Source organism: Poromitra crassiceps (assembly GCF_964638095.1).
Source record: "Poromitra crassiceps genome assembly, chromosome: 1".
NCBI lineage: Eukaryota > Metazoa > Chordata > Actinopteri > Beryciformes > Melamphaidae > Poromitra > Poromitra crassiceps.
The window spans coordinates 241,881-313,969 of record NC_139623.1 but is presented as its reverse complement, the minus strand read 5'-3'; the positions used below and the strand labels follow the sequence as shown (position 1 = coordinate 313,969).

The window sequence follows — 72,089 nt, the reverse complement described above, 5'->3', positions numbered from 1 at the left end:
TTGATGAATTATACAACAGGTAGTTCCGGCCGAGCAATTTGATTGGACAAGAGGGATCCTACCAGTGCCGATATTTCACGATAACGCACTGGCGCTTCACTCAAACAAAACAAACACCAGCCACGTTACATTGAACGTCATTCACAAAGCGTAACACTACTAACACAGTTACCGACAGCGCAAAGATGGATTTATTTCCTAACATAACTAACTAACATGCCATCACCAGACTCTTATTTCACTGGCTGTACAATAAATGGAAACTTGCAAATCAATGTGTATGATAAAAAGTAGGCAGCCTGCAGTTAATTAGGCTAGATTTTTGGCAACTGGTAGGGGAAAGCTGAGGGGACTATTTTTGTTGGCGGAGGAATAAATAGAGAAATCATATATTTTCTCAGCTTTTTGTCATTTTTTTAATCAGCTTTGTTTAATAGAACTGTTGTATAAAAGCAATATCACACTCGAGGTCGTGCTGTTGTTGTCTAATATCGTCACTGCTGTGATTATCTTCGGCGCTTGGCCTGCGGCCTCGTGCCTACGACCAAATCACAGCAGTGCCGATATTAGCCAACAACAGCACTCCCTCTCGTGTGATATTGCTTAATTGTCTATCACCGATATATTTGCAATTTATTTATCGCCCAGCCCTGATCTACAGTATCACTCTCCACGTAGGCTACAAGCAGAAATACTGAGGATTTTAAGATTGCTTCGAGTTTATGTTAAGTGATAATGATTAATTCCAAAGTGTAAGCATGACTGGAAACACATTTGCATATTAGAGGACTTACAAGACTTGTATGTGAACGTTTGAATTATTGGCCCGTAATTTTGAAAAATTTCCTTGAAAAGTGCTTGAAATCTTTCATTCCAAAAGAGTGGCAACCCTGAACTACCGTAAATTTCGGACTATAAGCCGCGGCTTTTTCCCCGTTTTTTGGCCCTGCGGCTTATATAATGGTGCGGCTTATCTATGGATTTTTTCAAAAAAAAAAAAAAAAAAAAAAAAATCTCTCTTTTTTAGCACTCTTTCTAACTATAAATCCACTTCTGTTTTAATTTCCTCTCTTGCCCTCTTTTCACCACACCGCGGACACTGTGTCCACTGTAAAAAAAAACACAGGTGGTGTTGTGTTGTTTTGTTGAAATGTTAATAAATGGGAGCTTCCTCAAACAGCCATCTCTTTCCCGACAATCCCCTCTGTGCATGAACCCTTACATATGGTAATTAAACATTAAAACACAATAAAAAAAAAAAAAAACATTAAAACACCTGCGGCTTATAGTCCGGTGCGGCTTATATGTAACAAACAGGCAATTTTGCTGCTGCGGCTTATACTCCGGTGCGGCTTATAGTGCGGAAATTACGGTAGTTGTGTTTTTGCACAAGAGTGCACACATCAGCATACGAGATGGAACCAGTGTGGTGAGCGCGAGAATGATGTTGCACTTTTTCCTGATGGCCTATTATATCCTATATCAACGCTGACTTACTGAATAATTGTACTTGCTTATCGATAGATTTTCTGTTGTTGTTGTAGATCACTCTGACCACAACATGGAAGGAGGTGAAGAAGATCATTAAGGAGGACCCTCGCTGCATCAAGTTCTCCTCCAGTGACAGAGTAAGGCTTTGTAAGGTCCCATCTTGTGTCAAACAGAATTCCCTTGCTTCTTTGATGATAAAGGACGTGCTGCTATATAAACATCATGGAATTCTCAAAGCACATGGTCCCCAGATAAATCCACAGCAGGTTTGTCAGGAAAAAAATACCTCCGAATGAGCCATTTTGACTTAAACCTTGTTGTCTGTAGCATAACTGTTGTCTGTAGCATAACAGTTGTCTGTAGCATAACTGTTGTCTGTAGCATAACTGTTGTCTGTAGCATAACGGTTGTCTGTAGCATAACGGTTGTCTGTAGCATAACTGTTGTCTGTAGCATAACTGTTGTCTGTAGCATAACTGTTGTCTGTAGCATAACGGTTGTCTGTAGCATAACGGTTGTCTGTAGCATAACTGTTGTCTGTAGCATAACGGTTGTCTGTAGCATAACGGTTGTCTGTAGCATAACGGTTGTCTGTAGCATAACTGTTGTCTGTAGCATAACTGTTGTCTGTAGCATAACGGTTGTCTGTAGCATAACGGTTGTCTGTAGCATAACTGTTGTCTGTAGCATAACTGTTGTCTGTAGCATAACTGTTGTCTGTAGCATAACGGTTGTCTGTAGCATAACTGTTGTCTGTAGCATAACTGTTGTCTGTAGCATAACTGTTGTCTGTAGCATAACTGTTGTCTGTAGCATAACGGTTGTCTGTAGCATAACTGTTGTCTGTAGCATAACTGTTGTCTGTAGCATAACGGTTGTCTGTAGCATAACGGTTGTCTGTAGCATAACGGTTGTCTGTAGCATAACTGTTGTCTGTAGCATAACTGTTGTCTGTAGCATAACTGTTGTCTGTAGCATAACGGTTGTCTGTAGCATAACTGTTGTCTGTAGCATAACTGTTGTCTGTAGCATAACGGTTGTCTGTAGCATAACTGTTGTCTGTAGCATAACTGTTGTCTGTAGCATAACTGTTGTCTGTAGCATAACGGTTGTCAGCATAACGGTTGTCTGTAGCATAACTGTTGTCTGTAGCATAACTGTTGTCTGTAGCATAACGGTTGTCTGTAGCATAACGGTTGTCTGTAGCATAACGGTTGTCTGTAGCATAACTGTTGTCTGTAGCATAACGGTTGTCTGTAGCATAACTGTTGTCTGTAGCATAACTGTTGTCTGTAGCATAACGGTTGTCTGTAGCATAACTGTTGTCTGTAGCATAACTGTTGTCTGTAGCATAACGGTTGTCTGTAGCATAACGGTTGTCTGTAGCATAACTGTTGTCTGTAGCATAACTGTTGTCTGTAGCATAACGGTTGTCAGCATAACGGTTGTCTGTAGCATAACTGTTGTCTGTAGCATAACTGTTGTCTGTAGCATAACTGTTGTCTGTAGCATAACGGTTGTCTGTAGCATAACGGTTGTCTGTAGCATAACGGTTGTCTGTAGCATAACTGTTGTCTGTAGCATAACTGTTGTCTGTAGCATAACTGTTGTCTGTAGCATAACGGTTGTCTGTAGCATAACTGTTGTCTGTAGCATAACTGTTGTCTGTAGCATAACGGTTGTCTGTAGCATAACTGTTGTCTGTAGCATAACTGTTGTCTGTAGCATAACTGTTGTCTGTAGCATAACGGTTGTCTGTAGCATAACGGTTGTCTGTAGCATAACGGTTGTCTGTAGCATAACTGTTGTCTGTAGCATAACTGTTGTCTGTAGCATAACTGTTGTCTGTAGCATAACTGTTGTCTGTAGCATAACGGTTGTCTGTAGCATAACTGTTGTCTGTAGCATAACTGTTGTCTGTAGCATAACGGTTGTCTGTAGCATAACTGTTGTCTGTAGCATAACTGTTGTCTGTAGCATAACTGTTGTCTGTAGCATAACGGTTGTCAGCATAACGGTTGTCTGTAGCATAACTGTTGTCTGTAGCATAACTGTTGTCTGTAGCATAACTGTTGTCTGTAGCATAACGGTTGTCTGTAGCATAACGGTTGTCTGTAGCATAACTGTTGTCTGTAGCATAACTGTTGTCTGTAGCATAACTGTTGTCTGTAGCATAACGGTTGTCTGTAGCATAACTGTTGTCTGTAGCATAACTGTTGTCTGTAGCATAACGGTTGTCTGTAGCATAACTGTTGTCTGTAGCATAACTGTTGTCTGTAGCATAACTGTTGTCTGTAGCATAACGGTTGTCTGTAGCATAACGGTTGTCTGTAGCATAACGGTTGTCTGTAGCATAACTGTTGTCTGTAGCATAACTGTTGTCTGTAGCATAACTGTTGTCTGTAGCATAACGGTTGTCTGTAGCATAACTGTTGTCTGTAGCATAACGGTTGTCTGTAGCATAACTGTTGTCTGTAGCATAACTGTTGTCTGTAGCATAACTGTTGTCTGTAGCATAACTGTGTAGATTGGAAAAATGTCCAGAAAACAATGGACAGCAGCAAAATGGATCGTAACAGATCATATAATCAGAGGTCTCGCCCCCTCAAAACAGCACATAGTTAATGAGGGGAGAGACAGAGCTGACGATAGAGAAGTACCACAGAGGCTGGATTTGAGGGGGGGGGGGCAACAGACTTCATAACATTGTTTTAAAACGGCTAAACAATAGCATCAAATGGGACACTTGTGGTGTTTTGTGACAGCTTCATGCATTACATTTTATTTCATTACTGTCTTACACTTTATTGGACTTTTGATGACTGATGTGTTTTTCTTTGTAGAAGAGGCAGCGGGAGTTTGAAGACTACATCAAAGACAAGTACATCACAGCCAAAGCTGACTTCAGAACTCTGCTCAAGGAGACAAAGTTCATCACGTACAGGTCTGTGCACAACTACACACTGGATATGTTCAATGAAGGCAGGTGTCACTAAGAATACACAACTACACACTGGATATGTTCAATGAAGGCAGGTGTCACTAAGAATACCGCAGCTCAAATTAAGGGGCACAAATGTGTTGTGCGCGCATGCCCGAAAAAATCCTCTGTGGCGGGTTTAATTGGTTATTGGAATTCATAGTCTGTTTGCATTCACATTTGAATGTTTCTTTCCAAGAACCATTGAAAAAAAAGCCAAACATCTTTCAATTAATTACCTTTTTCTTGTGCTGATCCGATACATCACACACAGCCTACACTTATACTTGTGTTATACTATACATTATACAAGGACTAACACAAGTTGAATGGAATAACAATTGCCACAATCTGTGGCTGTACCCTATCTAGCCACCACCCAGGTATGCCTGCCCCTGTTGTTGCCACATGACGCACATGGTCTTGGGCCGGATTTGCCCTTGTGTTTCACACATGCTCAGGTGCCTAATGGCTATTAGAGTTAACATTATGTAGCCAAGCTGTATGTAATGGCTCTGGCTCACTGTATATAGGCCTAAAAGTCCCTCTTTTTATGTTACCAGTAATCTGTGCACATGGTTTACTAATCCATGGGCACGGTTTAGGAGTAAATTGTAATAAAACCGTGCCCACTGAGCTACCATATTGTTTTTGTACCAGGCGACCCCTGGGGTGTTCCACAGCTCTCCTTTATAGATTAATAATGCTGCTGTTTGTTGAATATTCACTCATTCAGCACAGAAATGTGTCAATTTTTTGTTGTTGTTCTTGTCAATGGACTAGTTTTATAGAGAAATAGTGAAATAACTGTTGCGATGGTGTGGGGTGCAGTTTCTACACAAAGGAGCAGCGGCTCTACTCCAAGTCCCTCACGGGTGACTGACTCATTATATACAGTTCTACAAATGCAAAAGGAGAACATTTCAAAACAAATATTACATTTCCATAACATAAATGTCTAAATATACTGGATACAAGACTAAAGACTGGAAAAGACTAAAGACACACCTTTTCAGGCTCCATCTGGGCCCTTCTTGAACTAACTTCTTTCTCTCTTAAAAAAAACTACTAACCTAAACTAAACTTGTACCACTGTTCCTTCAGAAGTTGTAGTTGTCATAGACTGTGTTGCATAGTTGATTGCTCTATTGCTGACAAAAATGTGATATTGTAAGTCGCTTTGGATAAAAGCGTCTGCCAAATGACGTAATGTAATGTAATACAATGTTATCTGCCTTAGTTGCTGTCCATTTTCTATAAATCTTGCTAAGACAAAGATCGCATCAAAGAGCCAACTCAACATGGCCATCAGACAACCAAAACCAATCAGGATTCTTATCTTCTCATCAAAGACAACTTTGAATTGAAGCAAGCAGCACAAACATTGTAGGTGGCACAGGAAGTGATGGTGATATAACTGGGACATTATGACACTGCGCTCAGATGTTTTAACAAACCTTGACAAGGGAAAATAATTCAAGGGAATTTGCTGCAAATTGGAGTCAAACAGTAGAAAATTGTGTCTAAGGAAGTCAAATGAACAAAAAAGTGAAATGTCGCTTTCAATTTAGGTGCACGTTTTTCTCCAGAAAATCACCCCCAATACCGATAGTCCCTACGGAGGACACTGTCCATAATATTAACATCTTGGGCCCAAGGCCCATATAAATTAGAAGGATAAGACAACACTCAGGTTAGGGATGGGCATCGAATTTCGAATCTTCGAATAATCGTTGTTATTATCAAGGTCCACTTTTATTATTGAAAGTCGAAATTAATTGTGAGTGAAATGTTGCATTGTCCAGTATAATGTCTAGTAATGTTGCATCATTCAAAGTATAGTCGAATCGCTTGGTTTGAGCAAGTAAAACAATTTTTATAAGCATTTTAAGCAAGGTTTATGGAAAAATGAATGGCGGATGAAATCCCATGATTCCCATGATAACCCTAACCCTAACCCTAGAAGTGAATGGCAGGGCAGGGCAAGTCCCACTAACCATCATATCTGTGTCGTTTCACCTTGGATTGAGAAATGCTTCCACCAGATGAAAGAAAACACATTGATGTTTTTTTATGTAAATCTGCACGTTTGTTTTCCTTATACTTGGTCTCCAAACAGATCATGGCTGTCCAGCAGCTTAGCTCAACTCAAGCCCATTTGGTCTCAAATAGAGCTAGATTAGCTAAACTACATCATGATACATGACCGAACGGTGGAAGCATTTTTCAATCAATGGTGAAACGACACAGATATGATGGTTTATAGTGGGACTTACCCTGCCCACCCCATTCACTTCAATACAACTGGCCCCAAAGTCTGGCCCCAATGCAAAATTCTAACGCTGTGACATTAGTGATGTTTCAAGCCCCCCCACACATGATCCGTGGTAACACAGCTCTGTGCGGTTGTTTTCCTATGGGGAGAGCGCTGCCTCCCAACTATGTGGCAGTGCTACCCTTGGTGTCGCGCACTGCTCGAATTTGCCACCGTGCGCTGCACTCAAAGTTCAAATTGTTTCAACTTTGACCTACTTAGTGCTGACCTTTCTCTTCTCTACCTCGGGGTGAGAGAAGAGAAGATTGCTTATCATGTGGAGGCAGCTTTATCCTTCTCTTCTAAAGGTCCTTGCTTGTGCCTCCCCCTCCGCCAGGTCCAGGAAGCTGATCCAGGAGTCGGAGCAGCATCTGAAGGATGTGGAGAAGGTCCTTCAGAACGACAAGCGCTACCTGGTGCTGGAGTGTGTCCCCGAGGAGCGCCGCAAGCTCATAATGTTCTACATCGAAGACCTGGACCGCCGTGGACCCCCCCCTCCCCCCACCGCCTCCGAGCCTACCCGCCGCTCCACCAAGTGACCAATCACATCGCCTCTTCCCTGCCCCCCTTTGGCCAGAGCATGACCCCCCTAAACCCCCTTACCTACCCCCTCCCTCAAGGCCCAAGGCTGGCCTTCCAGAGAGCAGTGTTATCATGGGGGGTAATGTTGCTTAGAGATGTACGATAGAGAGAAAGTACCAGAGAGAGTACTGTTGCGGTCGCCTCAGCCCTGCAGCCAAGGCAGCAGCAGGGAACAGAGGTTACCCCATCTCCAGGTGACCCTTGACCCCTCACCTCTGACTGACCACATTGGAGGGAGGGGCTTAGTGATAAGGCTGCTGTGCCAGCAGCCACTAGAGGGCCAAAGTCAGGCCCTCTTCTGGGGTAGGCATATGAATCAAGGGATTTTCTGCCATTCATTTTTCCAGACATTTTGTAAAATGCTTATGAAAAATAGTTTACTTATCTATATATATATATATATATATATATATATATATACACACACACACACACACAGTATACTGTGTGTGTGCGTATGTGTGTGTATATATATATATATCAGTATATACTGCATATATATATAATCAGTGTGTGTGTGTATATATATATATATATATATCTGTTTGACTGAGTAAAACTATTTTCGTAAGCATTTTATGAAATGTCTGGAAAAATGAATGGCGGAAAATCCCTTGGTTCATATGCCAAACCCAGAAGAGGGTGTTACTTTTTCACTCTGAGGTGTAAGATAGCTGATGTAAATGAAGTGCTGAATGTCTGTGTGAGAATGGGAATGTGTGTGTGAGGCGTCTTTAAGCCTTACTGCTCCACTGTGCCAGTCCTAGTTTGAGCGGCTATGTGTGTCTGTGTGAATGTGTGTCTGTTCAGTGGTTTACTCCCGTGTCACAGGCAGCAGTTTCTCTGTTCAATTAAATAAAGGCAACTTCCACTGTTTTTTTTTCAATTTCTCGTCTTGTGGATTTGTTTGGGTGCTACTGTCATCACATCTTTAAACTACTGTGTGAAGGTTACTGGAGGAAGCTCTCTTCCACCGGGTAAATTAAAAGAGTCAAGTCCGTCACATCCAGAAGATAACCCCAACCCCAGAGATGGGTGCTTGGACTGGAGTCACACGTAAGTCGCACACACAGTGACTTGAGACTCGACTCGGACTCGAGATTTGGGACTTGTGAACAATCTTTATTTGTTTTTATTTTTTGGGTGCATTAACATTAAAGAAATGTCAAATAATGCTGATATTGTATGCTAATAAAGGAGTGAGGATAATACAGTACATGCTTTTAATTCCGTAGTTTTAGCTATGCAGTGTTCTAAGCAGACCGGATAGAACGCTCATCCAAGAGACTTGAGACTTGACTTGTACTTGTGAGTGAAGACTTGAGACTTGACTAGGACTTGTGAGTGAAGACTTGAGACTTGACTAGGACTTGCCCCTCAAAGACTTATGGATTGGAGAGGGCCGACCCATTGTTTTTTGGCGTTGGCACAGTCAAGTAGTGTAGTACCTTATTAGTCATACTTTTATTGAATCTCCTGCATGTTTGTGGTGGCGGTAATGACAGCGATATTAAGGGACATATTTATTTTTATTAAAAAAAGTCACAAATTGTACTTAAGTTAAATATTTGAGAGGAAATCATTGATTCAGGGGGGGTCACTGGAGGGATTTGGGGCGCTCTGAATTAAAAAGCTGTGACCCTTCACTGACCAAAATATATTGTAAGTGATTTAGTGGGGCGACAGCTAACCTATCGTTCATTTTGTGATAAAAGCACCAGATTTTGCAGATATGTCCATAGATATATTCTGAACAAAATGGATATTGGCGCATCGCGCGTGGCGGCTGGTGGCCGTGGCAGACATTTTTCAAAATGGCCACCATTTGTCTACATTTCCTATCCCATTGGACCCACATGCAATACCAGACATAATATAGATCCTAGTAAGCCTGAGAACCAAATAAAAAGTCATTCAAAATTATATATATATATTATATAAATTCAATAGAAGTGCAATGTAGTCCAGGCCTGATTTTAGCCTGCTGCATTAGGGTGGGCTGGTAGGGGGCACCTTTGGCAGTAGGTTGCCAGAGGTTGTGGGTTCGGGGATGGGGATTAAGTTGCATTACAGTATATTCTAATGAGTTAAGTGTAATGGGTACACCAAATTGTTCCAGTAGGAGTCAGCCACCTACTTGTGACAGGTTGACAGATATGGGAAGATGTCATTATAATGTGTATGTTTACTATGGGGGACCAACAACTTATTTTATTTACCTTATTGCACTGACAGATACTTTTATAATTTTACTAGTTTCAAATATTTGGGTTTTCAGGATGATATAACTTTATTTATTTGGTAAAAGTGGAACTGTATTCCTTCTGGTTTTCTTCATTGTTCATGATTTTGTGGAAAGCATTCACTAAAGAGTCTATAGTGAATGCTGCTATTAACTTGTGTTTACTTTAGCTACTAAACCAACATCAGGACATCCAAGCAAGTTCTGACAGAGAGCAATGCCATTGAACCCATTGGACAAACACATTTGCATATTTCTCCCAGCATGCTTTGTTCCTTCCAAACTTTTGACAAGAAAGTAATCACATTAAATAAGTGGTGGGTGGAAATAATCATTAGCCTATTCTTAGTTAAACATGCAGTTTTGGAACATTCAATAAAGACAAATTAAAAAAGAGACTATTATGACTCGACACCCTAAGTGAGGCACACATGTTATGAGAGTGGTATATATAGGCCTACCTATCACATCAATATCCGTTTCAGTGTAGAATGGTTAGTTCCTTGCTCTGCTTTCCCCTAAGAGCGCAACGGACAAACAACCATGTCCAACCCTGTATCACCCCGTATCGTGCTGTCAATCTGTTTTCCAAGTACGGTGCGTCGAAGGTGCGTCGAAGGGACAAAATAGCGGCATGCGATTAACGCGTTTCCACGTGTGAACGCTGACAGCCCTTATATGTGCCCTTATATATAGCCCATATATATATGTAAGGGATAATGGGTAGTGAGCCGGTGATTACTGGCGAAATAATGACCGACAGGTGATATTGAGCCTGACGCGCAGCGGAGGGCTTAATCATTCACCTGAAGGTCATTATTTCCAGTAATCACCGGCTCACTATACATTATCCCGCTTAGAACACGGCCTACAACTAAATCATTCAATAATCTGACAAAAATAATTATTCAAATAGATTTTTTAATAGCGTTTTCAACGACAAAGCGGTTTCATTCATCATTGGCACACAAGACACCACAGCTGCAACTGGTTGGCCTAATTAGTAGTGTCTGCAGACAAAATGCTCTTATCAACTGATTAATCCAGGTGTGGCAGAGCAGCAGTCGGTTGTCGAGAAATAATGACCGGTGAATCTTGTTGATTGACCAATCAGAATCGAGTATTCAAGAGAGCCGTGTTCTAAATATATATATATAAGGGCATATATATATATATATATATATTTATAAAACGGCTCTCTCAAATCAAGCAATCTGATTGGTTCACAGCCATTGTATACATCCAATAACCCACTCCAATAACCCATGGCCATGGGTTATTGGTTGCCATGGCAACTCTCTTACTAAAAGCCTTTGGTTACCTCAAAAAAAACAAATGGCGGAGACAGCTGTCAGATCCTTGTGAATCGATCTTCGCTTATAACTTTACTAATACTTCGCAGAAAATTATGTTTTGTACAAGAATAAATGCGGGCTAATGTCTTCTTTGCAAAAAAAAGGCTGTTAACCCCGCATTTAACCACGCATTTAACCCCGTAACGTTAGTTGGTGTCGGGCTTTGCAGAAAGCACTCAGCTTCTCAGCAAGCACTGAGAATGCAGCGCTGCGCTCGAGCTGCCTGTCGGCTTTCCAGAAAGCTCTCAGCTTCTCAGCAAGCGCCAGGATTGGCCAATGTCAACTTCAGTCTCCAGAACGATCCAATCAAATCACCCGCACGTTCTTGCGGTCCCGCCTTACAGTAGTGTTTCAACTGACTCTATCAGAATACCATGCCAGTCGGACTTATAGTATTATTATTATTATATTATTATACTTGGAAACCGTTTTATAAAAGCAATATAGCACTCGAGCTGCGTGGTGTTGTGGAATATATCCCGCTGATAAGCTGTTATCCCACGAGGCCGCAGGCGGGATATATTCGGCACAACACACTTGCTCTCATGCTATATTGCTTAAATATATACTATATATATATATATATATATCTTATCTTATATATATAATACGAGGGATCAGCCGAGCAGCATTTTGGTAAACAAACCACTTCACTGGGTGGCAACGGCAATGGAACCCTATGGAGCCCAAGTGGCGCGAGGCTTGTGTCTGACTCTAGCCTGGCAAATTCTGTTTACATTTTAAAAACTGCGACAGTTCACACAACTTTAACATGACATGCATATTATATACATCAAACTCTTGAACTAATTCTGCTCTCACTCAGAATGTCAAAGTATAAGCGATGTGATGTATAGTTTTTGAGATATTAACGTTTCTTTGGCACAACTCATACTATTAACTGCCGCGGGGTTCCGCATTTCTGGGTGGCAAGTGACGTCATGCTGATTCGTCCTATACACACACACACACACTATGCTGCCACTTTCGACACAGGGGTGTACAGTGTGTGTCCAACATTTGCCTGAAAATGTCACTCCGGGTGACCTTTGGGTGGGTTTGAGGGGCCACCATGCACTCTAATGAACAGCATTTATCAATTTAGATGCTGAGAAGAATGTTCTCAATGTTATTATTATTATTATCTTTGCCAGGAGATAGTGTTTTTGTCTGTGTCTGTCTGTCTGTGTGTGCGTGTGTTCTGTGTGTTCTGTGTGTTCTCTGTCTGTGTTCCTCCTCTCCTCTAGCTTGGTCTCGACTTCAAACTTTGGGAGTGTGCTAATATAAAGAGTAGTGACGGAGTGCAGTGACCTGTTTTTGTGCAATTCGGCATAGCGCCACCTACTGGCAATTTATATTTTTTATCTCAACAACTTATCTGAGTGTGTAAAGGAGTATGTGACGGAGTGCAGTGACCTGTTTTCGTGCATAGCGCCACCTACTGGAAATTTCGTTTTTCATTTTTAGCTCAACAACTTATCTCAACAACCATTTGTCCCATCGACTTCAAATTTGGGGAGTGCGCTGATGGGAACTCCACACAGTGCAGTGCCCAATTTTGTGCAATTCGGCACAGCGCCACCTACTGGCAACACAAAAAGTGATTTGTTCCTCCTCTCCTCTAGCTTGGCCTTCGCGTATCTCGAGAACCGTTGGTCGGATCGACTTCAAACTTTGGGAGTGTGCTAAGGAGTAGTGACGGAGTGCAGTGACCTGTTTTTGTGCAATTCGGCATAGCGCCACCTACTGGCAATTTATTTTTTTATCTCAACAACTTATCTCAATATCTCGAGAACCGTTGGTCGGATCAACTTCACACTTTGGGAGTGTGCAAAGGAGTACGTGACGGAGTGCAGTGACCTGTTTTTGTGCAATTCTGAATAGCGCCACCTACTGGAAATTTCGTTTTTTTTGCTCAACAACTTATCTCAACTTCAAATTTGGGGAGTGCGCTGATGGGAAATCCACACAGTGCAGTGCCCAATTTTGTGCAATTCTGCACAGCGCCACCTACTGGCAACACAAAAAGTGGTTTATCTTGAGAACCGCTTCTCCGATCAACTTCAAACTCGGGGAATGCGCTTAGGGGGAACCAACGGAGTGCAAGGAGCTGAATTCCAGGCAATTCCGCATAGCGCCACCTACTGGCAATTTCTTTTTTTGATTTCAACAACTGATCTCAACAACCCTTCGTCCCATCGACTTCAAATTTGAGGAGTGTGCTGATGGGAACTCCACACAGTGCAGAGCCCAATTCCGTGCAATTCCGCACAGCACCACCTACTGGCAACACAAAAAGTGGTTTATCTTGAGAACCGTTTGTCCCATCAACTTCAAACTCTGGGAGTGCACTTAAGGGCACGCACCAGAGTGCAGGGAGCTGAATTCCATGCAATTTGGCATAGCGCCACCTACTGGCAACACAAAAAGTGGTTTATGTTGACAACCGTTCATCCGATTGACTTCAAACTTGAGGAGTGTGCTGCTGGGGACTCGACGTAGTGCAGTCCTGAATTTCGTGCAGTTTGACAGCGCCACCTACTGTCAACACAAAAAGCAGTTTATCTTGAGAAACATTCGTCCGATTGACTTCAAACTTGGGGAGTGCGCTGCTCGGACCCAGATGCGCCCTTCTACGCGTAACCTCATCCCCTAATAAAAAAAACTAAACCACAATTATTCTAACACAAACTTGACAAAACCACAAATACATGCGTTACAACACATACAATAAACCCATCATAACAAATACATCACCAAAACACTCAAATAAAAGCAGACAATAACAATATATGATTTACAATATCATCTCAGTATGACAACACTCACTACCACATAATTGCATTCAGATGATGTCTCCTCACACACATGGTCTATGGATCAGCTTGGGGGGAAATGCGGTCCTGGCGGAGATCTGCACTCCTGAATCCGAATCAGCATGACCAGGGGCGGAGCGACCCTATCAGCCCAGAGGGGGCGAAGCTCTTAGGGGGGCCCCATCAAAAAAAAAAAAAAAAAATTTTTTTTTTTTTTTTTTTTTTTTGAAGGCCAGGCCAGGCCGCAGGGCCGGTTCCAGAACAAGATGACAGCATGACATCACTTGCCACCCAGAAATGCGGAACCCCGCGGCAGTTAATAATATGAGTTGTGCCAAACAAACGTTAATATCTCAAAAAACTATACATCACATCGCTTATATTTTGACATTCTGAGTGAGAGCACTCAGAGCAGAAGTAGCTCAAGAGATCCCTCGTATGCAGAAACATAATTTGTATTGTATAGCTTCGTTTAAATGCTTAATTTATAGTTTTAATGTGCAAATTAATTAATGGCTTCTATGTGCTCTAGTCTTGTACAGAAAGGTTATTTTACTTTGAAAAACGGCCAACGGAAATGCTTATTGTTGCTCGTAATATTGTTGCTGGCGGAACACAGAGGTGCTGTAGACAGCAGCACCCCGGCTCGGTTGCATCTGCATCATCATCGCCTTCACCAAAAGCGTGTGCGTGTTGTTTTTGCATAATATAACGTGTCCGCACTCATCTAAAGTAGTCAGGAAGAGCATCGTCCGACAGGTGAACCTCGTCGTGTTCTTGCAACAGGCAGGGCTCGCCTGTCTGTCTTCTCCCTAGCCCCAGTGACGACACAGTCTTCTCCGGGCTCCTGCTATGTCCGGCTCCGTGTTCCCGCTGCTCCCCGTCCTGCTGGCAGTCTGGCCGGGTCCAGGACCAGCTCTGTCCGCTCAACTGGACGGAGCTCCTCCGTCTAAAATAGGTGAGTGAAGCTCCGTGTGAGGACACAACCAGCGGGCGGCTTAGCTTTGCTAACGTTAGCCGGTGCTGCAGTGTGCTCCACTCACAGGGAGGATGGAGTGGCTGTGGCAATAGCTAGCTAACGTTACCTGGAAGATTTGATATGGCGTCCGAATATACTTTCCAGAAATTCGACAGTTATCTGCAACACTTGTTTTTAACGTGACTCCCATTTTTCACGAGGTGAAATAAACGATCTGGTAACACTTCATAATAATGTTCAGTCGTAAGTCATTTATAAGCCTTTAGTTAATGATGAACTAACCATTTACAAAACATGAATATACATTTGTAGATGATTAATACATGTTATGTTAACATATACAAATGTGTTTAAGTAATCTCTAAACTTGTGTTCCTCACCTGTTTTAAATGATGTGTAAATAATTTACAATTCATTTACAAGGCTTTCTGCATCCCCTAATCTAAAGTGTAAACCATTCATGACACATACATCTGTTACATACAAGGGGGTAGCTCTGTTTGTCAAAATTGAAGCCAATGTAGAAGTGTGATCTTTGCCTGCAGGGGGCGACCCATTCATTTGTGGACTTCTGTTTTGAAGCCTCAAGTATGGCCTCAGTAAACACTTTCCTAATGTGTTTATGGTCTCAATCGTTAGTTGTACAACCAGCGGTGCCTCAGGAGGTCCCTGAAGATCATCAAAGACACAAACCACCCCCACAACAGTCTGTTCTCCCTGCTACCCTCAGGGAGGAGATACAGGGTCCCAAGAGCACGCACAAATCGCTTGAGGGACAGTTTCTTCTCACAGGCCACAAGACTCCTTAACATATACAAATAGTGTAGTAGCTGTACTGTACCGCACTGTAGATGCTACCATTATGTATGACTAATGTTCAATAGTATGTTTAAGTAGGTATACGCTATTTGCACCTAACAGAATGTTATTATGTTTAATTATGTTTAAAGTATGTTCATGCCATTTGCACTATGGGCAGTGAATACGCCACTGTCTGTGGCGTGTCTTACTGCTCTATTGCTTGTTGCCTCTTGTTTTTTATTTATATATCTTTTATTTTTTGCACTATGTTGTAACGGAGCCTCGACAGAACATGATGTTGTGTTTGTGACTTGGATTGGTTTGATTCATCAAACCTTTCAAAATCCTTACTACTGTAGTGTCCAGTAATGGTGACATCAGGCGAAAAGCTGAAATGTTAATTTTTCTGGCAAATCTAGTTACATTTCAGACTTGTCCTGTCTTTTCTGAGGTGAATGCAATTGAACTAGTATTTGTCCAAAATGTGCTATACGTGTTATACTTGAATACCATGTCTCTGCCGCCTTATTTGTGTGTACAACCACCCGGTTCAAAAATAGCTTCTTTCCAAGAGCAGTCAGAACACTCAACTCCCCCTGCTAACCACCCCGTACACCCCCCCCCACCCCAATCCGGACCTCTCTTGCTTGTATGTTTTTCTGTGCGAGTTGTAATGTCTTATAGTGTTTAGGGATGGGGCCGATCCGATCCAATATCGGTATTGGGTGCCGGTATTGGCACTAATTCTCGAATCGGATCAGAATCGGGGGAAGAATTTTTTTTGCAATTCCAGCGCGGGCCCCACGCTGGCCGTAATTTGCCCATGTATAATATTATCCTTCTTTGCCTTGTATATTTTCTTAATTTTGTCTGCTTTTTGCAAGGTATATTTAAAAAAAAGTCTTTAATTGGCCAAATCTTTGCCTATAGGCTACTGTATATTCAAGAAAAATATTAGTATCGGCATAATATCGGTATCGGCAGATTAGGGCTGGGCGATTAATCAAATTTTAATCATGATTACGATTTGGGCTGTCCACGATTATGAAAACAAGATAATCGACATCAAACGATTTTGCGGCTCTTGTCTCTCTCGTTCTGTCTTGTGTTATAAATCAAGCGCACCCCTTCCTTTGCTCGGCCCCTCCCCCAAAGCCCAAAGCACACCAGCTTGAGTTGTGAAATGACTGTCGTGTGAAGAGCCACGGCACGTTTCTCCTCCCCGCTTATTTCCGTGGTAGCACAAGAATAAATGACAGAAGTCACAGAAAGAGAGCCGCTGGTCGAGAAGAGAGGTGAAACAACGTATGTGGGGTAGAAACACTATGGTTTCGCCGAGTTTAAAGGTCCTTACACTGCGCATATCTTGCACTGTTTGTTCCAAGTCTGTGGCTGTGACAGGTGGGTCAAAACTCGCATTGCAATTCCATGCTGTATATTCGCATCGCTCTTGATGTGTAACTGATGTGTAACTTACACATCAAGAGCGATGCAAATATACAGCACGGAATTGCGATGCGAGTTTTGACCCAACCTGTCAAGATATGCACGGTCGTGGCTGCACCCCGCAACACGACCTCTCCCTCTTTCGTTTAATCACTTGAAATCCACTCACAAAGTGGTCTATGACAAAGAAATAACGCTAAACGAACAAAAAGACAAAGCCCCATCTAGTTACTCCTGCCACCGCAAAGTGTCATCGATTCAGGACACTCTTTACAATGCAAACGCATATTCAACAGCTAACGAGCTCACAGATAAACATTAACAATAGCCTATTATGAACCTAAACGTAAGTCGCTTTGGATAAAACCATCTGCCAAATGAGTAATTTAATGTAATGTAAACGAACGTTACTCAATAGCATTCTCATTTGGTTAGATTTGAGGTTTAAGGACTACTAGTTCATGTTTACCAACATATTGAATGTAGATTAATATTTGCAGTTGGCTGTGGCAGTTCACTGCAACATAGTAGGCCTACATATTAGGGATGGGCATCGAATTTCGAATTTTCGAATAATCGTTGTTATTATCAAGGTCGACTTTTATTATTGAAAGTCGAAATTCGTTTATTGGGGGGGGGGGGGGGGGGGGAAAAAAAAAAATTGTGAGTGAAATGTTGCATTGTCTCCCCTGATTCTAAGTATAGTCGAATCGCTTGGTTTGAGCAAGTAAAACAATTTTTATAAGCAACCTCTCCCTCTTCATGGGATTTCATCCGCCATTCATTTTTCCATAAACCTTGCTTAAAATGCTTATAAAAATTGTTTTACTTGCTCAAACCAAGCGATTCGACTATACTTAGAATCAGGGGAGACAATGCAACATTTAACTCACAATTTTTTTTTTTTTTTTTTTTTTTTTTTTCTCAATAAACTAATTTCGGCTTTCAATAATAAAAGTCGACCTTGATAATAACAACGATTTTTCGAAAATTCGAAATTCGATGCCCATCCCTAATATGTAGGCCAAGACAAGTTGGAAATATATTGACAGATTTGCACTTCCCGGATCAATAGCGCATAAGCGAGGTGTTTGTAATGCACAAACGACGCCTCTTTCCCATCTTAGTAAGGTAGACAAGGAGCTACAACTTCATTTTCACCTAAACGTCCTATGTGCTAAAGGGACCATCTACAAAGTGAAACACTGACTACTGCACAAATATTCCTTAACTTCACTGTCGTACAGTGTAGCTTCACTAAAATCACATCACACATCAATGGCCTCCTGCTGCTTATACTACAGCACTAACTTTGGAAAAATATTATTTTGCATAATTTCGGTGAATTGTTATTGGGAAAATGAATCAATAACTTAATTCTCATACAATCTAGTGTCACCAAAATCACAGCACACATCAATGGCCTCCTGCTGGTTATACTACAACACTATATTTGGAAAGCTATGATTTGGCATTAGATTTATTTTTGGCTGATCCGAAATATAACCCCCCCACACAAACACACACACACACACACATACACATACACACACACTGTATTATAGTTGAATATTGGGGGGATGTGTCCTTTATCTCACCCAGTTAGATCTTTGCTTTCGTAATGACACTATCCAAGAAATACCACAAATTGAATGGAATAACAATTGCCATGATTTGGCATCACTCCGTCCGTGCCGGTACCCATCTAGCCACGTCATAGGTAAGCCTGCCCCCGTGGTTGCTACACGACGCATGTGGTCCTGGGCCAAATTTGCCCTTGTTTGGCTTGTGACCCCACTCACAAAAATCCCGGGACCCCCAGATATTCGCTATTTCGGAAAATGTTGGTACATGATCAATGATGTCACATGTAATAGTAATAGTATGCTGACTTTTCCTCAGAATTCTGACTTTAATCGGAGACTCTAATCTTAAAACTCTGACTTTAGTCTCAGAAGTGTTCTGACTTTTTTCTCAGAAAGATTCCCCGGAATTCTGACTTTATTCCCAGAATCCTGACTGGAACTGAGAACACAAGGTTGGGAACCACTGCACTAACTAATCTGAGGTTCTTCCTGTCTCTCTGGTCAGCGGTGGTGGGGGCGGGGATAGGCGGAACAGCCACGGCTCACTTCCTGCGGCAGCACTTCGGCCCCGAGGTCCAAGTGGACGTGTTTGAGAAAGGCGAGGTGGGAGGTCGCCTTGCCACAGTCACCGTCAACCGCCATGACTACGAGTCCGGAGGCTCTATCATCCACTCCCTCAACCTCCACATGCAGGACTTTGTCAAACAGCTAGGTGGGTTTACACACACACACACACACACACACACACACACACACACACACACACACACGGGGTGTAACAATATGTTCTTACAAAACGCCAACGGTGACCAGAGCTCGTCATTATGATTATTAATTTGCATCTAATCTTGGCTTAGCCAGCAAAGCTAGCTCCTACCGTCAGGGGTGGGACAAAAGATTGATATATCTTTCGTAGGGGTGTCGCGCGCTCGATGCCTAGGCTCGGCCGCTGTGCGGTCTTGCCCGTAGCTTGGCCTCGCCTGCCCTATTGGCGCGCGGGTGTGTGTGTGTTGCTCACTAAATGTTAGTGCATCAGTGATGTCACAATGTCTCCTTGTGTGTGTGTGTTGCTCACTAAATGTTATTGCATCAATGATGTCACAACAATGCGTCCGTGTGTGTGTGTGTGTGTGTGAACCATGATATCACTGATGACATCATCTCTCTGTGTGTGTGTGTGTGTGTGTGTGTGTGTGTGTGTGTGTGTGTGTGTGTGTGTGTGTGTGTGTGTGTGTGCGCGCGCGCGTGCGTGCGTGCGTGCGTGCGTGTGCCAAAAACTTAAAACACCTTTTCAGGCTCCACCTGGCCCCTTCTTGAACTAATAACATCTGTCTCTCAAAAAAAATAAACTTTACCACTATTCCTTCAGAAGTTGTAGCTGTCATAGACTGTGCTCCATAGTTGATTGCTCTATTGCTGACAAAAATGTGTTATTGTAAGTCGCTTTGGACAAAAGCGTCTGCCAAATTACGTAATGTAATGTAATGTAATGTAATATGCCCCCCTATGACATCACTGATCAGTCTTGTCACAATGCCTCCGTGTGTGTGTGTGTGTGTGTGTGTGTGTGTGTTTTGACATCATCACTGATGACATCACATCATTAGCTAATTAGCCTAATTAGAAAATCTGGCTTCACAGGCGCGAATCGAACCCAGGACCTTCTTGCTGTGAGGCGACAGCGCTACCACTGCGCCACCGTGCCCCTTTTGACATATCGCTAAGCCCCACCCCCCGTGCTCACTAAGCCCCACCCCCCGTGCTCACTCGGACAAACACAGGGCACGCTGACTAGAACAAATGGCAGCCGTCACTGTCAAAGTTATATCCCAAGAGGCTCTAAACAACTTTTTGAGGCCTGATATCGTCTAGAAGCCATCAGAAAGTACTTCACTATGCCATGGAGGGCATTTAAAGCTATCGATAAAAGGAAATGCGATAAGTGCATGGAAACGGATTTAGCGAATCTTTAACCCAAACTCCATTCAAAAACATGCAGTTTTAACGGAGGAAGACAGCGGGATAACCAGTGGGGATAACAGCCGACTCACATCCAGAATAGACTTTTTATTCACTTAGAGTAACCTCTCCGTGGATTATATACAGTATATGCCGAATTGAAGAGTGGCGCCTGGTAATCTACTTCATATCAAGAAACCTTTAATTAATAGTGTAGATGTTTTTCATAGCGAGACAACGGCACGCACGCGTGGGGTGTTAGGGTCCTTGCACATAGAGTCCGTTTTTTCGTCCGAAATTGACGCACGAAAAAAATAAAAATACGACCTCATTTGTGTCAATCATCATTGACACACCGAGTCCGACAATTACATCCGTCATTTAAGTTTTCGGACGAGGTTCGATTTTCTGCGTTTTTCCGCATCCATGAAATCGTTTTGACAGGTGTTTGACCACCCAGAGCTGCCGTAGTGTTGCTATTCACAATGAAAAATGGCGTCTGAGAAGTTAATTCAGTTCGTCTCCCAGCACAAAGCATTTTATGGCAAAGCAGGAATACAGAGATTCGGAATTAAAAGACAGAATGTGCCGGGTGATTGCAGACCAGCTTGGAATGCGGGACGCGGTGTGTGTGTGTGTGTGTGTGTGTGTGTGTGTGTGTGTGTGTGTATGGGGAAGAGGGGGGGGGGGAGAGACAGAGAGCCACACAGACACACTGCCAGTTGTGGATCAATAGGATCGCGGTAGTTTTCTTTTCGTTGCGAATCTTCGCAACGAATATTGGATAATTAACGCATCGGACTCAGTGGGCAAGGTATCTGTGCGTGACGTTTTTTTCCCGGATGACGGATTAAAAAAACGGAGCGAACAATTCGGACTCTGTGTGCAAGGACCTAGTGTAGCAGCAGATCAGCAGACGCATAGCCTGCAGCAGACAGCTTTTCCCATCATGTTTTCCTCCTGGATGTTTTCTCTTTAGCCTATCTCACATTTATTTGGGGAACAAGTTCAAGTTCAAGTTTATTAATATCCCAAAGGGCAGATTGAGTTGCAGCAGATAGGCATACAGATAAACACACAGACAAGAACAACACAAGTGACATGTTAACATGTTACATGCATGTAGTTAAGAATAAATAAAAGGCTAAGTAAAACGTCAAGAACCTTGTTTGTGACACACAGTGACCGATAAGTGTGCAAGGTAGCATTAAAGTGCACAGCGATCAGTAAAGTGCAGACACGCAGCGACCGGTAAAGTGAGGTAGCAAAATAAAGTGCACAAACGACCAGTAAAGTGCACAAAGTAATGGAAAGATAAATCAATAATAAAAAACAATAAAAGCAATAAAGCAATAGAAACCATCAAATCACTAGAAACAATAAAACAATACAAACAGCGGCGGAGGCTGATAATAAAACAATAAAATCATAATAAAACAATAAAACAATCATTACCTTCCCTCAGCAGCGTTCAATGCTCGAATAGAGACAGGGACAAAAGAGAACTTGTGCCTATTTTTTGTGGCCCGTGGGGCACACAGTCGACGACCAGAAGGAAGGAGCCTGTACTCCGAGCTTAGAGGGTGGGCTGCGTCTGAGCGGATGGACAAAGCCTTCTTAACACGTTGAGTGCCATAGCCGAGATATCTCGTCTTACATAATCCAACGGTTAAGTGCCATAGACGAGCTATCTCGTCTTACATAAACATTTTTTTTTTTGACGGTGGGACATCAATCAACCCCTTTTACGTCTTCTATATCACTATCGGAGGAAGAGAATGTGTATAATCTATTTTACCGACCACTAAGTGGCGACAGTTCTCTCCAGACAGAGACAGAGAGAAAGCCACAGCCACGGGACCCGTGGACCAAAAGCAGCCGCCTCCCGCGGAAATGGCTTGGCGATTTTACAGTCAGAAACGAACGAGCCTCATTCTCATACTGTAGGCGGGGACGCTTTGCGCTGCTGCGGTGGGGGGTTCCAGAAATGGACTGGGTGAGCAGCATAAAGCCTAGAGTCGCACGGGGCTTCATCGGGGCTATCAAACCCAAGAGACAGTGAGACCTATCCACACTCGCTGCCAGGGAGAGAGGCTGCTCTAACTCGCTGCTCAAACTCCCAGCAGCAGAGCACTCCGCAGCACAGACGGAGGGAGGAGTTTGGAGACACACACACACTCTCTCTCTCTCTCTCTCTCTCTCTCTCTCTCTCTCTCTCTCTCTCTCTCTCTCTCTCTCTCTCTCTCTCTCTCTCTCTCTCTCGAGAGAGAGAGAGAGAGAGAGAGAGAGAGAGAGAGAGAGAGAGAGAGAGAGAGAGAGAGAGAGAGAGAGAGAGAGAGAGAGAGGAGAGAGAGAGAGAGAGAGAGAGAGAGCGCACAGAGTGGGAGACAAGGGCACCCATAATCACAGGCACGTGAGGTGGTTCTAAAAATCCATTTATCTCCAAACTCTCTGAAAATCTCTGAAACCATGCTGTACTCAACGGCTAATATCTACATAACTACTAACTCTGCAAACTAACTCTTTTAGACAGAGAAAGCACACATTCTATTAGTTATTTTTAGATGATTGGTGTTCACGAATTCTTAACAGAAAATAATCCTCGGCTCTTGTAAAATGAGCCAGAATCCTCAAAAAAAAACCTGGCACAACTTACCTACAGGATTGAAAAAATGGCTGGCACTCAATGTGTTAAGTACTTGTCTGTTAAAGACATGGTCGAGGCTGTCCAGATGGATGCCGGCTACCTTAGAAGCCACCGTCACAATTTTTCTGAGGGAATTCTTATCCTTGATACACAGGTTACCATACCAACAGGCAATGGAGAAGGAAATGACTGACTCGATGTAGGCACTATAAAACAGTTTCATCAGAGTCTTATCGATTTGGAACTTTGCAAGTTTCCTCAGGCAGTGTAGACGTTGCTGACCTTTTTTACACAACATGTCAGAGTTAAGGTCGAATTTCAGCTTGTCGTCAATTATCGTGCCGAGATATTTATAACTGGTGACAAGATCCACATTCTGACCATTAAAAACACTGTTCTGAGGTGTAGGAGGGGAACGTCTATAATCAATGCAGATTTATTTTGTTTTCGAGACATTGATCTGCAAGAAGGCATCATTACACCAGGGGGTGGAATGGGAACGGGAACGGGATTAATTCCCTCGTTTTAGGGTTTGACTGGTGTCTGGCAATGTTTTAATCACGTCAATCAATGCGCCTCCTCTTCAACCAACTCCATTACGTGCATAACGTAATGGTTGGAAACTCGCATAATTCAGCATTTTCTTTTGCCGACTTTCTGAATACCATGATGATTTCATGATACCTTTGGATCATGGAAGGCAAATGAGGGAGAAGACTCATCTCGCTGTCACCACGATTGCAAATGTAACGTCCAAAACAGCAGCATTGTGGATGTGAGTGGATCTACATTTATTATTATCCATTGCCTGGCCTCCCAGGATACCTTGTAATGTTGCATTTACCCCCATGCACATCGTTTGACCATTTTTTTCTACTTATAACTGTATGAAACACCATAAAACCAGAGGAGAATCCCGATTTCTTCTGCGTCTCTATGCTTCTCTATGGAGCTCTAGGCTCAGGTTGTCCTGAGTGTATTGTGGAGCTGCACGCGCTGTGATTTGCTCGTCTCCGTTCGGGGCGGGACTTAGTGATAGGTCAATTGCCAGACTAGTCACAGCAAGTTGCAGTCAGTGTGTTAAAGAGACATTATGCAGTATGCAGTGTTGTATGTACATTGTTTCAGCGCAATTCTGTGAATAAATACAATGTAATTCCTGCTTTTTGCCTTTTTAGCTGTATTTTTTCCTCTTCAGTTGTTCAGTCAAACAAGGAATTTGACTTAGTTCGCAGTGATAAATGTATCGACTGATTGTAATTCGCTTTTGGATGGTAAATGCAGGCCATTTACGATTTAGTAGCCTACAATTATTATTCAATTTAACAATAGCTATTTTTTGCCATATTGCGAAGAATTGTATTGTGCAATTTTTTTTATTCTTTGCTAGCTCTCACTGGCTACATAAAATCAGGTGCTGGGCTTGATTTGACACATGGGCGCTAGTGTATTGATGTATTGCAAGAGAATCACAATTAGGGCTGTCAACCTTACTCTATAATCAAATTCGATTTTCATTGGCTTTATTATTTTAATATTCGATTTTTAATTAATTTTTAATAAAAAATAAATACAAATGTAACTGATAAAAAAGTCCCCCTTCCAGTCCGGGTGAAATGTTATGTCTCTCCTAAACATAGTTGAATCGCTTGGTTTGACCAAGTAAAACTATTCTTATAAGAATTTTACTAAATGTAGATGGAAAAATGAATGGCCGAACCCTTGTACCCCACTGGTCCATCTGATGGATATTTCTTACATTCGCGTGGCTGCCGTTTGGACATTTTTGGCGAAACTGGCAAACAGGTCCGTAGCCAGGGTTTGAGAAATACCGAGGTCATTTTAGTGCGGTGTGGGGGGTCCAGGGGAGGCTATGCCCCCCCGGTTAGACAATTTTGTCCATTTTAAAGTAAAATGCTTCAATCTGGTGCACTTTGAGAGCAAAATTAAGAGGCTAGATCTATAAAGAACTACATACATCATGTTAGATTAATATCCTCTTTACTGTGCTGTTGCTTTAAAATGATACAAAAAATAAATGTCTCCCCATATAATACAATTTATATTCTGCATACAGGTCACATGGCAGAATACTGCTGAATTAAATACAATGGCCCATCTACACAAACATCACTTACACTAGTTACTTACCCATTCACTTCAATAGAACTGTCCCCAAAGTCTAGCCCCAATCTAGCCCCAATGCAAAATTTGAACGTTGTGGTGAGTTATGTCTCTTCCTTCTATAGCACACAGAGAGGAAGCAAATTGTTGCATTTCTGATCAACTGTCATATATCATGTTATTTATGAGGGCTTTAAAACATCAATGACAGATGAATAGATCTGGGGGCCGGGGCTATTTTTCTAATATATATATATATATATATATATATATATATATATATATATATATATATATATATATATATGTGTGTGTAATGTCCTCAATGGTAGCTACGGGCCTGCTGGCAAATGAGACCTCAGCGAGGGGATTGGATATTTCCTTATATGCCTGCGCAACGCTCAGGATCGGAGTGGGCTGTACTTGTATTGTGCAAATTGTATTAATTACATAAAATCTGGTGCCGGGCTTGATTTGACACATGGGCGCTAGTGTATTGATGTATTGCAAGAGAATCACGATTAGGGCTGTCAATCTTACTCTATAATCAAATTCGATTTTCATTCGCTTTATTATTTTAATATTCGATTTTTAATAAAATTGTAATTAATAAAAAATAAACTGATAAAAAAAAAGTCCCCCCCAGTCCGGGTGAAATGTTATGTCTCTCCTGATTCTAAACACATTTGAATCGCTTGGTTTGACCAAGTAAAACTATTTTTATAAGAATTCTACTAAATGTAGATGGAAAAATGAATGGCCGATGAAATCCCTTGGTTTGTATGCTGAATGCAGAAGAGGGCGTGACTTTGGTGCTGCTATGCGATATGATGATGCAGGCTATTAAAAAGAACGGGACATAATGTTTGTAATTAAATCCCTACACACGGAACTTTTAAACTAGTTATGAAATACTGGCAAATGAGACCTCAGCGACGGGATTGGATATTTCCTTATATGCCTGCGTTAACGCTCAGGATCACACTCGGGTTCGGAGTGGGCTGTACGTGCAGCGGAGGAGCGCGGCCGGGCAGTGAAGCCGTTTCCACGGCCAGTCCCTAGGAAACCGCGCCTGCCTGCAGCCTAGTCCGGTCGGTCTTTTTGCGCTCTCAAACAATTGAAAATGACCGTATTGTTGGCTGATCAAGGAGATCGAGGGCAGCAAGAAAAGACTGCAGAAAGTAGGAGAGTTTGGGAAGGTATGCTCCACACTGACAACGCTGAGGAAGGTCTTTGACTGAAACGTTCGTTGCTGCTGCCCAGGTGTATGAGGTAAATAAATCAACAAAAAAGACATTTGGAGTGCTGGCTTTTTCTCTTTTTCATATCTCGTGCTTGCCCTGCACCCAGTGAGTTTTTAAATATTTTCGAGTGTGCTTGCAACCTGACTTTCCACACAGAGTCTCACATAGTCAGACCCACTCGAGACAGACATGCTACAGTCCTTGTTAGGGAATGGAATTTTAACCACTCCTCATCCGCTAAATGTATATATAACAGCTAATATAAACCAAATGAATTGAAACCAGGAGTCCAGGAAGATGTCTTAATGAAAGTATATTTATTACCATAACATTCTCTGTCAATATGTATTGTCAGAGGACTGAATCTCAATGTACCATCTGATCAATGTACAGAGTCAAAATATTCAGTGCCGATGTCACAATTTGACATATGCTTTAAGGAAGGCAGAGAGAGGAGGGGGGGGTTAAATGTGTGTGCGCTGCTCCAGGCTGACCTGACTTGGAGCCTACAGGGCTCCTGTCTGTATCAGCAAGTGTTCCTGTCTCATGGCCATTGTCATGCTGAGCCCTCTGAAGGCCAGAGCAAAGGGGAGAAATCTCCTGCTTGACGCCTACATTCCACTAGGTCCGTGTTCGGTCCGTCTGCGCTGCAGTACGGCTTCAGAGCTGATACGTTTCCACTCTAATCATTGTGTCAACTCCCACCTACTCCGCTGCGTTGCGTGTCTACTCCGTCCCAGCTCCGACGATCCGGAGCTCTCCGAAAAAGATACGCAAGGCTTCTATTTTTCACGGATGTTGGAGCAGAGCTGCAGCAAGTTGGGCGGAGCCAGGCATGAAATCAAGAGGGCAGAGGTGTTTACAGCATTCAATATCAAGCCAGAGGACAAACATGTATGAGGAAAAGTTCATCATTGAAGTGGAAAACCACAAAATAATTTATGACACGACACATCCTTTTTACAAGGACAACACCAAGCAAGTCCACCCCTCCTCTGCTTCTCCAGTTGGGAACAATGATCTTCTGCCCACATACAAATTGTCTCGCGCGATTTTACCATGAGAACCTGTCGGTCTCGTCACTCTAGCTGTCTGGCGGAGCAGAGCCGTGACGTGCTCTGCACGCAGCCGGTTAGTGTTGCCGCAGCACAGAGCACGGAGCAAAACCGGAGCTCAGCCGCAACGCAACGCAATGCAACCAGTGCAATCCCGGCGTGATAAGCTAGTTATGTGTCTCTGCATAGTGCAAATATGCATTTGTGAGATGTCTTATGACTAATAACTCATAGCATTAATTATGTGTATGCAATTATAGCTTATAGCTTATTGATTAGGAAATGGCATGGAACTTATATTTTTCTCCAACAGTCCTCCACTAAATATCTCTGCCTCAGACCCCCTTCTCACCAAACGCGATAGCCCTGTCAAGCCCTGCCCCGCTGCTGCAGTTGGCTGCCTTGCTGTATTTCCGTCTTCAATTGGTCTATTTCGGTTTTGGCCCCTCCTCTCGTCTTAGCGCTTGCGATGTCCTGACGCCAGGTATCCCAGCATGCTTTGCAAGCTGGTGAGCGACAGACGGCAGCGAGGGAAGGAGGGGCCATTGTGAAATCAACCAATTGAAGACGGAAATACAGCAAGGCAGCCAACCACGCTGTAGCAGCGGGGCAGAGCTTACTGGGCGAGTTCATGCGAGTTTATCGCGAGCGGTGTGTAGGGGCCGTCAGCCGAGAACTCCCGAGTTGAGACGAACGCGTACGACGTGTGAAGGGGAGAGGGGAGAGAAGCATTGTTAATGCGCTGCAGATCCAGACTCAGAAAATGTTAATAATTCATCACGTGATAAAATAATTTGTTTTCACATGCTGGTCGGCCAAGGCGAGAGCGAGACAGACGAGATTCGCCGTAAAAAAAATAAAAATAAAATAAAATATATATATATATATTTATGCAAATCGAATAATATTCGAATACCAAAATGTGTTTCAACAGCCCTAATCACGATCAATATATCAATATTTAGACCCCCCCCCCACACCCCTACTGAGAGACTACTACTGTACAAATTGCTGTTGACTGTGTGTATCCATGGCTGAGGCTTTGTGAGAGATGCAAATGAATGCAAAACATGCTGAATATAGGGGTGGGTGATATGGTAAAAAATATATCAATAGATTTGTTTTTCAGGCAGGATCCCGATCCACGATCTTATCGTGATTATTTTTCATGTTGGTGAAATACTATTTTGCAAGTTACTGAACAGTACAACTAGGGCTGAGCGATATGGACCAAAATATTTTTAGGCTGAATGTCCATACATATCTTGTATTGCAATACAATAGTAAGCTAAATGTTTAGTTATAAGACAAAGCCACATTATGTGAGATGTCACAAGCACTTTTTCTTAAAACAAGACTGATCAAAATAAAATACAAGGATAAGGTTTCCTTCACTGACTATTGGCTTTCACAAAATATATATATATATTTTCAAGATTCAAGATTCAAGATTTTTATTGTCACTCCATGGTACAAGTATCACGTGTGAAATTCTTGTGCTGTGGACTCCGTTTACAACATAGTGCAAATATAGCAAGGCATATGAGTGCAAAAACAATAAGCAATAAGGCAATAAGCAATACGCAATATGCAACAATAAGCAATAAGGCAGTATAGTGATAAGACAAGTCCGAGACATTGGCATATTCACTGCACATACTGTAGGTGCACATGTCATGTGCATACATTAGACGTGCTTAGACATTTTAAATTCCACGTATTTGACATACAGGTGCAAATAGCATGTACCTTATTAGACATACAGTTAAACATACATTTTTAAATATAATCCGTAATTAAATGTGGATATAATGACTAAGTGGGTAAAGGAAGGCAAATAATAGAACAGCTAGAACCGTCTGGTGATGATTTCAGAAAATGACATTTTACTGCAATACAGCCTTTAAAACCAGGGAAAGACTAGCCTGGTAAACCAGCCCGTCACGTGAACTCACATTTCATTTGGTTCTGCGTGACGGTCTGGCCCCAACTCTTCACCCAGTCCTTAGCAGGGGCGGGAGCATGGGCGGTCGTAGTTCTCTATCGTTATCGGGGTTTACCCTCCAATACAGAGATATGAATATATCTTGTATGGGAAGCTGATTACAAATGGAATCAGGTGACGTGAATAATTACTTTAAGACAATCCACCTGTGGACGTGGTTACACCCAAGCCTATAAAGCCCCTGTTAACCACGCCTACTTCGACTTTTTCGATTTCACTGGAGCAGCGTGACGTGTGGTCGCTCTGTCTGAGACAATCAAAAATCTTATCTATTATATTCTGACTCTCTCGTAAACAGCCTTGCCTCTTACCTTCGGTGGTGGGAGAGAGGACGATTGCCTCTCGTGGCGGCTGTTGTCGGGGTGAGCACAAACTTCTCAGCGCTGACATATTGTCTCCAGGTTTCTGGAGGCTTCCATGTCTTGGGGCGCTAGGTGACGGTCTTGTTTCTCGGCTCCGTAACTGGACAGTGAGAGCAGGTCCGCGAGGGTGTTGTCCGTCTCCTATATAACGCTAAACACAACTTCCTCGGCGCTGACATATTGTCTCCAGGTTTCTGGAGGCTTCCGTGTCCTGCGGCGCTTGGTCCTCTCTCGGCTCCCTAATCAGGACAACGAGAGCAGGTCCGCGGGTTCGTTGTCAGCTTTCTCTCTATCTCTCTCTCTCTCTCTGGCCGCGGCTTCTGTCTGGCGAACAATTAGCCCGGGCAGTAACAACGGTACACAAAAACACACCAAAACACACAGACTGGAGCTAAAACTTTTAGAGCTCTTCCGTGTTGTTAGTCTCGCGAGGGCGGGGCCTATCGCGAGGTTTGGTGGACTGTGCATGTGTGTCAAGTTGGCAGCAAGCGCAGTTACACTGGCTTAGCACTTCCTCTCTTCTTTCAAAATAAAATCATTAAAAGGAAAGGAAGCTATGGCATCTATGAGCCATGTCTGTGTGGTGTGTGGAGTGCAGCTGCCCACTGAAGATGGGCATGATGTGTGTGTGCGTTGTCTGGGAGAGGAACATGCCTCTGAAGCGGTTGCTAATCCCTCCTCCTGTATGGATTGTTTCATTTTGCCAGCACGATCCCTGGAGGCTCGGCTTTGTGTGTTTGGGGGTAAGCGCAGGCGGGTTGCTGTAGCACAGTCTGCTCCGCCCCAGCAGGTTAAGCACCGTAAAGCGGGGGGGAGTGGGGGTGGTTCCTCAGGGGATCCCCGCCCCTTTCCCTTACTTAGGACATTTTTACCAGATGACAGCATCAGGATTGAGGCTGGTGATCAGGAGGATGTCGAGGAGGATGTCGACATAGAGGGGTTATCAGATGAGGGGGGCCTCATTGAGGGGTCCGTTGCAGAGGGCGAACAGACCAGTGAACGCAAGCGATTCCAGGGTCTGATGGTCAGGGCTTCCCAAGCTTTGGGACTGGAGTCCGCCGCGGGCCAAGCCCCTCCTCCCTCGCGCTTCGATGATGAGGACGCGCCAGGTCCGGAGGTGCCATTTGAGGTGCCTCTCCTCCCGGAAGTGGAGAACCTAATGCAGGCTGGGTTTGCAACACCCATGGCTGCACTCTCCTTTACCTCTACCAACAGGCGGCTGTCTGCCATGCAGGATAGGGGTAAGGTGGGCTGTGGCCCATTGCCTCAGCTGGACCAAGCCATATCAGCTCTTTTGTTCCCGGCCAGCCCAGTGCTGGGGCCGGCTACTCCAACGGGGGACTGTAAGATGCTCGATGCCGCACTGGCTAAGGTGCATAGGCCGGTAGCAGTTCAGGCACGGTTGGCCAATACTGGGTCCATACTAGCATTGTATCAGAGAAAGCTGGTCCGCGAGCTGAGCACCGGGTTCGATGCTCATCTCAATGCTGAGATACAACTAGGGATGCGCCGATCCGATATTGGTATCGGGTATCGGCCCCGATATAGCACAAAATTCTAGATCGGGTATCGGTGGCAAATGCCCCGATCCATAGGGGCCGTTCTATTCACTCTTATTCTATGTGTGTGCAGCGTGTGATGTCATACGCTAGCAACGTGCTCAGCACGCCTGGGGTAGACTGTTTCCAAACAAGCTGATGTAGGCTAGGCAGCAGCAGCTAACAGCATGGAGCAAGCCAAAGGATCACCTATTTGGAGGTATTTCATGCTAGCTACGCCAACCAGTTTGACACAGGGCTGCCCTGTTGATAAGCTGACATCACACACACGGACCCTCTCTCTCCCTCTCTCATCTCCCTGACGCAGCCGTGCTTGATTGAGCAACTCCGACTCCGCAGCTAGTTAACGATCTTTAACGAGCAGCAGCTGTTGCATGCTCATGTGGTGAAACGCTGTCCAGAGACAACCTGTCGTTGAAACGCTGTGCAGAGACAATAATATATGGACTGTCTATCACCCTGAAGTTTGCGTGAGCACATAGCCTACATGTAAGCTGTGATACTTCTGTTGTGAATAATTGTACCTCATTCTGTTTGTTTGTTTAGAATAGCCTTAAAGCCTACTTGCGACGGTCTTGCACAATTGACTGACGGTTTAAGTAGCCTACTTTTCAGATGAAGTTACCTTACCTTATTATCAGTGCTGTTCAGGCTAATGTAGGATTATGTAGGCTAATGTTGATTATTGTGCGCTAATAATAGTAGCCTAATTCTGTATTGGTTTATTGGTGTATGGACACAGTTGAAATGTTTATTACTCTCCCTTATTAAGACAATCTGTTAATATGTGCTAAACAAGAGAGGTAACGTTAGTTACTTATATCAATACACAGTGTACTTAGCTATTGTATAACAGAAATAACTGTCATATTTGTTGGATTTACATTAAACTCAAGACCATTTATTTGCTTATGTTTATTTCAAATCCTGTAATATCTGTATGTTCAACTCAGTTCATGGAAATAATCAAAGCTCAAACAACAAAGGATTCTCTGACAGGAATCATTTCCATATTGTACCACCAACCCATGCCAGTTGACTAAGTGCATAGTATCTTAAATATAAGGTGACTAAGAATGGCAACCATATTACAGTTTCGGCAACCAAAAGCTGATGCCTAGCGACTGCAGGGCTGCATGGGGGAGATGAGAGAGAGAGTCTGTGTGATTAATATTGATTTAGGGTTTTAGGAATATAAGAAACATGTTTATTTTGGGGTACATATTTTGCTGTTTGCTGTCCCTATTGTTTAAAATGTGGTTGCCACTGAGGCAACCACAGGCCATTTTTTTTTATGGTTGCCAAGGGCAACTGGACAGCCGTTAATGTCAAGCACTGGTATCGGATCGGTACTCGGTATCGGCCGATACTGGCCCCCCACATATCGGTATCGATATCGGAGGCGAAAAACGCGGATCGGAGCATCCCTAGATACAACTGGTTTCATCAGTCTTGTCACAGCTGATGAAAGAGCAGGTGTCGACTGCCGGTAAGGGTGTGTCGGCACTCTGGGTTGCAAGGCGCCAACTGTGGCTGTCCCGGTCCAAGTTGCGATCAGAGGACCAGAGAGCCCTCTTGCGGCTGCCGGTTGCGCCATCAGCCATGTTTGGTCCTGGTGCCACTGCTTTGTTGCAGCAGGGCCAGGAGGCCCGTCGTTGTGCTAAGGAGGTTTCCGATGCACTGACCCCCAGGTGGTCCAGACAGTCGGGGGGCAGGAGGAAGGAAGCCCCCGCACAGACACAGAGGTCGGGCTGGGGCCCAAATGACCTGAGGGCCACTCTGGATGCGCGCCGTGGGCACGGCAACGCAGTCAGGAGGCCGGTCAGGGGCAAGCAAGGCAGAGGCGGCAGCAAGCCTAGGCCTCCGCCTTCTTCCTGACGCCAGTTTACGTCCAGCCTGCCTCCAGCAAGCCCGGGTGGGTCTTGTGGCTTGGAGGTCACTGCAGGCGAGCCCCTGGGTGGTTTCGACCATGACCCAGGGGTATCGTATTCAGTTTGCTCGTCGGCCTCCGACCTCGAGGACCCCAACGGTTGTCACGGTGGTGGGCGCGGAGCACAAGGCAGTGCTCCAGGCCGAGGTTTCTACCCTGTTGGAGAAGGGAGCCATCAGGGAGGTGCCTCAGGGCAACAAACAGGCTGGATTTTACTCCCGGTATTTCCTCATCCCCAAGAAGGATGGGAGACTACGCCCCATTTTAGATCTAAGGGGTCTCAACAGACATCTCAGGCTTCTGCCGTGCAAGATGCTGACCATCCCGAGGGTGCGACAGTCCATCTGCAGAGGGGACTGGTTTGTCACCATAGACCTAAAGGATGCCTACTTCCAGATTCCGATCTGGGAAGGGCATTGGCGGTTCCTCAGGTTCGCGTTCGACGGCAAGGAGTACGAGTTTCGGGTCCTGCCGTTCGGAATCTCCTTGGCTCCCCGCACCTTTACCAGGTGCATGGACGCCGTTTTGTCGCCTCTGCGACGGAAGGGGATACGAATCCTGAACTATCTAGACGACTGGCTCCTGTGCGCACGCTCAGAAGTTCAGTGTCGGGCTCATCTGTCCATCCTCTTGGAGCACGTGCAGCAGCTTGGCCTGCGGCTCAATCCGGGGAAGTGCAGGCTGGAGCCTTCACAGAAGACGCAGTTCCTGGGCCTAGTGGTGGATTCCCAGGCTGCGCTGTTGTCACTGACACAGGAGAGGCAGCTATCCCTCAGGGCTTGCCTCTCCCAATTCAGGCTGGGGGCCGGAGTCACATGGAGGCTGTGCCTCCGCCTCTTGGGCCTGATGGCGTCTTCGGTCCAAGCTGTCCCGTTGGCCCTCCTACACATGCGGCCGGTACAAAGGTGCCTCCTGGGTCTGGGCTTGAGCCCCAGGAGTCACCTAAGTTCCACTGTGCTCGTCACCAGGCGGTTGCGGGCGGCCCTCCATTGGGGGGAGGACGACGGGAATCTCAGCAGGGGGAGTGTGCTCGGCCCAGTGACACATCGTCAACTGGTGTTGACAGATGCTTCACTGACGGGCTGGGGTGCTGTGTTCAGAGGAAACGGTGCCAGCGGTCGCTGGAGCAAGCCTCACACCACCCAGCACATCAACATGCTAGAGCTGACAGCGGTCCATCTGGCCCTTTGGCATTTTTTGCCATTCCTGCAAGGCCAACACGTGTTGGTGAAGACAGACAGTGTGGCAGCGGCTGCTTACATCAACAGGCAAGGGGGGTTGGTTTCCCCTCGCCTTTGCGAGCTGGCACGTCGGCTTTGGCTTTGGGCATACCCCAGGGTTCTCTCCCTGAGGGCAGTCCATGTGCCAGGGCTGGACAATTGGGCGGCAGATCAGCTGTCCAGGGGGGGTCCGGACCCAGGGGGGTGGCGGCTGCACCCCCAGGTGGTCGCGGAGATTTGGCTCCGCTATGGACGGGCAGAGGTCGACCTGTTTGCATCACAGGAATCCACCCACTGTCCCCTGTTCTTCTCGCTAGGGAAGGACAATCCTCCCCTCGGAGTGGATGCCTTGGCTCACCCTTGGCCACGCGTCCTGCTGTACGCTTTCCCCCCATTTGTTCTCCTCCCGGCCCTCCTACAGAGGGTACGGTTGGAGGTGATGAGGCTGGTCATGGTGGCCCCGTGTTGGCCACACATGACCTGGTTCTCGGATATCCCGCCACTGCTGGACGGGACCCCATGGGAGCTTCCAGTGCGGCGGGACTTGCTGTCCCAGGCACAAGGTGCTCTGGTTCATCCCTTTCCCCAGGGGCTCAAGCTCTGGGCGTGGCCCCTGAGGGGACCGAACTATTAGCTATGGGGCTGTCTCCTTCGGTGGTCAGTACACTGCAAGAGGCTCGGGCACCATCGACGAGAGCACTCTATGCTTTCAGATGGAGGGCCTTTGCGGCCTGGTGCAGGGTGCACCAGATTGACCCGCTTACATCCTCTGCCCCAGCCGTTCTGCAGTTCCTACAAGGGCTTTTGGATGCCGGGAAGTCGCCGTCCACCCTCAGGGGTATGGTGGCGGCAATCAAGGCAGCTCGAGTTGGGAAGTATCGGTTGTCTGAGGAGGTAGACAAGCTGATATCCCAGTTCCTCAAGGGCGCTAGGAGACGCGTCGGCCTACGCAGTAGGCCGTCTCTCCCACCATGGGATTTGCAGCTGGTTCTAGGGGCTCTGGAGGAACCTCCATTTGAGCCCTTGGAGTCAGTGGACCTAAAGTGGTTGTCCTTCAAATCGGCCCTTCTGTTGGCGCTGGCCACGGCCAAGAGGGTGGGGGAGCTCCATGCTCTCTCAGGGCATGAAGGCCTGTGCAGATTTTTGCCTGAAGAGGCAGGGGTAGTCCTGCGACCAAACCCTGCATTCCTTCCTAAGGTCTTGTCCATCCCTCAGCCGAGCCAGGCCATAGAACTCCGGTCCCTCTACTCTGCTCCGACAGAGGAAGGGGAGCGCAGGCACTCGCTGGTTTGCCCGGTCAGGCCACTGAGAGTGTATCTGGAACGGACACAGGGCCATAGGCAGACTGACCAGTTGTTCGTCTGTTTCAGGCCAGACCGCCTGGGGCAGCCGCTGTCTAAGGCCCGTCTTTCCCACTGGATTGTGGAAGCTATCCAGCAGGCATATGTGGGGGCTGGGATGCCCTTCCCTTCGGGGGTGCGGGCACACTCGACCCGGGGCATGGCTACGTCCTGGGCGGCGTGGCGCGGTGCGTCTCTCGGTGAGATCTGCGAGGCGGCCACCTGGTCGGCCCCTTCCACATTTGCTCGATTCTACCAATTCAATGTGGCTGCAGGCACGTCGTTCAGTGAACGAGTGCTTGGCGGAGCCCGGCGGTAGTGACTTATGGTTTTGGTTCCCTGTCAGTCAGCCCAGTGTGGGCTGGTCTGAGTGGCCTCACCTCCCCCCTAGTTGAGCCTTTGCGACTTGCGGGGCCAACTCGCCCTCGGTAGCGTCTGGCGCCAGGGCTCGAACCGGCAGCATCCTGCGTCTGGCGGAGCTGGCCGACTTTGGGGGGGGTTTGTACATAGTGTACATTTGTATATACTGTAGTTGTTGATGCACTTGTTGATTTTGTAGAGCACTCTTGGTGGTGGTGACGTCTCATTCGAAGCTCCCACGATTCAGCCTCCTGGGGGAGCTGGTGCTGCTCTATCCCTCACGGTGTGTCTTACAGCACTTCCCATACAAGATATATTCATATCTCTGTATTGGAGGGTAAACCCCGATAACGATAGAGAACGTAAGGTTACATGATGTAACCATGGTTCTCTGAGTAGAGGGGTTTACCCTCCAGCAGAGGCCGCTCGGGATTCGTTCAATCGAAACTTTAGTCGAAGTAGGCGTGGTTAACAGGGGCTTTATAGGCTTGGGTGTAACCACGTCCACAGGTGGATTGTCTTAAAGTAATTATTCACGTCACCTGATTCCATTTGTAATCAGCTTCCCATACAAGATATATTCATATCTCTGTATTGGAGGGTAAACCCCTCTACTCAGAGAACCATGGTTACATCATGTAACCTTACGTTTCCTTGACAGACAACTCCTTAAGCCAATCAGCGTCGTATCCAGTAGGGATGGGCATCGAATTTCGAATTTTCGAATAATCGTTGTTATTATCAAGGTCGACTTTTATTATTGAAATTCGAAATTCGTTTTTTGGATTTTTTTTTTTTTTTTTTTTTTTGTGAGTGAAATGTTGCATTGTCTCCCCTGATTCTAAGAATAGTCGAATCGCTTGGTTTGAGCAAGTAAAACAATTTTTATAAGCAACCTCTCCCTCTTCATGGGATTTCATCCGCCATTCATTTTTCCATAAACCTTGCTTAAAATGCGTATAAAAATAGTTTTACTTGCTCAAACCAAGCGATTCTATACTTAGAATCAGGGGAGACAATGCAACATTTCACTCACAAAAAAAAAAAAAAAAAAAAAATTGATTTAAAAAAAAAATACGGTACATTTTATTTTTATTTTCGAATTTCGATTAAAAGTCGACTTTGGCCAGCGAATTTCGAATAGTGTTTTTGCTAGAAATGCCCATCCCTAGTATCCAGTCAAACCCAAAACCACTCGGAAGAATGGCAAAAACATGTTTTCCGCCGAGAAACTCTGCGGTTGCGGCGATACTCCTACTTGTTTAATTGTTATTATTGAGTCTATTTCTGCAATAACTGCACTTTATGGCTGTTTAAACTAGACAAACGCTGACATTACTCCTCGAGGTGGACAGGCAGGGAGGCAGCCATTATTGTTTTGTTAGTGCAGTGCTAGTGGCGTTCCTGATTGGCCACCTTGCGCTGAGTGTCTGAATTCCAAATAGTTAATTTGATTCACTATTTCAGGGGTGCCCAAATTATTTCCCATGAAGGGCCAAAACTCAATCTGGGTGGAGGGCTGAGGGCCAAAAATAAACGTTGTGGAATTACATTAAAATGTATTGTGTTTTATAGAAAATTAACATTCTAAATCTAAAATAACATTTCAATATAATAATCTACTTTTTATCTGTTTGGTAATTGTAATAATTTGCAATTGGTTATATATATTAAAAAAAACATCTGCATTTGTGGGGAGCTTAAACATTTAATCAGTAAACACCCAGTTAAAAACAGTTGTATTTTCCACCTTTGTAATCAAGAGAGAAATTTGACTTAATTCACAACTTGAAAAATCCTCAAGGTACTTTGAAAATCAGTTTCGTAGTGGCGACATATATTGTACTCTTTCAAAACAGCCACTCTCTGTCTGCAAATGAGACAAACCGCTGTTGAATTTACTTCGGTAAAAAAATACTCGTCTTGCCACTCCGTCCTAAACTTTCTTTTGTCAGTGTGCCACTGCCGTGATGATGATCTGTCCATCTTGCTGAGCTGGTGTAAAGCCAGTGACTGGGGAGGGATCAAATATCAGAGCTCACCCCCCAACCAGGTGATTCAGCCAACCAATCAGGAGCAATCAATCCTCAGATAGCAATGCCTCACACCCGTGTGATAGAGTCAGGGAGAGAGAATACCAGCTGCACAAAATTAACGTTAATCGTAGATAGAAGAGTCCCGACATCTCCATTCAGGCGCGGACTGCATAATCGGGCACGTCGGGCAACTGCCCGGTGGCCTGGCCTGAAAAAAAAAAAAAAAAAAAATCTTCCACCCATAAATCCGTGGCGGGCCAAAAAAAAAAAAGAGCGCGGGCCAAACATGGCCAAGAAAATGGCAATCGGTGCATCTCTGCTTTTATACTTTGTTATATTTCAGAGCCTGCACTTTTTTACATTTACTTGAGTAAACAGGTTGAATCAGTACTTGTACTTTACCAGTCTTTTTTTACTCAAGTAACTGTACTTCTACTTAAAGTCCCTGGAAACCAGAAATATTTCTTTATTATTTAGCATTTTGAGTTCATCACATCACAGGAGCCTATGTTAATAAGCCACCAGCCAAATTTGAACGATGATGAACGTCGAAGTATATAAATTTAGGTTTGACAGTCATGGCAAAAGTCATGAGAATCAATTCGTTTTTAGAGTGTATTTTCTCCCGCGGACTGTGTGGGCGTGTCCCGTCTGCAGCAGGGAAATTTCTCTCTCCCTCTCTCTCGGAGGAGGACATGGGGTAAGTGTGTGTGTGTGTGTGTGTGTGTGTGTGTGTGTGTGTGTGTGTGTGTGTGTGTTTGCGCGTTGCTCCGCGCATAGCGTACTGAGAGGAAGAGATCTCTGTTCTGCCACTGCGAGTGCACAGCGCTACTGTGTGTGTGTGTGTGTGTGTGTGTGTGTGTGAGTAACCTCGCACACACTGCCTGCTCTCTCTCTCTCTCACTAGTCCCAAGAGAGAGAGAGAGAGAGAGAGAGAGCAGGCAGGCAGCATAGCGCTCGACACAGCCCACAGAGTGGGAGGGAGACAGACAGACACTGAGCGAGCGCTGTGGGGCAAAGAACGGACAAAAGGAGGGTGGGTGCGGATTGCGCGCGTGTACAAAGGTTATATAGAGCTTATGATGTCATAAGCTCCTGCATTTTAGCACCTCGCGCACTGCTCTCTTCAATGAGGAAGTACCTTGTAGCATCTTGTAGAAAAGTGTCGATTTTAAGGCTTTGGGTTGAAAGTAATGTATAATAATTTCTGAGGCACACAATTACTAACATAAGACCCTAAATAACATACTGTAGTTAGAACGTTTTTGTGGATTTTGGTTTCCAGGGACTTTAAGTAAAGAATGTGTGTACTTTTGCCATCTCTGCCCCTCGCCCCCAAAGGTCTTAAGTACCGTGGCAGTGTGGCGGGCAAGACGGCAGTATTTAACGGCCAGGAGGTGATCCTGGAGGAGACAGACTGGTACCTGCTGGATCTGTTCAGGCTGTGGTGGAGATACGGCATCAGCTTCATACGTCTGCAGATGTGGGTGGAGGAGATCATGGAGAAGTTCATGAGGTCAGCTGGAGATACCACGCCCTAACCTGGTAAACCAGCCGGTCATGTGAACTCACATTTCATTTAGTTCTACCAGACCGTCTGGCCTCAAGCCCTGGGGGGGCTTCTGCAGAAACTGCAAAGCGTACGAGCCAATCAGCAACCTGCCTCGTAGTTGACATTGTAACCGGCCAATCAGGAACGCCGCTAGCAAAAACAATAATGGCTGCCTCCTTGCCTGTCCACCTCGGGGACTAACTTCAACGTTCGTCAAGTTTAAACAGCCATAAAGTGCAGTTATTGCAGAAAGAGACTCAATAACATCAATTAAACAAGTACAGGAGTATGCAACAGCAGAGTTTCTCGGCGGAAAATATGTTTTTGCTGTTCTCCCGAGTGGATTTGTGTTTGACTGGATGCAACGCTGATTGGCTGAAGGAGTTGTCTGTCAAGGCAAGTACACCATCCAACTTCCACCCACTGCAAAGACTGGGTGAAAGCTTAAAGAGCATGGAGCAGGGTAATTCCTTTGCTAAATGTATACTTAACCTTGTCCCTATGTATATTTGAAAAGTTAATGCATCATTAAAAAAAAAAAAAAAAAAGTTTGAAAAAAAAAATGGAGAAAAACACCTTCCTTTTTCAGAAGGAAATAACAGACTTTTATTGTGACAAGAAAAAGCCTGCTACGTCAGAGTGGGGAGTGGCTCTCGCGTGCGTGTCTCCCTCTCCCCTCCCACTGCATGGTCAAATCAGTCGCATATTCAGGACAGATAGTCAGGTCAGGTACTACGCTAGTCAAAGTCAATCAGTCAGCCAGTTAGTCGGTCGGTTAGTTGGTAGGTTAATCACTAGTTAGTTTTTAGTATATATTTAGTCAGTAGCTGCCTGTAGTAAGTCGTTGTCAGTGAGTTTTGGGTCGGGTGTCGCCAGGTTCCTGCATGCAGATAACAAGTCAGCCCCACTCTGCTGCTGCTGCCTGTCTGCGTGACACTCTTTCTATCTCTCTCTCTCTCTCTCTCTCTCTCTCACTCGCTCTCTCTCTCTCTCTCACTCGGTGTGTGTGTGTGTGTGTGTGTGTGTGTGTGTGTGTGTGTGTGTGTGTGTGTGTGTGTGTGTGTGTGTGTGTCTACGCTGTGTGACACGCTCTCTCTTCACTCGAGGGAGGGGGAGGCTGCAGCTCCTTCCTCCCCGCACAGCACAGCTGCTCTGCTCTGCTCTGCTCTGCTCTGCTCTGCTCTGCTCTGCTCTGCTCTGCGCCGCGGCCGCGCCGGGCTGTCTGCAGCCGCTCTGCTGTGCGGGAGAAAGGAGGAGGAGGAGAAACCGCCACCTCCACAGCCAGCCACCTCACACACCCCAAGTTCCCAACTGTTTAATAGTGCCCGGCTCGCATGCCTCTCGGTCGGCTGGCCGGACAATATGCACCCCGCTGCAGCAGCAGCAGCTTCGGGAGGTTTTCCCACTGTGTTCGGGACTTCGGCTCTAACTCGGCCAGATGGCTGGACACGAGTGATACGTCACTTTTGCGCGCGCGCGTGTGTGTGTGTGTGTGTGTGTGTGTGTGTGTGTGTGTGTGTGTGTGTGTGTGTGTGTGTGTGTGTGTGTGTGCGTGCGTGTGTGTATCGAATTACAGTCCGCACCTCGGCCCGCCTCCGCTCGCTTTCTCAACTCTCTCCGCGGTCCGTTGTTTCGTAGCTGGGCTGTTCCTGCTCTCTACACACTGTCACTGTCACACACACTGTCAAAATTAGGCTGAGGCCATCATATGCATGTGCATAAACATTTGCTACCTCCTCTTCCTCCTGAAAACCGGCGTTAGCATCCATAGTGTGTGACTGACAGCCCTGACCTAAGTGACTACAGACAGAGGGACAGACGGGCATGCCTGGCGACTCCCTACACTGACGTCAGAGTTTTGGGGTCCAAGATGTCAAAATAAAAGTTCAAAAAATAAAACGACCCCAGAAGTCACTGTAGTGTATATGTAAGTGTCTTAATGTGAAAATCAAGTTCCTCCATAATTCACCTACACATTGACTGATTGGGGTCTCTAACCTGCCCCATGCTCTTTAAGGCCAGATGGTCTGGTAGAACCAAATGAAATGTGAGTTCACGTGACCGGCTGGTTTACCAGGCTAACCACGCCCTGCTCATGTCAGCACTTAAGGACAAGGACAGAAATTAGATATTTTTTTTATTATCCGTCTCTGTGACTTTGGCCATCTTGTCTTATCTCTAAACCAAAAGTTAGATCTTCTTCCCGCTGTCAGAGCTGACGAGCCCGAGCCCTGGCACGGCACGTGGGGACGAAACCCTCTCCGATCGGGTTCAGACTTCAGACTCGGCCAGCTCCGAATTTGGTGTGTTTGGTTAGCAAGTTCATAAGGAGTTTGGAAATCCTGTTCCCTAAACAGTGATAATGATGTGTGTTGAAGACCCGGCATCTTGTTATTATATCCAGAGTTATCAATGCAAGAATGTCCACTCTGGCTTTCCATGGCGTTAGCATCCATTAGTTAGCAAACAGTCTTCATTAGCTGTACTGCCGCTTCCCCGATAGCATAGCCCTGTCTTCAGCTCTTCTCAGGTGTGCGTGTCTCCGTGTCTCCACACACGACCAGCTGTCTTTAGTAAACAACGTGTGTGACTACCTCACACAGCCCCCCCCCCCCCCCCCTCCCCAGGCTGCCTCCGTATCACTATGTTTTCTCTATCCCAGGCCTGCACTTCTGCAGTTGCTAAATGGATAAGTGCAACCCTTCACCCTGGATGTGATATGTCTGTGATATGTCCCTAGAGTGCCACCTAGTGCTAAACCTGCCACCCTGCCTCAATAATACGTCTCATAAGTACTATCAATGAAGCCGATCATTTGGAAAAGATCATCGTCTAAATATTAACATGTTCACTGCCATTGACGAGTTATCTCGGCTTACAGAATCCGACAGTTCACTGCCAAGGACGAGTTATCTCGGCTTAAATTTTTTTTTTTTTTTTTTGACGGTGGGACGTGGATCAACGCTCCCCACGTCTCCTATAAAAATATTGGAGTCAGCGAACATGTACAACCCATTCCACGGACCCACTAAGTGGCGACAGTGCTCTCCACACTAGGAAACGCAGAGCCAAAACTGTAGGGTAACGCGCGAGGAAACCATTCTCTACTGTAAAATGGATTGGCGAAAACGCTTTAATCGCGCATTATCGCGCTGGGAGCTGGCGGTGGGGGATTCCAAAAATAGACTGGGTGGAAAACACTTTGAAACACGCAGCATAAAGCCTAGAATCGCACAAAGCTTCATCAAAGCTCTCAAACCCAAGAAACAAGTGAGCCCTATCCACACTCGCTGCCAGGGAGGGAGGCTGCTCAAACTCGCAGCAGCAGCAGCAGAACACTCGCTTGTGACAAATGCTGCGGAGGAGAACGCCCACGGAGGGAGGAGTTGGAAGCAGAGGGGGGTTTCCTGCTGTTATGGAGGAAATTACTGTTCAAAACTATTGTTTAGATGTCTGATGTCTTACTGATGCCAAAAATGAATGGTTAAAGTGACTGTTCTATCGAATTTCACAAAAAGCCGTTTATCTCAGAATAAATTTCCAGACGCTGAAACCATGCTGTATTCAACTGCTAATGCTTACATAACTACTAACTCTACAAACTAACTCTTTTAGACAGAGAAAGCACACATTCTATTAGTTCTTTTGAGATATTGTGTGTTCACAAAATCTTAGCAGAAAAGAATCCTCGGGTCTTGAAAGATGAGCCAGAATCCTCAAAAAAACCCTCTGGCAGAACCTACCTACAGTAAAAAAAAAAGGCTGGCAGTGAATGTGTTAAGGAAGTCCTCTCAGACTGACGTCATGAGTGTGACCTCCTGCCTTAAGATATATCAAGCTAAATAAGTCTCATGCTAAATAAGTGTCTTTGCTTTGTATTGACATTGATAAGGAGTGCCACAATTGCAGAGCAATAATGTCCTAACCTGTCACAGCTTCAGACAGAAGGAAAGTTAACAATGGGGGAAAAAGACGTGTCCCTGATATTTATGTAGTGATTAATTATCCTGGTAAGCCATCCTGATCATGTGAACTTCTGTTTGGCTCTCTGGCCCCCAGGCTCCACACAAAACAAGAAAAACTCTAATGTTGTGCGTTCTCGGCTGTGGCTATGACGCTGTGTAGTGGTTTGAATATCAGACAACAGCAGTGCTGTGACTGACACACACTAGGGGTGCTCCGATCCGGCTAAGCCACGATCCGATCCGATTCCGATTCCTGGGGTCACGATCCGATTCCAGAATCGATTCTCGATTCCAACGATTCTCGATTCCAACGATTCTCGATTCCAGAATCTAGAATCGATTCTCAATGATGTAGTTTTATATTGCAATAACACACAAAGGTAAATCTAAGACAAAAAATGACAAATGTATTAATGCTGAACTTCAAATTCAACTTCAAGTATTACAGTCAGGGCCTAAATTCATTTTGCAAACTAGGGGGGAATTCCCCTTATGTTCTTCAGATAAGATGGATTTATAGGCTGAGGGGGATCTGTAGACTTTGAGAAAGATTTATAGATTTTGGGGGGAATACATTAACCAGAGTTCTTAAAGGATGGGTTTTCCGTGGGGAATATGAATATATATTAAATCTCACGCCCCTAAGGTTTTAGAATCCGTTGAAATTTTTGAAATTGGTTATTAACTGCCATGCCTATCAAGCATCTATCACATTATTTCCATGTCGCTCTGACGCAAAACGCGTCAGAGCGACACCCCCCGCCTTGCGGAAGTCGTGCACCTATGAACTACAACTGTTGTGAGCCATGGTCCCGCCTCTAGAGGTCCTCCACGCCCCTTCAGAGGTCTGAAGAAAAACGAAAAGGCAGCCATCTTGTTCAACCGCCTAGCCTGCTGTAGCTAATATTAGCTTCCCATAGTTCCTTGCAAAGAGACGATTTTCTCGGGAACGGAAGCACTAACAGACACTGGACTGGCGGCATTGGAAAGCTCGTCAAATTTTACATCTAGTAGTAGGTGGGTTGAAGTAACGAAATCAACGCTGAGCAATGTACCCATTTTTACACATTTTTACAGAAAATAGTTACAACATCAGATGCGCGTAACTCCTACGAAAATGCCTTAAAGGTCCCATTCCGTGCAAAAGCTGTTTTTACTTGTAAATGCATATATACTGCTGTCAGCCCTCCCTGTAATGAGTGGTCACACGCTCAGAACTGCCACAGTTGGATTTGTCCCTATCCAGCGTCCCTCTGCAGTCTCCTCCAAGCCACACCCCCAAACGCTTCGTTTGCCCAGAGGGGAATCTGGGGGAATCGGGACGTCACTAGCTTCCTCCTGCATACTGCGCGGGTCTCTCTCACACAAGCTACCTGCACCATTTAGTCTATAGCCACAAAATTAACACTTCTAGCTGGAGCGACGCCAACTGTACGTGATCCAGCAACTGCAGAGGTGCATTCGGTAAATCTAGGCATTTTGAGATGTCCTCTTTAGCGTAGTACCGTTTAGTTAACGATAACTCGCAACCTAGCGTGCTGGTCCACAGACGCTAATCTGATTGGCCGCTGGGAGCCTGGGGCGGGCTCTCCCTCAGCGGCCAATGGGAACTGTTAGTTCTGAATATATTATAGAAACAAGCCGTTCTTGGGAAGCAACCAGAAGAGGGAGTGAGAACTCCGTCACAACAAACGGGTTTGCTATATTTTCGACAGATTAATCCAGAATCATGTTTTATGGACCAGAGACACACGTTTTTAAGAGGTTACAGCTGCACGAATTGGGACCTTTAAAATGCATGATTTTTTTTTTATGAAGACATCTCCCGACATCTATACTTCAGTTTAAATTTGGTGCAATTTGGAGGCAATTGATTTTCGATTTATTTTCGATTTATTTCTTCTTCTCTCCATGTCTTCTCTCCATGTCTTCTTCTTCTTTGAGTTTTATGGCGGTTGGCAAACATATATGTGCATTACCGCCACCTACTGGAGTTTGATATCAGCCAAACGCCTGAGGGGTGGGCATGGAAACGAAGGCCACGCGAGCCCAGTGCATTGTGGGAAATGTAGTATTTCGAGTCCCCGCACCCGCACCTCCCCCCCACCACCCCCCCCCCCCCACACACACACAGAGTGGATTTCTGGTGATATCTCAGGCTGTAAACAACCAATTTCAAAAATTTCAACGGATTTGAAAACCTTAGGGGCGTGAGATTTAATATATATTCATATCCCCCACGGAAAAGCCGGCCTTTAAGTGCAAGAGGTGGTGGCACCGTGGCAGTACAGTACACAAATGACATGAACATTTGGACACTTATTCAGCCGGTATCTTGCATGTTGCCTTCATGTGCACTGTAATTTTTTTTTTTTTTTTTTTTTTTTACAATACAAAGAAGAATCGATTCTTGGGAGTTTGGAATCGATCCAGGAATCGTGGCATTAAGAATCGCGATCCTTTCAGAATCGATTTTTTGGAGCACCCCTACGTAGCAGTCAGCACACTACACACACTACACACACTACACACACTACACACACTACAGCCAAACGGAGCAACAAACATACGCATGTTGAAAATAGGGCTCAGCTCAGCCCTGTCCACGGCCCATAGTAAACTTTCTTCTAGGCTCTGAGAAGAGCTCATCTGTCCTGATGGTCAGATTTTCATCCAAATGCTCTCATTCCGATGCAGCCATCAAAGTAGCGTTAGACACGGAGTGCAGATATTATTTGCCACAAAATGTTAATTTATTCAGGTGGGCTCATTGTAATGTTAGCGGACTTCTCCCTGCTCTCTGAGCTCCCCAAGGAGAGTTGTGTATCTGTCACTGCTGCTACTTCATAATAGGGATGGGCATTTCTAGCAAAAACACTATTCGAAATTCGCTGCCCAAAGTCGACTTTTAATCGAAATTCAAAAATTAAAATTAAAATGTAAAAAAAAAAAAATGTAAAAAAAAAAATGTTTTTTGTGAGTGAAATGTTGCATTGTCTCCCCTGATTCTAAGTCTAAGGCTTTATTAATTAATAGAAAAAGCTTCTGCTGTGGATTTTTAGCTCAAACAAGCATTGCACCACTGAAGTAAAGAACATGTTACATGACATTGACATTTTTGAAAATAAAAAACAGTTTTGACAATCATGAGTGGTTCATTAAATATTTAGTAGGCTCAGGTCTGAGTGCCAAAGGGGTGCCATAGTCACCCCCTCTCCCTCTTCATGGGATTTCATCCCCAATTCATTTTTCCATAAACCTTGCTTAAAATGCTTATAAAAATTGTTTTACTTGCTCAAACCAAGCGATTCGACTATACTTAGAAATTAGAATCAGGGGAGACAATGCAACATTTCACTCACACACACACAAAAAAAAAAAAAAAAATTTTTTTTTTTTTCGAATTTCGACTTTCAATAATAAAAGTCGACCTTGATAATAACAACGGAAATTCGAAATTCGATGCCCATCCCTACTTCATAACATTAATATAAACAAACAAGTTGAATTCACTTGAACAGTAGTTGTAACGTTACTCAAACTGGATTGAAATTAGGAAAGAATGTATACGTTTCTTCTTTACATGTTTACAACACAAGCTCTTTCAGGTCCACAGCTCACTGTCTACGGCTGCTGGCTGCTGCTGGCCGTTTGAAAGTAAGCTTTGTTTGTGTGCATGGCGCGTGGTGCTGTCGAGTGTTAAAAACAGTGTTTGCTGGAAGGACCCCACCCAGGAAAATAAAGACTGTCTCACGAAGCTACACCACCCAAGCATTGATTGCTGATTTGGGCGTTGATTACGATGGCGACGATTGAAACTTCGAAGCGTCTACTTTTTTGGGGTCAGCCCTAAGTGATTCACTACTATAATTAGTATTATCGAATCATTTGTTGTTGTTATTGTCACATTGTCATGTTTGCTAATCTGGTTGTAATGTTTTAATTGTTGATGGCAATTAGGGGTGGGAATCACCAGATGCCCCACGATATGATATTGTCACGATACTTAAGTCACGATACGATATATTGAATATTGTGCAAATGATGTCCCCCAAAAAAACGTTGTCAACATCTGTTTTATCTAAGATAAAGTTTCCATCATGCCAATCAAGTACCTTTTGAATTGAGTGTGTGTCTTCTGTGTGCAGGATATATAAGTACCAGGCCCATGGCTATGCCTTCAGCTCGGTGGAGGAGCTGCTGGGCTCCCTGGGTGGGAGTGGCTTCATCAACATGACCCGGCGACCGCTCTCTGATTCGCTGCTGGAGCTGGGCGTGTCCCAGCGCTTCATCGACGAAGTCATCGCACCCATCATGAGGGTCAACTACGGGCAGAACGTCAGCATCCCCGCCTTCACAGGTCAGAAGGCTGGGGAGGGAGGGAAGGAAGAGAGGGAGGGAGAGAGGATGTGATGGAGAGGAGAGAGGGAAGGAAGAGAGGGAGGGAGAGAGGATGTGATAGCTAGGAGAGAGGGAAGGAAGAGAGGGAGGGAGAGATGATGTGATGGAGAGGAGAGAGGGAAGGAAGAGAGGGAGGGAGAGAGGATGTGATGGAGAGGAGAGAGGGAAGGAAGAGAGGGAGGGAGAGAGGATGTGATGGAGAGGAGAGAGGGAAGGAAGAGAGGGAGGGAGAGATGATGTGATAGCTAGGAGAGAGGGAAGGAAGAGAGGGAGGGAGAGAGGATGTGATAGCTAGGAGAGAGGGAAGGAAGAGAGGGAGGGAGAGAGGATGTGATAGCTAGGAGAGAGGGAAGGAAGAGAGGGAGGGAGAGAGGATGTGATAGCTAGGAGAGAGGGAAGGAAGAGAGGGAGGGAGAGAGGATGTGATAGCTAGGAGAGAGGGAAGGAAGAGAGGGAGGGAGAGAGGATGTGATAGCTAGGAGAGAGGGAAGGAAGAGAGGGAGGGAGAGAGGATGTGATAGCTAGGAGAGAGGGAAGGAAGAGAGGGAGGTAGAGAGGATGTGATGGAGAGGAGAGAGGGAAGGAAGAGAGGGAGGGAGAGAGGATGTGATAGCTAGGAGAGAGGGAAGGAAGAGAGGGAGGGAGAGATGATGTGATGGAGAGGAGAGAGGGAAGGAAGAGAGGGAGGGAGAGATGATGTGATGGAGAGGAGAGAGGGAAGGAAGAGAGGGAGGGAGAGATGATGTGATGGAGAGGAGAGGGAAGGAAGAGAGGGAGGGAGAGAGGATGTGATGGAGGGGAGGGAGGGAGAGAGGATGTGATGGAGAGGAGAGGGAAGGAAAAGAGGGAGGGAGAGAGGATGTGATGGAGAGGAGAGGGAAGGAAGAGAGGAGGGAGAGAGGATGTGATGGAGAGGAGAGAGGGAAGGAAGAGAGGGAGGGAGAGAGGATGTGATGGAGAGGAGAGAGGGAAGGAAGAGAGGGAGGGAGAGATGATGTGATAGCTAGGAGAGAGGGAAGGAAGAGAGGGAGGGAGAGATGATGTGATGGAGAGGAGAGAGGGAAGGAAGAGAGGGAGGGAGAGAGGATGTGATAGCTAGGAGAGAGGGAAGGAAGAGAGGGAGGGAGAGATGATGTGATGGAGAGGAGAGAGGGAAGGGAGAGAGGGAGGGGGAGAGGATGTGATGGAGAGGAGAGAGGGAAGGAAGAGAGGGAGGGAGAGAGGATGTGATAGCTAGGAGAGAGGGAAGGAAGAGAGGGAGGGAGAGATGATGTGATGGAGAGGAGAGAGGGAAGGAAGAGAGGGAGGGAGAGAGGATGTGATGGAGAGGAGAGAGGGAAGGAAAAGAGGGAGGGAGAGAGGATGTGATGGAGAGGAGAGGGAAGGAAGAGAGGAGGGAGAGAGGATGTGATGGAGAGGAGAGAGGGAAGGAAGAGAGGGAGGGAGAGAGAGATGATGTGATAGCTAGGAGAGAGGGAAGGAAGAGAGGGAGGGAGAGATGATGTGATGGAGAGGAGAGAGGGAAGGAAGAGAGGGAGGGAGAGAGGATGTGATGGAGAGGAGAGAGGGAAGGAAAAGAGGGAGGGAGAGAGGATGTGATGGAGAGGAGAGGGAAGGAAGAGAGGAGGGAGAGAGGATGTGATGGAGAGGAGAGAGGGAAGGAAGAGAGGGAGGGAGAGAGAGATGATGTGATAGCTAGGAGAGAGGGAAGGAAGAGAGGGAGGGAGAGAGGATGTGATGGAGAGGAGAGAGGGAAGGAAGAGAGAGAGGGAGAGATGATGTGATAGCTAGGAGAGAGGGAAGGAAGAGAGAGAGGGAGAGATGATGTGATAGCTAGGAGAGAGGGAAGGAAGAGAGGGAGGGAGAGATGATGTGATAGCTAGGAGAGAGGGAAGGAAGAGAGGGAGGGAGAGAGGATGTGATGGAGAGGAGAGAGGGAAGGAAGAGAGGGAGGGAGAGATGATGTGATGGAGAGGAGAGAGGGAAGGAAGAGAGGGAGGGAGAGATGATGTGATGGAGAGGAGAGAGGGAAGGAAGAGAGGGAGGGAGAGATGATGTGATGGAGAGGAGAGAGGGAAGGAAGAGAGGGAGGGAGAGATGATGTGATGGAGAGGAGAGAGGTAGGAAGAGAGGAGGGAGAGAGGATGTGATGGAGAGGAGAGAGGGAAGGAAGAGAGGGAGGGAGAGATGATGTGATGGAGAGGAGAGAGGGAAGGAAGAGAGGGAGGGAGAGATGATGTGATAGCTAGGAGAGAGGGAAGGAAGAGAGGGAGGGAGAGAGGATGTGATGGAGAGGAGAGAGGTAGGAAGAGAGGGAGGGAGAGAGGATGTGATGGAGAGGAGAGAGGGAAGGAAGAGAGGGAGGGAGAGATGATGTGATGGAGAGGAGAGAGGTAGGAAGAGAGGGAGGGAGAGAGGATGTGATGGAGAGGAGAGAGGTAGGAAGAGAGGGAGGGAGAGAGGATGTGATGGAGAGGAGAGAGGGAAGGAAGAGAGGGAGGGAGAGATGATGTGATGGAGAGGAGAGAGGGAAGGAAGAGAGGGAGGGATAGAGGATGTGATGGAGAGGAGAGAGGTAGGAAGAGAGGAGGGAGAGAGGATGTGATGGAGAGGAGAGAGGGAAGGAAGAGAGGGAGGGAGAGAGGATGTGATGGAGAGGAGAGAGGGAAGGAAGAGAGGGAGGGAGAGAGGATGTGATGGAGAGGAGAGAGGGAAGGAAGAGAGGGAGGGAGAGATGATGTGATGGAGAGGAGAGAGGGAGGGAGAGAGGATGTGATGGAGAGGAGAGAGGGAAGGAAGAGAGGGAGGTAGAGAGGATGTGATGGAGAGGAGAGAGGGAGGGAGAGATGATGTGATGGAGAGGAGAGAGGGAGGGAGAGAGGATGTGATAGCTAGGAGAGAGGGAAGGAAGAGAGGGAGGTAGAGAGGATGTGATGGAGAGGAGAGAGGTAGGAAGAGAGGAGGGAGAGATGATGTGATGGAGAGGAGAGAGGGAAGGAAGAGAGGGAGGGAGAGATGATGTGATGGAGAGGAGAGAGGGAAGGAAGAGAGGGAGGGAGAGAGGATGTGATGGAGAGGAGAGAGGGAAGGAAGAGAGGGAGGGAGAGATGATGTGATGGAGAGGAGAGAGGGAAGGAAGAGAGGGAGGGAGAGAGGATGTGATGGAGAGGAGAGAGGGAAGGAAGAGAGGGAGGGAGAGATGATGTGATGGAGAGGAGAGAGGGAGGGAGAGAGGATGTGATGGAGAGGAGAGAGGGAAGGAAGAGAGGGAGGTAGAGAGGATGTGATGGAGAGGAGAGAGGGAGGGAGAGATGATGTGATGGAGAGGAGAGAGGGAGGGAGAGAGGATGTGATAGCTAGGAGAGAGGGAAGGAAGAGAGGGAGGTAGAGAGGATGTGATGGAGAGGAGAGAGGTAGGAAGAGAGGAGGGAGAGATGATGTGATGGAGAGGAGAGAGGGAAGGAAGAGAGGGAGGGAGAGATGATGTGATGGAGAGGAGAGAGGGAAGGAAGAGAGGGAGGGAGAGAGGATGTGATGGAGAGGAGAGAGGGAGGGAGAGAGGATGTGATAGCTAGGAGAGAGGGAAGGAAGAGAGGGAGGTAGAGAGGATGTGATGGAGAGGAGAGGGAAGGAAGAGAGGGAGGGAGAGAGGATGTGATGGAGAGGAGAGAGGGAAGGAAGAGAGGGAGGGAGAGATGATGTGATGGAGAGGAGAGAGGGAAGGAAGAGAGGGAGGGAGAGAGGATGTGATGGAGAGGAGAGGGAAGGAAGAGAGGAGGGAGAGAGGATGTGATGGAGAGGAGAGAGGGAAGGAAGAGAGGGAGGGAGAGATGATGTGATGGAGAGGAGAGAGGGAAGGAAGAGAGGGAGGGAGAGAGGATGTGATGGAGAGGAGAGGGAAGGAAGAGAGGGAGGAAGAGAGGATGTGATGGAGAGGAGAGAGGGAAGGAAGAGAGGGAGGGAGAGAGGATGTGATGGAGAGGAGAGGGAAGGAAGAGAGGGAGGGAGAGATGATGTGATGGAGAGGAGAGAGGGAGGGAGAGATGATGTGATGGAGAGGAGAGAGGGAGGGAGAGAGGATGTGATAGCTAGGAGAGAGGGAAGGAAGAGAGGGAGGTAGAGAGGATGTGATGGAGAGGAGAGAGGGAGGGAGAGATGATGTGATGGAGAGGAGAGAGGGAGGGAGAGAGGATGTGATAGCTAGGAGAGAGGGAAGGAAGAGAGGGAGGTAGAGAGGATGTGATGGAGAGGAGAGAGGTAGGAAGAGAGGAGGGAGAGATGATGTGATGGAGAGGAGAGAGGGAAGGAAGAGAGGGAGGGAGAGATGATGTGATGGAGAGGAGAGAGGGAAGGAAGAGAGGGAGGGAGAGATGATGTGATGGAGAGGAGAGGGAAGGAAGAGAGGGAGGGAGAGAGGATGTGATGGAGAGGAGAGGGAAGGAAGAGAGGAGGGAGAGAGGATGTGATGGAGAGGAGAGAGGGAAGGAAGAGAGGGAGGGAGAGATGATGTGATGGAGAGGAGAGAGGGAAGGAAGAGAGGGAGGGAGAGAGGATGTGATGGAGAGGAGAGGGAAGGAAGAGAGGGAGGAAGAGAGGATGTGATGGAGAGGAGAGAGGGAAGGAAGAGAGGGAGGGAGAGAGGATGTGATGGAGAGGAGAGGGAAGGAAGAGAGGGAGGAAGAGAGGATGTGATGGAGAGGAGAGAGGGAAGGAAGAGAGGGAGGGAGAGAGGATGTGATGGAGAGGAGAGGGAAGGAAGAGAGGGAGGGAGAGATGATGTGATGGAGAGGAGAGGGAAGGAAGAGAGGGAGGGAGAGATGATGTGATGGAGAGGAGAGAGGGAAGGAAGAGAGGGAGGGAGAGAGGATGTGATGGAGAGGAGAGAGGGAAGGAAGAGAGGGAGGGAGAGAGGATGTGATGGAGAGGAGAGGGAAGGAAGAGAGGGAGGGAGAGATGATGTGATGGAGAGGAGAGGGAAGGAAGAGAGGGAGGGAGAGATGATGTGATGGAGAGGAGAGGGAAGGAAGAGAGGAGGGAGAGAGGATGTGATAGCTAGGAGAGAGGGAAGGAAGAGAGGGAGGTAGAGATGATGTGATGGAGAGGAGAGAGGGAAGGAAGAGAGGGAGGGAGAGATGATGTGATAGCTAGGAGAGAGGGAAGGAAGAGAGGGAGGGAGAGAGGATGTGATGGAGAGGAGAGAGGGAAGGAAGAGAGGGAGGGAGAGATGATGTGATAGCTAGGAGAGAGGGAAGGAAGAGAGGGAGGGAGAGATGATGTGATGGAGAGGAGAGAGGGAAGGAAGAGAGGGAGGGAGAGAGGATGTGATAGCTAGGAGAGAGGGAAGGAAGAGAGGGAGGGAGAGATGATGTGATGGAGAGGAGAGAGGGAAGGAAGAGAGGGAGGGAGAGATGATGTGATAGCTAGGAGAGAGGGAAGGAAGAGAGGGAGGGAGAGAGGATGTGATAGCTAGGAGAGAGGGAAGGAAGAGAGGGAGGGAGAGAGGATGTGATGGAGAGGAGAGAGGGAAGGAAGAGAGGGAGGTAGAGAGGATGTGATGGAGAGGAGAGAGGGAAGGAAGAGAGGGAGGGAGAGATGATGTGATAGCTAGGAGAGAGGGAAGGAAGAGAGGGAGGGAGAGATGATGTGATGGAGAGGAGAGAGGGAAGGAAGAGAGGGAGGGAGAGATGATGTGATAGCTAGGAGAGAGGGAAGGAAGAGAGGGAGGGAGAGAGGATGTGATAGCTAGGAGAGAGGGAAGGAAGAGAGGGAGGGAGAGAGGATGTGATGGAGAGGAGAGAGGGAAGGAAGAGAGGGAGGTAGAGAGGATGTGATGGAGAGGAGAGAGGGAAGGAAGAGAGAGAGGGAGAGATTATGTGATGGAGAGGAGAGAGGGAAGGAAGAGAGAGAGGGAGAGATGATGTGATGGAGAGGAGAGAGGGAAGGAAGAGAGGGAGGGAGAGAGGATGTGATGGAGAGGAGAGAGGGAAGGAAGAGAGGGAGGGAGAGAGGATGTGATGGAGAGGAGAGGGAAGGAAGAGAGAGAGGGAGAGATTATGTGATGGAGAGGAGAGAGGGAGGGAGAGAGGATGTGATGGAGAGGAGAGAGGGAGGGAGAGAGGATGTGATGGAGAGGAGAGAGGGAGGGAGAGAGGATGTGATGGAGAGGAGAGGGAAGGAAGAGAGGGAGGGAGAGATGATGTGATGGAGAGGAGAGGGAAGGAAGAGAGGGAGGGAAGAGGGAAGGAAGAGAGGGAGGGAGAGAGGATGTGATGGAGAGGAGAGGGAAGGAAGAGAGGGAGGGAGAGAGGATGTGATGGAGAGGAGAGAGGGAAGGAAGAGAGGGAGGGAGAGAGGATGTGATGGAGAGGAGAGAGGGAAGGAAGAGAGGGAGGGAGAGAGGATGTGATGGAGAGGAGAGAGGGAGGGAGAGATGATGTGATGGAGAGGAGAGAGGGAAGGAAGAGAGGGAGGGAGAGAGGATGTGATGGGAGGAGAGGAAAGGGAGAGAGGATGTGATGGAGAGGAGAGAGGGAAGGAAGATATGAAGGGAGAGGATTGATCGGGAGGCGACGGAAGGGAGACATGAGAGGGAGGGAGAGAGGATGTGATGGCTATGAGGGAGGGAGGGAGAGAGGATGTGATGGGGAGGAGAGGGAAGGAAGAGAGGGAGGGAGAGAGGATGTGATGGAGAGGAGAGAGGGAAGGAAGAGAGGGAGGGAGAGAGGATGTGATGGAGAGGAGAGAGGGAAGGAAGAGAGGGAGGGAGAGAGGATGTGATGGAGAGGAGAGAGGGAGGGAGAGATGATGTGATGGAGAGGAGAGAGGGAGGGAGAGATGATGTGATGGAGAGGAGAGAGGGAAGGAGAGATGATGTGATGGAGAGGAGAGAGGGAGGGAGAGATGATGTGATGGAGAGGAGAGAGGGAAGGAAGAGAGGATGTGATGGGAGGAGAGGAAAGGGAGAGAGGATGTGATGGAGAGGAGAGAGGGAAGGAAGAGAGGGAGGGAGAGAGGATGTGATGGAGAGGAGAGAGGGAAGGAAGAGAGGGAGGGAGAGAGGATGTGATGGAGAGGAGAGAGGGAGGGAGAGATGATGTGATGGAGAGGAGAGAGGGAGGGAGAGATGATGTGATGGAGAGGAGAGAGGGAAGGAAGAGAGGATGTGATGGAGAGGAGAGAGGGAAGGAAGAGAGGGAGGGAGAGAGGATGTGATGGAGAGGAGAGAGGGAGGGAGAGATGATGTGATGGAGAGGAGAGAGGGAGGGAGAGATGATGTGATGGAGAGGAGAGAGGGAAGGAAGAGAGGGAGGGAGAGAGGATGTGATGGAGAGGAGAGAGGGAGGGAGAGAGGATGTGATGGAGAGGAGAGAGGGAGGGAGAGAGGATGTGATGGAGAGGAGAGAGGGAGGGAGAGATGATGTGATGGAGAGGAGAGAGGGAGGGAGAGAGGATGTGATGGGAGGAGAGGAAAGGGAGAGAGGATGTGATGGAGAGGAGAGAGGGAAGGAAGATATGAAGGGAGAGGATTGATCGGGAGGCGACGGAAGGGAGACATGAGAGGGAGGGAGAGAGGATGTGATGGCTAGGAGAGGGAAGGGAGAGAGGAGGGAGGATGTGATCACTATGAGGGAGGGAGGGAGAGAGGATGTGATGGGGAGGAGAGAGGGAAGTGTCACAGTTCGTTAGTATGATGTTTGTCGGTTACCCCTGTTATGTGATTTATGACGTCGCGTGAGGCTGTCATAGGAAAGTGGGAGTTGACTTGAGTGTAATCTATATGACGTGGCCATAGGCTGCGGGGTGCTCTCTCTGTCAGCCCACACAAGGAAGACATGTTGTCTCTGCCACTCCTGTTCTATTCTCTTTATTCCTTTATTTTCACGTATGGGTGTGAGTGTGTATGTGAGATACTTTTCTATTAGCGTCTAAAACTAATGAACGGAAGCTGGTTGAAGCTAGCTTCCACACCCCAGCTTGGGCTGTCCCGTGGTAAGTCAACCCCCCTTTTGCTAACTTTCCATCTGACAGCCTTGTGGTTATTTCATTCTGCCGTGGTATGTTGCGGGTCCAGTTCATCTAGACACGAGCCTATCTCTTTTGAGAACCGAACCCGTGACAGAAGGAAGAGAGGATGTGATAGCTAGGAGAGCGTGGAGGAGGAGAGGGCCAACTATCAACTGGTCAGGAGAGGAGGTAGTGTAGAGGTAAAAGCACTCTACCACCACGGAGACCAGGGTTAAAAAAAAGAAATGGCTGGCGACTGCACATGTACTGGAGGAAGCATGTGCTAGTCTACAACTCAGATTGTCAGAGGGGGTGGAGCACCGACCGGGACAGCGGGGGAAATTGGCCAAGTACAATTGACCTTTCCCACAGCAGCCATTTTGTATCTAAAAAGGCAAGGTGTTTTGGTTGCAAACATTAATGAGGGTTTTCAACTACCAATCCATTTAGGTGTTCCAGTGCTGGGGCCCTGATTAATGATTTGCACATGTGTTTACCCTGCCCTTTAGACACAAAATGGCTGCTGTGAAAAAGGCTCATTGGGGGAAAAACCTGATCAAAAAGAAAGAAAAGAAAAAAGGAGCGAGGAGAGGAAGATCAATTTGTGTGAAGAGGAAGGGAGGAGCTTGGAGTCAAGGGGTTTGCCTCTGGGAATAAACAGGAAATGCTGATAATTGGTTTATTATTATTATTAAAACATGTGTGTGTGTGTGTGTGTGTGTGTGTGTGTGTGTGTGTGTGTGTGTGTGTGTGTGTGTGTGTGTGTGTGTGTGTGTGTGTGTGTGTGTGTGTGTGTGTGTGTGTATGCGTGTGTGTGTGTATGCGTGTGTGTGTGTGTGTGTGCTTTAGGCGCTGTGTCTCTAGCTGGTGCCCAGACCAACCTGTGGGCGGTGGAAGGAGGCAACAAGCTGGTGTGCTCCGGTCTGCTGAAGCTAGCTAACGCTAACCTGCTGCATGCTAAAGTCAGCAGCATCTCCCCCATCTACTCTGGTACTCTATTCCTGTTAGCTATCCAACGTTATAAAGCGGCTCTCTCAAATCAAGCAATCTGATTGGTTCACAGCCATTGTATAAATCCAGTAACCCACTCCAATAACCCATGGCCATGGGTTATTGAGTTGCCATGGCAACTCTCTTACTAAAAGGCTTTGGTTACCTCAAATGACAATGTAGAAAAAACAAATGGCGGAGACAGCTGTCAGATCCTTGTGAATCGATCTTCGCTTATAACTTTACTAATACTTCGCAGAAAATTATGTTTTGTACAAGAATAGATGCGGGCTAATGTCTTCTTTGCAAAAAAAGGGCTGTTAACCCCGCATTTAACCCCGTAACGTTAGTGGGTGTCGGGCTTTCCAGAAAGCTCTCAGCTTCTCAGCAAGCGCTGAGAATGCAGCGCTGCGCTCGAGCTGCGTGTCGGGCTTTCCAGAAAGCTCTCAGCTTCTCAGCAAGCGCCAGGATTGGCCAATGTCAACTTCAGTCTCCAGAACGATCCAATCAAATCACCCGCACGTTCTTGCAGTCCCGCCTTACAGTAGTGTTTCAACTGACTCTACCAGAATGCCATGGCAGTCGGACTTATAGTATTACTATTATTATTATATTATCATACTTGGAAACCGTTTTATATAAGCAATATAGCACTCGAGCAGCGTGTGTTGTGGCATATATCCCGCTGCTCAGCAGTTATCCCTGCGGCCTCGTGGGATAACAGCTGATCAGCGGGATATATTTGCCACAACACACTGGCTCTCATGCTATATTGCTTAATTAACCTGCTGCATGCCAAAGTCAGCAGCATCTCCCCACTGACCTAAAAAATATGGACAAAGCTATCCCATTGATTTTGGCCTCCCATTTTGAGTTGAAGTGGTGGCCGTCGCCATCTTGATTTTTCGTCAGCAGAGTGGGAGGGAATGGGTTGAGTCCTTGTGCAGCTCACGTGAGATGGGGGTTTACCCAGAGCCGCAGCTCCGCCTGCTATTGGTCCGTGATCGGCAAGCTGCGTGATCACTGGACAGGTGACCTGTCAATCGCCCCCTTTTCTATCATCTATTTTACTCCAAACAGGCGAGTTATATAAAAAATTACCCCCATACAGTTGTTTTGAAAAGGTGAAATTAGCTATATAGACCAAAACCATGTTAAGGACCATTAACCATGACCATTTAACATGGGGGTGAACTGGAACAACAGGACTTCTCAGCCCTGCCTCAAGTGGCCATTAGAGGAATTACAGCTTTCATGGTTACTTCTGGTCCTCGTGGGAAAACCTCATGCCTTGCCCACTGCATCTCCCCCATCTACTCTGGTACACTATTCCTGTTACCTAGCTAACGCTAACCTGCTGCATGCTAAAGTCAGCAGCATCTCCCTGAGACGGCAAACTTTGTGTTCAGCAAGATTTTTGGCCCCGGTGCTGGTAATGCACCAGGGGCCTTATGTTCCCGCATGTCGCCAAGACAAATATGCACCTTTTCAGCCGACTAAATGGCGGCCGGCCACTAGAGGGCGCCGCTGCCCCACTAAGATTTGCCGTCATACCTTCCTCACGGTATCAGCTGTTTCCCCAAAACAACGTGCCCAGGTCGCTTTGCAGAATGCAGCTTACGCGGCCCCTCCCCCTTGCTGCATGCCAGACGCACAGTAGAGAGGAGCTGTGAGAAGCTGTCCCTGTGTGTTTACAATCATGTGTGTGATAAAGCAGGAGAACGCAAGGACCCCCCTGAACTTTCCCCCATCTAAAAACGTCGGCTGTATGGGAATATTTCGGCGTTTGTAAAAATACAGATGGCCATAGCCTCAACGCAAGACTCTCTCGCGTTGAGCCTAGGATGGCCAGGGCTTAGATCTGCGTGAGCACGACCCGTCGTAATTTGTCAAATTCAAGGTACATTAAAACGTTGTCTTGCTTCAACATACATCGCATCGCATAAACCATTTCCACCCGCAGGTTTGAGGAGTAGCTAACATAAACGTCAGATAAATACTCTCTATAGGCTAACGTTACCTACTGAGGCAGCTAACATGGCTAATTAGCTAGCTAACGCGGTCCATCGATATACAGTCTGGTAGACAGATAAAGCAGTGTGTTCCTTCTGTTTTACACAATGTTAGCCAGCCTGCCTGGTCTCTTCTCTGTATATCCTTACAACAGCTAAGAGAGGAGCTTGTGAAGATTGAACGAACATCCCCACAGTCAAAGCACTTCCCTGAGATATCTATATAAAAACGTTTATTGCTTTAATACCAAAAATAAAACCTCCAGTGTCTGTAAGCTAACGCTAACGCGTTAGCGATTAGCTATTGGCTGGTTGTTGTGTACACTTGTGTAGGCCCCATGTTATGGTTAGACCCGGGAGTTAACATTATAAAACACATTTCCTGGCATATGCAGGTAGTTGGAAAACCTGGTAAGTTCTGAAAATATGTGTCTATTATTGTGTTATTCCAGCTATCGTTATCGGTTGTTAGGTTAGAGTAATATGAAGCCGACAAAAACCGGCAAAACAGACAAGCGGTTAATGCTAGTCTGCTTCCATTAAAACCATTGTGTATTAAAATAAACGATAACGTAGCTGGAGTAACTAATAAAACACATTATTTTCTGAGCAACACTGGAGGGCACGCAGCCCAGCGATTTCATGAACCAACTGAATAGCTCTTCAGAACGGACAGCGATTTCACCTACCTTACACATTTCCTGGCATATGCTAGTTGCAAAACCTGGTAAGTTCTGAAAATATGTGTCTATTATTGTGTTATTCCAGCTATCGTTATCGGTTGTTAGGTTAGAGTAATATGAAGCCGACAAAAACCGGCAAAACAGACAAGCGGTTAATGCTAGTCTGCTTCCATTAAAACCATTGTGTATTAAAATAAACGATAACGTAGCTGGAGTAACTAATAAAACACATTATTTTCTGAGCAACACTGGAGGGCACGCAGCCCAGCGATTTCATGAACCAACTGAATAGCTCTTCAGAACGGACAGCGATTTCACCTACCTTCCTTAGCATAGTAATAATAATAATAAGCATAATAATTGTAATCTACACAATGTACACAATCTACAAAAACATGCAATAATATAAATGGTGTTGTGTTCACGTTCATAGCTCATATAATATAATGTATCATAGGCTATCGTTAATTTCAAGCTCAATACAATTCTTACACAGAGATGGGCGAAAATACATCATAAAGTATTTTGATACAAATTACAAATACTTGCTCAAAAAATGTATCACAATACAAATACAAAATACCTGTCTGAAAATGTATTTGAGATACAAATACGTATTTTGTATTTTGAAAATACATGAAAATACATTTTATAAAAACTTATAAAGAGCTGCAACGATTAGTCAATTCATAGATGAATTGCCAAATATTAAATTAATTGCCTATTTTGATGATCTATTAATCATTTAGACATTTCTTTAAGGAAAATGTCCTAATTCTCTGATTTCAGCTATTCAAAAGTGAAATTTTCTGGTTTCCTTAGACAGTAAATCCTCTCTTTAGTCCTCTGTCACAGTATGTGTACTCCCTAACACACTGCAGTTCTTCCATTTTAGTTTTAGTTGTTTTTCAGTAGAACTAATTTCTCCTTCAGCTCAGCTGTTAATCACCTTCTGTGAGGGCTTTTGACTTAAAGGCAGAATTTCTGCATGTTAACCTCAAGTTTTGGAACTTTGACTATGTTTAGCCATAGATATCTGACATCATAACACAATATATAAATAACTGAAATAGGTAAAAGGCATAGTAGGTCCCCTTTAAACAACTTCACATTCACCACCATGTCAGTAACTTAACCCCCAGGTGCTTTAGTCCCAAACAGATCTATAAGGTGAAGAGCCTGTAGCCTGTAGATGACGGCTTGAGACTGGCTGCCACAGCTGTCAATCATCCCTTTTTATATGTCAAATAAGTACTTAAAAACAAACTGATCAGAAAAATGACCACTTGCACAGGCATTAGCATGACAATAACTATCTAAAATGATACAACCCACCTTTGGAAAAAATGCGTGACGATACCATGCACCGGGGCTATGCCAGGTTTCGACCTGGCCTTGTTATTTGAGAAATAAGACCTGTTTTTCTTGTTGCTGCCACTTTTATCTCTGTGCTAGACTATGGTGATATTTTATACATGCATGCATCTTCGCAATGCCTACACAAGCTAGATACCATCTACCATGGAGCACTGAGGTTTATCACTTATCTCAAAACCCTCACTCACCATCGCTCTCTGTTTAGTTTTATGACTTTGACGCAAATTTGGCGCCAATAGTCCTAACGGCGGCACTACAGCGACCGTCTAAAGTTTCAAACTTTGAAAATTCATAAAAAAAATCAGCCATACGTGCTACAGCTTTGCAACTTTGACTGAAATGTGGGCCCAAATAAGGAGAAACTTTTGTACAATGCAACCTATGGCCAATTATGAAGTCTAAAGACCACAAAACTGCAAAAACTGTAAAACTAATTAAACCCTACTCCTCCCACATTTTTTCTTCAAACGACACCAAACTTCAGCATCTGCATCGTTAGACTGTCCTACACAAAAGTATCAAACAGAATTTCGATTGGTCAAAAATTGAGCCCACAGTGCATCAAAACGTTGAATTCTGCCCCCATGTATAGCCTAATTGCCTTAATTACCTAGGGCAATTAGGTTGTATTTGTGATGTCATCAGTCACTCAAGCAATTGTGATGCCATCACTGATGTCACTCGAGCAATTTTGATGTCATAATAGCTCAAAGCCTTGAGACTTGCCCGGCCACGACCCGACCATTGCTGCGCAGCAGCTATAATTATTATTACGGTACTAATGTAGTATTTTTCACTTCCATTAACTGAGCCTCCCCTGAAACTGTTTTGAGCCCCCCATGGGGGGGGGGGGGGGGTCCCACTTTGAAAACCTCTGTATCAGAGATATTCTCAATTAGAAGTAGTTAGGAAACTCTTTACATGGTGCGTAATAGTGGTGTGAAAACGGTAGACAAACGCTGCTTTGTTTCATGTATCTGCTTTGTATATCTGCAGTCCTCGGTCTCATGCAGGTGCAGAATGTACGTGCTAGTGGTGTGTTCAAGTGCACATTTTTTGGAGATGTGATGCAATTCAAGAGTCTGCTTTCATTGCCGCTAGTTCTTTGAAGTGGGGTTGATGTGTTCCAGCCTTTAAGTACTGTAGTAGTATTATGGGTCATGCATAAGACCCTGGCTATGTTTCAAATGGCAATATCCGTCGGTAATGAAAATATTCGTTAGTTGCACTTGCAGCCCCTGCGTACAGTACGTAGTTTTGGGCACACTGAGACTTTAATCATGAACACATTTACATTTATTGCATCCTTGACTGTAGTCATGTGACCTCGTGCTCCCCCTGCAGGCGATGCAGTGCAATACCAGCTGAGCTACACCACGGCATCATCACAGGCGGGGTCAGAGCTGTATGACATTGTGGTGTTGGCCACGCCCCTCCAGTCCAGCATGGAGTCTGGAGTCCAGTTCCAGAGCTTCACGCCTCCCCTCCCCCCCCTGCCCGGACACTACCACCTGACCGTGGCCACCATGGTGCACGGCTACCTCAACACCTCCCAGTTCGGCTTCCCGGAGCCACGCCTGTTCCCCTTCGCCAGCGTGCTGACCACGGACACGCCCGGCCTGTTCTTCTGCAGCGCCGCCAGCGTGAGTCCTGTCAACATCTCAGCCGGCTTCAGACGCAAACAGCCACAGGAGGCCGCCGTCTACAAGGTGTTCTCGCCCCAGCCTCTGAGCAAGACACAGCTCAAGACTCTCTTCAGGTCTGCCATCACAAGCACTTACTTACTTAAAGGCCGCCGTATGTGTAACTTACAGACACCGGTGGCCATTACAGTAACTGCAGGCAGCGTGTGCTCGCGCAAGCCCAGCAGCTGCCTGGTCAACACAGACGGACAGGCTGACAGCATAGGAGGTGTTGGTTGCTTCTTAACGTTTGCTGATAAAAGTCACAAACCGGCAACCTGGCCAATTTATCAGCCAGATCAGCCCCGGGATGGCTGGGAAGGATTCTGAATGATTTAGCGGACGTTATTGTGGCAGGTTTTGTAGTGTCTTGGCTTGCGTTGGCTGCGGGGAAGTGGCAGTAGCATGAGCCAGGAGGAGCGGCCTGCTTCCCTGGTGTGAGCTGGGATGTGAGCAAACACGCTAGTGGCACCGGGCCTTGATCTGTTACTGCAACCAAACAATGTTCCAGAAGCATAACGGTAGTAAGATTAGGCATAATGCGACTGTTACATTATCCACACAAGACTGTAACGTTAAGATTATTGGATTAATTAGCCGAGCTTCTGGGTGGTAAATCGATTAGCTATTTTAGCCGCACCAGCAAGCAAGCTAACGTTATCTAGTTGTCCTCGGGAATGTGACATTGTGTCTGGAGACCCGCCCACTGTCACCAATCTTGGTAGCTGTCAAACAGTCTCTGCACTTAGCCCTGAGTATTTTCTTTGCGTTCAAGTATTTTCTTTGCTTTCGCTTCCTTTTATTGGTGAAATGGGACAGCTGTGCTGTGTGAAAAGCTGCAATAATAATGCTGCATTCCAGACAACTTGGACCTTGGGATTTTCTGATCTCATTCTAGAAAAAGTACACTGGAACGCCACTCAAAGTCGGAGCTCCGAGTTGTAAACTCGGGTGGACGGGTGAAACCTACCCTGACTTTCACGGAGAATCAGCTGTCTGACGTCACCCAACACACAAAAGCATTGTGCAGCTGGAACGCTTTGAGGGTCGGAGGTGGGACTTTTCAACAGGCAAATTCTCACCTCCGAGTTGTCTGGAATGCGGCATAAGTCTCACGATGGAAAAGGTATAAAACTTGACCACAAAGCAAGATGGCAGCTGGCAGTGTCCTCTTGTAGCAGCCGAATGAATGAGTTATGGATACAAACAAAAGAGGCATTACAACCAATATGGCGAAAACAATCCCGGAATGCAATGCACAATCATGTCTCCCAAGCTCTATAGCCAGCCAAAACCACAAGTCAATATATTAGTCATTTTGTGCATCACTTTTTGCTCCAACCAGCTGTTTATTCTGTAAAAACACAGAGGTATCACATCTTCTGTTGTAAGTTTCATGGTAAACAGCAGCTAACCCAACAAGCTAAACTGCTAAGGCTAACATAAAAGGTCCCTCCATGAACCGAAAACATGGCCCCGACTCTTGTTTCTCCCTAGTCTCGCTTGCCAGACTTCCCTCCATTCCGGGAGAGAAGTCTAAATGCATGGAAACAGGCTGCTGGTATAAGCTCCGCCATTGGTGGCGACCATTTCAGTCGCCAGCGGATGAAAATCCTTTTCCGCTCCCTGAAAGCTCTGCCATTGGCTCCGACCCGCTCTGACTGACTGGCGCGAGCATATATGGATTTCCTTTCCGCTCCCTCCGTGACGAATCTGTCCATTTTAGGGATGTTCATCAGTTATCGAAAATCGATAATTGATCGTTAAGGAATGGAATCGATCATGTGGAATTCTTATCGATTATTGTTATTATTAATTATTTCTTTTATTATTATTTTTTTTTTGCGGACTAGGTTTGGGTGGAATTCGTTCCTCCTCGCACCACTCCATTAAACAGCCGACTAACGTGAGGTGGAGCTTCATATAGTCTCTAGTTTTCTGGCTGGGCACGGGCCTTTGTGCCAACAAAACTGTTTTAAACATGGGAAATTCACACCGGCATGCGCCGGGGACAGCACAGTGTTGTAGAGGAGACACATTGAAATAAAGAGTTCATTGAGGAGAACACGTTGTCTTTCGTATTTTCTGCCATAGGCATTCATTTTGTAAAAAAAATATATATATATATATATATATATATATATATATATATATATATATTATTAATATGATCGATAATCGATAATTGATCGTTAATTTTCCCCGATTTTCGATTTTGGACATTTTTCAAAATGAACATCCCTAGTCCATTTCAAATGCCTCTGCTGCTGTGCGTGTCAAATCTGGTAAGCGAGACTAGGTTCAACCAAACAGCATTTTTCCCCCCGCAAGTCCAGAGTGGAGATCTACGCTGCCAGACTCCTCTCCCACAAGGGAGGGAAGTCTGGCAAGCGAGACTAGTTTCCCTCTGACTGACGTCCGTCACATTGCTGCCGTTTGGCCAGACGGTCTTCACTAGATCAATCTTTCTTCTTTTTCTACTTAGGTGGACTTTTTAGTCGAGTGCTGTTGCAGGTTGTGTGCTGACTAGTGATGTCAGTTTTCGGTTAATTTTACTTTTAGATTAAGTGACACCCTTAACCGGTTAATAATTTAATGTACAAAAAAAACAAAAAACATGAAATAAGATGGCAGACGGCATATGCGACCATTATTTTAGAGTACTTTATTATTTTAGAGTCCGGTACTGCAGTGCTTTTCACACCCAAATCCGCTTGAATTACAATACACATTTAACCCTTGTGCCATGTTTTAATATACTTATGTTAACATGCTCCCCACAAAGGAGGAAAAAATAGCCAGATTGGCAACACTTGTATGCAAATTAACATGCAAAATTACCGTTTAAAGCAGCTGCGAGCAAGATTTTCGATTGTTATTAAACAGTCTAAATTTAATATCGATGCATCACATGTTACCTCTAATAGTAGACGAGACCAACGCCGAGTAGTCTCGCTTGAACCCCGAGTGAATCGGCCAGTGTTGTCTTGACGATTAGTCTGTCTGCGGCCGGGGCAGATCAGGAAGTGAAATAAAACGGTTTACAGCAGCCACTTCGGCCATAACCACAAAATAACTTCCAAACAAACTGTTAGAATATAATGAGAGATGTTCACGAGAGTAGCAAGCCCCTGCATGGCGTTCTCCGTGTTTATGGTCTGTTGCTAGGCAGAGCGAAACGGTTGAAGGCAGGCAGCTGCCGTAAACCGTTTCGTTTCACTTCCGGGTTTATCCGGCTCGCTGGTAGACAGACACAGACTCTATAATCATCAAGAGAGCAATCTCCGATTCACACGGCTTTGGTCTCAGCTACGATTATAGGTAAGATGTGATGCATCAATATTATAATTATACTGTTTAATAACAATCGAAAATCTTGCTCGTAGCTGCTTTAAATAACCGACATGCTTAACCGGTCAAAGATGTTCTCGGCGGTTAACAGTTAACTGTTGACATACCTAGTGCTGCTGACGTTCGTAGACTTCATTAGCTAACGTTGGCCTGTTCTAGCCTGTGTGGATCTTTTTCTTCGCTGGTGTATTTACTGGCTGAAACGCTGATAGGCAGGTTCGGGAACACGCAGAAACATCACATCTGCTGGATTTTCTGCCAAACCTCGGGCCAAGAGGAGCTGAAGTCTTCTCATAGAATTCAGCACAGCACAGGAACAGCTGGACACAAAGACACGGCTGGTCTCATTTTGTTAGTTACATTACAGAGCATTCACTCATTGGTAATAAAAAACACTTTATGCACATTAATTGCTTCCTGATTCTTACACTCTCTCGCTCTCTGTCTCCCTCCCGCTCTCTCTCCAGGTCCTACTACTCTGTGCAGGTGAGGGAGTGGCAGGCCTACCCTGCATACGGCAGCGTGCAGGGCCTGCCTCCGGTGGAGCTGGCCTCTAACCTGTACTACCTGAACGGGGTGGAGTGGGTGGGCAGCGCCATGGAGATGAGCGCTGTGGCTGCCAAGAATATCGCCCTGCTGGCCTACCACCGCTGGACCAGACAGACCGACATGGTGGACCAGAAAGACCTGATGCATAAGATCAAGACCGAGCTATGAAGACAAAAGACTGGAGGCGTGAAAGTATGGCTGGGCGATAATTCAATACTGTATTATCGTTTATCGTCTTTCAGTGGAATCATATTGTGATGATATGAAGATGTTTTATTTTCTTGACACATTTCTGATGATGGTAGGAATATTATTTCAATATTTCTGTTTTGTTTGACATCACACATAACATTACCATTCGGTTCAATGAGATGAACATTAATTGTGTTATTTAACGTGATTCTGCATACATATCGATATCGAGAAAAATCATTACGATTATCATATTGATTTCAACCATATTGCCCAGCTCTACCTGAAAGAGCAGAAAGTACCCAAGTGCTTGATGTCAGTTTGCGAAATGTAAACAAAAATTGGTTTACTCTTGCCATGGCTAGACGCATCCCAGGTGTTTTGTCTGCAACACTGTAACAAAAACATATCTGTTGGTTTGCTCTCTAGTGCAATCACATCAGGAATGTTTCTCTAGTTATATCCCAAGGTAGAAAATTAGATTCTAATGATTTGACATAACCTGATATCAGACTGAATTGTCAACTCGTTTACACCCTTTCCATATGGAGATTGAGCTCTTTTTAAACCATTTCTATGAGGGGGATTCCCCAGGGGAATTCCATTTTCCCTCACCAATCACGAGAGACCAATCTATCGCCTGAATCTTATGTTACTTACTCCAGTCAGGAGAACGTAAAAATACCATCTCCCCTTTGAATAAATGCCTTCCAAGCAGAGTGCCGTTCGGTTTTCAAAATAATTTGTGTTTTTAATCAATTTGAAACAGCCTCGATAGCTGGCAGCAGCCACAGCCATTGTTGTTATTAACCTTACTCCTCAGCACACTTGACAACGGCTTAGTCCCGCCCTTTGGGTTCTTTATTGACGCTGATTGGCCAATAGTTAGTCCCCCTCAGCGCTATGATCTGCAGCTGCTCCTATTCCAAACCAAAACACTTTGTTTTAGCAGCACTGATAATCCAGAACTTTTTTTCATATTCATCTATCTAAATTCTCCTACTAGGTGAAATGTTCACAATTGTTTGTACAGTATATAATGGACCTCTAATGCTCTACAAAATGTTGACTTTCTGCTGTTTGCAACAAACATGTAACCAAGTTATTATTTATATAGCCTATTATTTATACATTATATAGTTATTTGCCTGATGATGGGGAAAATGCTATTATTTATTATGAATTATATGCAGAATTCAGTTACACTTTACGACTGACATGACACAGTCATAACCATGACATGACTCCTGTCATGAACATGGAGGCTTTATGAATGTTTATGACTGTTGTCATTTCTGCTGCATTCGTTTATAACTGGCAAGTGGCAAATTGTCAGTTGCTACTAGCAACAACAAAAAACGACACGTTAACTGGGAGTTACTACTGGTAAATTTGGGTATGATTTCTCACCCCCCAGTTGCTCCCAGTGCATCATTTCAACATGGCCTCCACGATTGTAAGAATTTAAAACACATTTTTGACAATTCTTTTCTTTTCAACAATAGTAAGCTTTCAGACCAATCAACATGCCAATACAATAGTTGGTTAAACCCATACAACTAATGTTAAAGGTCCCATTCCGTGAAAAAGCTGTTTTTACTTGTAAATGCATATATACTGCTGTCATCCCTCCCTGTAATGAGTGGTCACAAGCTCAGAACTGCCACAGTTGGATTTGTCCCTATCCAGCTTCCCCCTGCAGTCTCCTTCAAGCCACGCCCCCTAACGTTCTGTTCCCCCAGACGGGTTAATGTGATGTCACTCGGGTCCTTAAACATACTGCGTGCAGTCTCTCTCACACAAGCTACCTGCACCATTTTGTCTATAGCCACAAAATTAACACTTCTAGCTGGAGCGACGCCAACTGTACGTGATCCAGCAACTGCGGAGGTGCATTCGGTAAGTCTAGGCATTTTGAGATGTCCTCTTTAGCGTAGCAACCGTTAAGTTAGCGATAGCTCGTTGCTAACGTTAGTTGTGGACACAACCTAGCGTGCTGGTCCACAGACGCTAATCTGATTGGCCGCTGGGAGCCTGGGGCGGACTCTCCCTCAGCGGCCAATGGGAACTGTTAGTTCTGAATATATTATAGAAACAGACCATTCTTGGGACGCAACGAGATGAGGAAGTGACAACTCCATCAGAACAAACGGGGTTGCTATATTTTCGACAAATTAATCCAGAATCATGTTTTATGGACCAGAGACACACGTTTTTAAGAGGTTACAGCTGCACGAATTGGGACCTTTAATGTTGTTATTAGTTTTTAGCTTACACAGCTAACGGCTATTAGCATCCATGGTTTTGCGACTTGAAGCTCGAACAGACGTAGGTCGGACATGACACGTTTTCCACTTGCCAGCTCCTACCATAAACAAATGCAGCAGAAGTGTCCTTCGGTAAATTATGTCACTGTTAATGCAATGTTGACATTGTTTGAGATGTCTTCATTTATGACAACTTGACATTAACCAAGACAACATAACCTGTCAATGTCTTTGTTATGACAACTTGACATTAACCGAGACAACATAACCTGTCAATGTCTTTGTTATGACAACTTGACATTAACCAAGACAACATAACATTAAGATGTCATTAAGTGTAATTACACTGTCTTCATTAACTCATTGAGTGCCAGCCACTTTTGGAAAACGGATGCTCCCAGTGCCAGCCCTTTCAGAGCGTTTTCAGTGATTTCTCGAGGCCCACAGAATATTGTGTGATATTACTATGTAAACACCGAACACGCACAAAGAACGATGAGACTCTATTGTATCATCAGCAAAAAAAAGTTTATTGATATCATTTTCCGTTCTTTAGTTATTAGCCGGAGAAGATAGGTTGATTTCACCAAAAACAGACGTTTCAGACTAGAAGCTGAGATAATGAGCCTTTTGTGAAATGAAGCATTTCAAGCAAATCACTGACTCTGAAGCTAATATTTTCTGACCTGAAACATCTGAACAGTAATTTCCTTCAATAAAACAGCACCCCCACCCCCCTCAACTGCAAACTCCTCCTCTGTGGGAGTGGCTCTGCTCGAATCTCTGCTACCTGCGTCAGGCGACAAATCTCTGCATGGAGCTGGGATAAACTCATCCCCACACCAACACACAGCTTGCATGCCAGAGCTGGGAGAAACTCACCCCCACACCAACACACAGCCTGCATGCCGGCGGAGCTGGGAGAAACTCATCCCCACACTAACACGCACCCAGCGTCTATTTTCGGAGCGCTCCGTTTTTGTGCGCCGGCTCCCAGCGCGACACCGAAAAGCCAAACCGGAATGCTGAGAATGGTTTGGCCCTTCGGCGTCGGGTGCTGCTTTTCTGGCGGCTAATCGTGTGGAGAAACTATGCAGCAGAGACAGAGGGGCTCAGTTGTGGGAGCGGATTGACTGCTGTTCGCAGCTAACGTTAGCTCCAGCCAGAGCAATCTATACGGCTCTGGCTCCAGCATCGGTTTCCGTTTCATCACGGGGCTTCTTCTGCTGTTTTTCCTCACCTTTCTCTAATCTGGAGAGCACTGTCGCCACCTAATGGGTCCGTAAAATAGCTTCTACACATTCGACATCCCCCATACTTTCACAGGAGATGCATCAGGCTTTGATCCACGTCCCACCGTCAAAAAACGCAATTGACGACGATAGTCGTCATTGGCACTCAATGAGTTAATGTGTCAAGTTGTCATAACAAAGACATTTACAGCTTATGTTGTCTTGAATATGTGAAGTTGTCATAACAAAGACATTGACAGGTTGTCTTGGTTATGTGAAGTTGTCATAACAAAGAAATTGATAGGCTATGTTGTCTTCGTTATTGTCAAGTTGTCATCACAAAGACATTGATAGGATATGTTGTCTTCGTTAATGTCAAGTTGTCATAACAAAGACATTGATAGGCTGTGTTGTCTTGGTTAATGTCAAGTTGTCATAATGAAGATATTGACAGGTTATGTTGTCTTGCTTATGTCAAGTTGTCATAACAAAGACTGACAGGTTATGTTGTCTTGGTTATGACAAATTGTCATACCGAAGACATTGACAGGTTATGTTGTATTGGTTATGACAAATTGTCATAATGAAGACATTGACAAGTTATGTTGTCTTGGTTGATGTCAAGTTGTCATAACAAAGACATCTCAAACAATGTCAACATTGCATTAACAAGTAGAAAAGTGCACGTGCAGATCTCCACCAGGTACCACTATGCCTAACAAGGAAAATAACCAACGTGGATATTTAGAGAAAATACATCAGTCAACATGTAATGTGTTGTCTTTAATCTGGCGGACGCATTTTTCAAAGGTGAAACAACCCAGATTGATGGTTTATAGTGGGATTTCTTTGTGAAACTAGGCATCGTGCATGAGATTCCTAGGCTTGCACGCTGCGCGGCCTCGCTCGTAGCTTGGCCTCTGGCCCATGGAGCTTGCTTTTTCTCAGCAGCAGTCACACAAATTTTCCCAGGACCTTGCTCTCTTTTATATATGGTGATGATGATGATTTTGGTCAATAGTGATGTAACTGATGATGTCACAATGCTTGCCTATGACATCATCAGTGATGTCATAAGATGATTTTGATCAATAATGATGTCACGATGTAACAATGCCTATGACATTATCAGTGCCTATGACATCATCAGTGATGTCATAAGATGATTTTGGTCAATAATGATGTCACTGATGATGTCATAGACATTGTGACATCATCAGTGGGACAAAAATTCTAACAGACAGACAGACATTGCCCACTTGCTATCACCCACCAAACTTTGGAAGTTGATTATCTGAAAACGTTGTAGACTTTGAAGGTTTGAGGTTTTGTGCAGAACAGTCCAGACATTATTTGTAGGTGGAGTAGCGGAAAAGGTGTTTTGGACAAAATTCTAAAT

At 45.6% G+C, this 72,089-nt stretch overlaps 2 protein-coding genes across 2 annotated transcripts in view; both read left to right on the top strand.

The window, feature by feature from the left end:
* Positions 1-8,566, top strand: part of tcerg1b (transcription elongation regulator 1b (CA150)) — an 80,646-nt gene extending 72,080 nt beyond the window's left edge. The window contains exons 19-21 of the mRNA XM_083646602.1: positions 1,545-1,628; positions 4,335-4,435; positions 7,123-8,566. Coding sequence (XP_083502728.1) covers positions 1,545-1,628; positions 4,335-4,435; positions 7,123-7,324 — 387 coding nt within the window. The 3' untranslated portion in view covers positions 7,325-8,566. The remainder of the gene's footprint in view (positions 1-1,544; positions 1,629-4,334; positions 4,436-7,122) is intronic.
* Positions 8,567-14,632: 6,066 nt separating this feature from the next.
* On the top strand, positions 14,633-67,167 carry pcyox1l (prenylcysteine oxidase 1 like; the record flags this gene model as incomplete). Its single annotated transcript, XM_083646419.1, has 7 exons — positions 14,633-14,738; positions 19,098-19,304; positions 39,775-39,949; positions 48,099-48,310; positions 57,205-57,345; positions 62,762-63,176; positions 66,918-67,167. The coding sequence occupies 7 exons, from the start codon at positions 14,633-14,635 to the stop codon at positions 67,165-67,167; spliced, it is 1,506 nt and encodes a 501-aa protein (XP_083502545.1).
* Between the last annotated feature and the right edge of the window lie 4,922 nt (positions 67,168-72,089).